General features: G+C 51.2%; 3 protein-coding genes and 1 long non-coding RNA gene across 4 annotated transcripts; 2 read left to right on the top strand and 2 right to left on the bottom strand.

The window, feature by feature from the left end:
• Positions 1-190: 190 nt before the first annotated feature.
• On the top strand, positions 191-2,213 carry LOC127462732 (uncharacterized). Its single transcript, XM_051771614.1, has 6 exons — positions 191-389; positions 478-615; positions 906-1,020; positions 1,192-1,716; positions 1,850-1,999; positions 2,190-2,213. Exons 1-6 carry the CDS (start codon positions 319-321, stop codon positions 2,211-2,213), a joined length of 1,023 nt encoding a protein of 340 aa, XP_051627574.1. The 5' UTR covers positions 191-318.
• Positions 2,214-2,235: 22 nt separating this feature from the next.
• Positions 2,236-3,588, top strand: LOC127462729 (uncharacterized). The gene is made up of 4 exons (XR_007900538.1): positions 2,236-2,259; positions 2,646-2,748; positions 3,019-3,075; positions 3,225-3,588. It is a non-coding gene; the product is annotated as an uncharacterized LOC127462729 (long non-coding RNA).
• Positions 3,589-7,117: 3,529 nt separating this feature from the next.
• LOC127462733 (zinc finger protein with KRAB and SCAN domains 1-like) lies at positions 7,118-9,587 on the bottom strand. Its single transcript, XM_051771615.1, has 4 exons — positions 9,523-9,587; positions 7,883-7,961; positions 7,260-7,694; positions 7,118-7,134 (listed from the first exon to the last, which is right to left on the bottom strand). Exons 2-4 carry the CDS (start codon positions 7,932-7,934, stop codon positions 7,118-7,120), a joined length of 504 nt encoding a protein of 167 aa, XP_051627575.1. The 5' UTR covers positions 7,935-7,961; positions 9,523-9,587.
• Positions 9,588-15,083: 5,496 nt separating this feature from the next.
• LOC127462734 (uncharacterized) lies at positions 15,084-52,133 on the bottom strand. The gene is made up of 10 exons (XM_051771616.1): positions 52,057-52,133; positions 42,101-42,183; positions 38,320-38,428; positions 37,654-37,736; positions 30,974-31,082; positions 30,092-30,196; positions 27,210-27,399; positions 25,569-25,665; positions 23,719-23,836; positions 15,084-15,224 (listed from the first exon to the last, which is right to left on the bottom strand). The coding sequence occupies exons 1-10, from the start codon at positions 52,120-52,122 to the stop codon at positions 15,084-15,086; spliced, it is 1,101 nt and encodes a 366-aa protein (XP_051627576.1). The 5' UTR covers positions 52,123-52,133.
• Positions 52,134-68,220: the final 16,087 nt, after the last annotated feature.

The raw sequence follows: 68,220 nt of genomic DNA on the forward strand, positions 1-68,220 counted from the left end.
CCTTTCCATCCTCCCTCACCACTGCTTCTCCCTGCCCCAGGCACTGGGCTGCAGGCCTGCCTTAGGGGCAGGTTCAGGGACACCAGGCTGGGGGATCCCCCTGTGTTTCCTCTGGCCTGTCCCTGCTACGCTTGGGCCCTGCCACATGGACATCTGGGCCCTGAGAGCTGTCTCTGGGTGCTTTGTCTTTGGCAGGCAACTGTGGCACTCTGGGAGATCCTCCAGCTGTCCCACTCCTGGTGCCCAAGTGCAGTGAAGGACAATTTCCCCCGCCTCCTTCTGACTCTGCTCTTCCAAGTTTTCATCAGCACAGAGGAGATGTCAGAGGAGGTCGAGACCTTCTGGAGGCGATGCCGGGAGCAGCGCAGCCTTCCCCCCAACCCCAACAGGTGCTCCATCCCAGTCCCCTCTCCCTGCCACGCCCTCGGGGCTGGGGCCAGGGCTCTGTGCCTGACCTGGGCTGTGCTCTGCACACAGGTTTGCAGTGCAGACTGTTAAAGCCCTGCTGCGCCAGCTGCTGGATGAGGACGTGTTGATGGTGATCGGTCGCAAGTGTGGCTGGGACATGCTCCTCAAGGCTGACAGCCACCACTATGCAGTGGGTCTGCTGGCCAGGTGAGAGCCCTTTCTCCCCACTGCCCCACACCCCCACAGGTCATTTCTGCCCTGTGCACAGGCCACCCCTCACAGTGCCCGTGCTGCTGGGCCAGAGGGCCTTGGCAGCCAGGGATGGCTGAGCAGAGTGGAAAAGGCGGAGAGGGGCGGCTGCACAGGAGGACCCACCTCCCAAAGTGCCCACGTCCTCTCCTGGGCTGGTGGCCAAAGACCAGGCCTGTGTGAGTCAGTCCCAGGAGAGCTTTGCCCACCTGGCTCAGGGTCTCTGGCACCTTTATTCCCCCTTGCAGGGAGCTGTGCCGTGTCTCCCGCTCCTTTGGTCGCAGCATCGCCGTCAGCCTGCTCCTGCGGCTCAGCAGGGGAGAGCCCCTGTGGGAACTGCCTGCCCTGGCGTTCCTGGTGGAGGTGAGCCTGATGGCGAGCGCTGCCTGGCCCAGCTGCCTCCCCCTCTCTGCCCTCTCACAGCCGCAGCCGCCCGGGACGGTGCCTGCACCCTGTGCTGCTGCCTGGGCCCAGCCCCGGGCGGGTCTGGGCTCCTGCCGGCCGGGCACCCCGTCACTGCTCCCTGCCTTTCAGGTCCTGCACTGCCTGAACCCCAGACAATGTGGGCCCAGCGTCCTGCAGATTATTTCCAGGCACCTGCGCAGTCAGTGCCCGGAGAGGCGTCGCCTGGCGCTCCGAGGCCTGGTGGTGCTCAGCAGGGATCCCGCAATGGTGAGCAGGGGGCAGGGGCTGAAGCCGGGCCGGCAGCGTGCGGCTGTGCAAGGCAGTAGCTTGGCCTTGGCTGGCCTTTGGCAGCTGTGGCAGCTGCTCCCAGCTCTCCTCCTCCCCGTTCAGCTGCCCGACTCCTTTGGGACGCACCTTTGGCCTCTGGGCCCCGCGGCAGCAGCGTGGGGCTGCACCACAGCATTGTGTTCCACACAGGCTAAGAGCATCCGGAGCCTGAATGAAAGCCTCCTGGAGCTACTGCAGGATGCAGACACAGACGCGGTTCAGATGACCCTCTCCGCGTTCATCAACGTGCTGCACTTCCAAATCGTCAAAATATCCACCCCTACTGCCCTGAAGTTGCTTGAGGCGCTGCGGCCACTCTTTGACAATGTAAGGCTCTGTGCCCCTCATCGTGGGCACTGAGTGCTGCCAGGAAACTTTGGGCCCAGTGTCTTTTCAGGCCTGTGCCCCGGTGGGCCTGGAGAAGCCAGTGCTGAGGTCTTTTCCTCTTCCTTTGCACCAGGAGCACAGCCAGCTGCAGCAGCTCTCCATGCTCCTCTTCTGGGAGCTGATGGAGGCGACAGAGAGGAGCAAGAGCCTAAAGCCACACGTGTACCTGAGTCTGGTGCCATTCTACTTCAACTGGCACAATGAGAACCAGCGTGTGGCAGAGGTGAGGACTCGTGGGCTCTGGTGTCCCCATGGCAGGAGGCTGCTGTGCCTCCTGCCCTGGCCCATGGTCGCCTGCAGCCTCCTCCTGGCCTTGGCACAGGGATGTGGGTGCTGTGCCCTGGGCTGCGGTGCCATGGCCCGCTCTCTGTTGCTGTGCAGGCCTCTTGGAGAGCACTGTTTGGTGCAGCCAGGTTCCTGAAGTGGAGAGATCTTGAGGACTTGGTGACCATGGAGCAGCCGTGGAGGTTTCCCGAGTGCCTGGTAAGGACGGCCCCAAAGCCCCAGCCCCTGATGCCCAATGTGTGGGGCTGGCAGGGTGCCTGTGTCCACTGCTGCACCCACAGACACCAGCCTGTGCCCCACACACTGCTCCCTTCCCTGGGGCATGCGGGCTCTTTTCCAAGCTCCCCTGCCCCGCAGCCAGGCTGCCATGGAGCCCCGGTCCAGCTGGGCTGTGGGGTAGGGCCGCCCCACGGCTCCCCAGGAGCACCCAGCCCTCTGCTCCCCCCAAAGCCCGGCCCCAGCAGTTGCTGGCCAGGCCTCAGGGCTCTGTGGGCAGGGGAGCCCCGTGCTGGGGGCAGGGAGTGCCCAGCCAAGGGGCAGAGCCTGAGCCGAGCCTTCCCTCTCTGCCCTGGCGCTCTTTGCAGCTGGAAAAGGACAGGAGCCGAGTGGGCCAGTACGTGCGCCAGGCCCTGCCGTTCCTGGAGAGCCCAGAGGAGCCCCTGCGAAAGCTGGCCATCAAGTTTCTGGGTGAGCCACAAGGCCGGGGTCCCTCCCCACCCCGCTGCAGCTCGGCCCCAGCCCCGGCTGCTGCAGCGGCAGCAGGATGCAGCCCAGGGCATGTGGAGCCCCGAGTGGCCTGGTGCCTGCTGCCGCCCTGTGCCAGCCCAGCCCTGGGGCGTCCCCATGCGGGAAGGCCCCGGGCTCAGCCCTGCCAGGGCAGGAGGCCGTGTGGCCGGGCTGGCAGCGCCGCTGCGGGGGACCTGTGCCTCTGGGGCCTGACAGGCTCTGTGTTCCCAGGGATCGCCGCCAGGTCCATGAAGCAGGAGCAGCCAGAGCTGCAGCTCATCTGCCAGGGTGAGCGAGGGCACCTTCCAGCTGATCCCCTTGGGCCCTGTTCCCTCCTGGCCATGGCAAGAGCTGGCTGGGATGGCCCTGGCAGGAGGGACTCCTCACGTCCCCACACCCCTGGCCTCTCACCTTGGCTCTCTTCCTTTCTCTTTCAGCCCTTCAAGGCATCACTGATGACAACCCTGCCATCTCAGACCTGGCCTGTCAAACGCTCCACATCATCAGAGCTGTACGGAGAACTTCATTCTTCCCATTCTGGTAGTCTCCGTTGCTGCCTCTTCCAGCCTGTAGAGACATGACAGAAGACATCAGACTCGCCGTGGCAGGCCTGGCAATTCAACACTGCTACGTGCTGAGAGCAGTACAGATGGCTCCCTACTGCAGATTCCAGCAGCTCCAAGACTGGCTGTGCAGGGCGTGGAAGACCCGGCCTTTTCCACAGGGCAGTGTCTGCCTGTGCTGCTGCAGCTCTGTGGGGAACTGATGCAGGAAGCTCCATCTCCTGGGGCCACCTGAGCCTGTGGGGAAGATGCCTCTTCCCTGCAAGCACCTCCTATGAGCCCAGCATGGGAATATTACATCCATGTTATCACACACAGAAGCCCAGGAGGTTTTTTTGGTGCCCAGTGTGCACAGGGCCTTGGGGAAGAGGAGAAAAGGGCTCCCCATGCTCAGCAACACTTGCCCCGCTGTGCAGCGTGACAGCAAAAGACCAGCAGGGGAGGGGGCGCTGGGAGGCCAGGAAGGGGTGAGGTGCTGTGGAGGCCCTGATGGGACAAGGGAGCAGGAAGCCTTGAGGGGAATCTGTGAGGGGGTGGGTGGCAGAAGGCTGCAAGGGGACATACTGGGAGCAGGCCCCGAGGGGCAGGGTGGAGGGAAAAGCCCCCAGGACTTGGGGGGCAGAGGCCATAAGCAGCCCCCAGGCAGCCACCTCCTTCCCTGCCAGCCAGCTGCTCTGGTGCTTTCCCGAGGCCTCTCCCAGCCCTGTGGCAGAAGCCCTGGAGGCCAGGCCTCAGCAGCAGGGTGGGCACACCCCCAAGGTGGCCAGGCTGGCCTGGCTGGGGACAAGGAGGGCAAGGGGGCCCTGCCGGGGCACGTCTGCCGGGTGCTGCCAGCGAGGGGTAGTGGCACAGGCAGGGCTGGTGGCCAGCCTGGGCCCCCACGGCTGCCCAGGCCAAGGGGCTGTGGCCAACACCCCTCTGAGCCAGAGCTCTGGGCCCACAGAGCTGCTGCCACCACGGGCAGGGCGCTGGGCTCCTCGGGCAGGCCTGTGCACTCGCTGCTGCCCAAGCGGCTCCGCCCCACAGACAACAGCACCAGAGGCTGCCCAGGAGCAGCAGCACCCACAACGCCTGGGCCTCCTCACCCAGGCACCCACACCCGCCAGGACACCAAAAATGGGCAGACTGTGGGCACAGTTGCATCCGCTTTGGCAAAAGGCTTCAGGGCAAGTGGCCACCACAGCTTTCCAGTGACTCCCCAGCCTCACAGCAACCCTTGGCAGCTCCAGCTGCAGCCTGACATCCTGACTGACTTCAGTGGCCCTGCTTGAGGCTGGACACACCTTCCACACTCAGGTGTCCCCAGCCAGCGCCACTGGTGCTATCCTCAGAGACTCTGCTGGGACACCAGCCTCGGGCTGCAGCTGCTCAACCTCTCCTCCATGCAGGCACCTTCAAAACACGGGCATGGGCTTCTAAACTCTATGTCCAGCACTTGAGGGCAACAAAGGAAGGAGCAGAAGCTGAAGCAATACAGGGCCTCGTGTGGTGGATCTTCAGGGATGGAGCTGATGGGGGTTTTGTGCTGCTGTTAATCACTTCCACCCCAAAATCATGCCAGGAAGGAGCAACAGCTTCTGCCTTCTGACAGATGCCAAGTCTTGCCACCAATTGCTCCAGCTGCTGCTCACAACAGCCGCCTGCAAGAGGGCAGACCTCAGTGCCCCTTGGCTTTGGCTGCCCTTTGGCAGAGAAGTCCCCCAGGGGCACAGTTCTTTGGGGCAGGAGACGGGCAGCAGCCTTGCCAGGACTTAGGGTGATGGCAGGTCTCCTTCGGCCAGGACTTACCAGGCTGTCCCTCAAGAATCCCGGGAGTAGGCAGGGAATGCTGAGCAGAGCAAGCCCTGCCCGGATGTCCCATCGGGAAGACACTGTTCTAGGGGGAATTCACTGTCTCTACTAACTCTTTCTGACTGGCTTAATGACTCAGCCATGGTGTGTCCCTGTCACTCAGATGCCTTCTTGGCTGCACCTGACATTGTGATTCATGTGACTGACAATGCCTTTAACATCCCTGTGAGTAATCCTTGTTATTTTAGTTGTAGCACAGATCAAAATGTATCTACCCTCCATTGATCATTAATAATTCCCATGGGCAGAAGAGCCAGACTGTGGCTCCCAGGGAACCTAAGCAGAAGCTGGGAGGATGAGGCAGGATACAGTGAATTAAGGAAACTGTGAAATGCAGAAATCCTCAGTGGGTGGCTGATTGCTTGGATCATCTCTGCAGCAATCCCGGCAGCTGCCGCAGCCACGGCTCCTGCTGCACTGGCCATTCAGTGCAGGCCATGCCTGCAGGGCCAGTGTGTGGGCACTGTGGCAGCATCAGGAGCAGGGGTTCAGAATCTGCCTGGTTTCAATATTCCAAGTCCTCAGGAAGTACATGGGACAAGCCCCAAGACAAGGAGCCCGGGTCCTGGCCCTCTTGGCCGTGAACTCTGCGTGTCCAAACAAAACAGGGGCAGAGGTGGGACCAAGCGGAGTCACTCTGCACCTGCCCTGAGTTCATGGGAATGCAAAGGGAGGATGGACCTTGGCTGAGTGCTTGGAGAGAGAGAAGGTTGTTTCTCCAAGTGGAAATGCTCTTTAACCAGCCTGCATGACCAGCCTGTGTTTTTCTCTGGTGGCTGAACACAGCCAGCACATGAGGGGAGGGGAATGTGTGGGATCAGGGCACTGCTTTGGGGCCATGCTGGGAATTCTGGTGGACTAAAAGACAAACACGGGGTGCTGCTCATGAGAGAAGAGGAATAAAAGGGGACACGGAAAAATGTCGGCGGACAAGTCCCGCAATGGAACTCTGTGTGTGCAGCCTCATTTTCTCCCTCAGCATCCACAAGAGAGGAGGCAAAAAGTAGTGTTTGGGACCCCAAAACTTTCTTGGGGGGGGGAACTGGGGATTGAGGGAACAATGGGAAAGTGGGAGGAACAGGGAGAAGGGTAGAAAAGGGGGGATTGTCTGGTAGGTCCGATGGCCCCATGGGGGTCTTTGGGCACAGGAGGGGTTGGAAAAGAGGGGGTGCCCCCCCTGAGCTCCCAACTTACTGTGAGGTGCTGGGGGCTGCTGAATCCAATCTCAGAGTTGGATTATGCCAACAGTTTCAGTTTAGAGAAATTACAGAGGTGTGACTGAACCACTTTTGTCCCCCAGCTTTTAACGATGGCAAATCAGATCTATTGATAAAAAGGAATTTATTTAGGGTTCCAAATGATCAAACAAAGGATCTTCATCAGAATTATTTACTGCACAATACAAACACTAAAACTACCAGGAGTACAGGATAAGATAAGACAGTGTTCTACCCTAAAGAAATTGTTGAAGAAATTCTACTAAAGTTGGCTTAAAAGCAATAGTTCTTAATTTGAGATGGATGTAACTCCCCCTCCAGCAGTGACCTTGGTGGGGCCCCAGCCAAGGCAGGAAACTCCACACACCCTCAAGAAGGGTTCTGTTGGAAGAACCTGCCCCTGTGAAAGGGGTTGAAAGGGATGGACTGACAGTCACTGGACTCCAGGGGTTGCCTCAACATCAGGGGGTTTATTCAGGGTGGAAGCAGCAGCTGAAGCTCTTCCCACAGTCGGGGCAATTGTAGGGCTTCCCTTACTGGTGGGTCTGTTGGTGTCTGTTCAAGGTAGACCTCTGAGTGAAGCTCTTCCCACACTCCCCACACTTGTAGGGCCTCTCCCCGGTGTGGATGCGCCGGTGGGTGACGAGGTTGCCATTCTGTTTGAAACCCTTCCCGCAGTTGGTGCAGCGGAAGGGCCTCTCATCCGTGTGCGTCCGCTGGTGCACGAGGAGATGTGAGCTGGTCTGAAACCTCTTCCCACATTCTGAGCACTTGTAGGGCTGTTCCCCAGTGTGGATGTGCTGGTGGGTGCGGAGGTTGGAGCTCTTCCCACATTCCTCACATGTGTAGGGTCGTTCCCCACTGTGGATGCGCTGGTGGCTGAGGAGATCAGAGTTGTCTCTGAAGCTCTTCCCACATTCCCTACACATGTAGGGCCGTTTCCCTGTGTGGATGTGCTGGTGCCGGATCAGGTGGAAGCTGTTCCTGAAACTCTTCCCACATTCCAAGCACTGGAAGGGCTTCTTTCTAGTGGGATGTTGCCTTGGGACCACGACCTTGGAGTTCCTGCTCAAGCTCCTGCCACCTTCCCGGCACAGGCTGGCTCTTTCCTCCTCAGAGCACCCTGGGCTGGCTTTGGAGCCCCTCCTGCGGGGGGATCTCCGGCCCTTTTCCTCCCTGCTGCCTTCCTGCGCCGGGGAGCCCTTCAAAACGGCCTCTCCCACCAGGCTCTCACGGGGGGATTTGTCCTCCACGCTCTCCCTCCTCAGCTCGGGGCCTGGGGCAGGAAGCAAGAAGGACAGGCAGGGGATTTGCCTCCGGCCCACAGGGAAGGCCAAGGACATCCCCCCAACTCCGGCCCCGGCAGGACGGCGGCGCCAGCGGGGTTGTCCTGCAGCCGGGGCCATGCTGGGCTGACAGAGCCAGCACAACACCCGCCCAAAGGGACACTGACTTCCTCCTCACCTGCCTGGGGGGCCCAAGGCATCTTCCTCTTCCTTGCAGCCTCCTCCTCCATCCGACCAAGCTTTGGGAAGGACAAATCCTGATGGGGGGGAAAACAAGGGCTGAGTGCGTTGGCTTGGGGGTTCCTCTTGCCCAAGTCCATTTCTAGAACTCACTGGGCATCCTGTGACCATAAATACCTCCAAAACACCAAGATTCAGTCCAGAAAAACCCAAACCACTGAGATTTAGGTAGATTCAGCCCAAAAAAATGTGTTTAATTGGGAGGATGATGGAAGTGAGGTCATTTCATGAGCACTTGATTGAGTTGTTATATTCTAATCAAAAGCTGTATTAATGTAGTATCATTTAAAACTCTCCAGGGCTGTTACTGGAGGTTCTCTGGCCCCCTGCCAGTTCAAGGCTGTTTCTCCAAACCACCAAACCAAGTGTGCCAAACACCCTGGTTGGTCAGTGCCGGCTGGGGCAGCGGGCACTCAGTGAGGGGATGAGAAAACTGCACCCGGGGCTGGGCTGAAAGAGGCTTCAGCACCACTTCTGATGGCCCAGGGGCAGCATCTGGCTTCTCCCAAACAGAAAGATGGAACTCGTTCCTCTGCATGGAGTCAAGGGCAGGAGCGTGACTCCTGCTGCACAGATGGAATGGCAGAGGATCCCTTGGGTCCCCAGGATGGATCAGCACTCAGGGACTCAAACTGCCTTTGGGCTCAGGATGCAGCTGCCAGCACAGATTTCACTTCAAAGTCTACAAGGAGTCAAGCTCTGGAGAGGAGATTGTGCCCCATGGATGGGATTGAAGAGGCTCCCTCAGGTCCCCAGAAGGAATCAGCAACCAGGAATAGACACAAAAGGTCCCCCTGAAAATTTCAGGGAGACTGTCTTGTAGGGAGGGGACAGTGTCACCCCACCAGGGCAGGGCTGGCAAGTGGGAGGCTGCTCCAGGGCTCTGCAAGAGGCCTCGTGCTCTGCTCGGCCCCACCACTGGCTGGTACCAACAACCCCGGCTGCCCCCGGCCCTGGGCAGCTCTGCTGCCACAGGCTGTGCCCTCACCGTGGCCCTGCAATGGCCCTGCCTGTCCCTCACCCGTGGCCCTGCCTGTGGCCCTGTCCCTTGGCTCTCTCTCTGCCAGCTCAGTGTGGGGCACACGGGCTGGGGGTCCCTCCCAAGCCCCCCGGGCAGCCGGCGTTGGCTGGGGGGATGTGAGGGCTGGGCCTGCTCAGCACAGCCCCGGCCTCGTGCCCAGCGCCTCTTTCCTGACCCACACAAGAGCTTCCCGGCCCCCCAGGGCTCCCCTGCTGCTGCCTCTGCTCCTGGCCCTGCCTTTGCTGCTCCCTTGGCTGGGGCAGCGGCTGCAGGGGGGGATGGCAGCAGCTTCAGCTCCACGGCACTTCCTGGGGGGAGCTCAGCCCGGGGGCACGGGCAGGGACCTGATGGGGATGGACAGGGGCCCAGCAGGGACAGCCAGGGCCTGCAGGGGAAGGCACAGGGACAACCTGGCCCCCCACACTGCCAGGGCTGTCTCTGCTCCTCCTTGCAGGCTCCGTGGCCAGGCACAGTTTGTGTTCCTGGGTGCCCACCATCTCAGCACTTGGAGACGCTCAAATCAGCGCCCGCAGCTCTGCAGCAAAGCCCCAGCTCACCTGGCACACAGGGGATGGACACAGCACCTGCTCGGGGCTCTCACGGCTTCTTGTCTTCCCCACCACAGGGCTCTCCTTCCTCAGCAGCACCTCTGCCTTGCACTTATTCTCAGCCTCACCTCAGGGACAGCTCTGGGCTCACCTCCGCGCCACTTCTCAGCCTCACCTCAGGGCCTGGGCTCAAGGACAGGAACCTGCAGGGAGGGGACATCAGGTGCAAGCTCAGGGCTGCCTGCTTGCACTGGCCTCTGGGCTTCTTTCTCCTTCTACAACCAGCCCACAACTCAGCCTGCTTTTCTAACACCACACATTTACAGACTAACCTTGGAGATCGACATGGACAGACATCTCTATCACCCTGGGGATGGAGCCTCAAGCATGTGCTGCCACAGGAATGGCAATCACAGAATCACAGAATCAGACACGTTGGAAAAGACCTCCGAGATCATCAAGTCCAACCCCTGATCCAACCCCGTTGTGCTTCCCAGACCATGGCACTGATGCCACATCCACTCTCACCTTCAACACCTCCAGGGACGCTGACTCCACCCCCTCCCTGCCCAGCCCATTCCAAGGTCTGATTACTCTCTCAGCAAAAAATTGCTTCCCAATATCCAACCTAAACCTCCCCTGGCACAGCTCCAGACCCAGCCCTCTTGTCCTACTGCTGCTTCCTGGCAGAACAGCCCCATCCCCACCTGGCTCCAACCTCCTGGCAGGGACTTGCAGACAGTCAGGAGGTCTCCCCTGAGCCTCCTCTTCTCCAGCCTCAACACCCCCAGCTCCCTCAGCCTCTCCTCACACCACTTGTTCTCCAGAGCCCTCCTGCCTTCCAGCACATCAACACACCCCCAGCTTGGTGTCACCTGCACATTTGCTGATGAAATGCCTGGTTCTGCAAGATCTGGAAATACTCAAGGGGCAGCAGGACCAACTCAGGGGCCTGGGGGGATTGGGGGTACAAACCAGTACAGACCAGTGCAGACCAGCACAGACCAGCACAGACCAGTACCTCCTCACTGCTCCCGGGATCTCTCCTGGAGCTGGGCCACCTTGTCCTGAGACATCTGAGCACACCCCCCCAGTGCCCTCCCAGTACAGCCCAGTGCCCCCAGTACAGCCCACTGTGTTCCTGTCCCAGGGTGTGGGTGATCCTTCTCTGGGGGTGTTGGAAGGGATTTGAGGGGGGGCTGTGGGAGATTTGGGGGGATCTGGGGAGTTTGGGTGGGGATTTGGGGGTCTTGGAGGCATTGGGGGTCAAAGGGATCTGTGTGTGGAGGGGATTAAAGGGAAAATGGGGGTTAGGGAACATTTGGGAGTGGTTAATAGAGCCTGGGGTGGGAGAGGAGGGGCTGCACCACAAGCAGGTGAACCCTGAGATCCCCCTTGGTGTCCCCACGACCCTCTTGGTGTCCCTAATTCCCCTCTTGACACCCCAAGATAACCCTGGTGTCTCCAGCATCCCCAGGGCCTCTCCATGGCCATTATTCCCTCCTTGACACCCCCAATTCCACTGTCCATAAACCCCTCCCCACTGTCCCCAAACCCCATCCCTAATGTCCCCAACCCTCCATCTCACCCCAGGAGCCCCCCCATTGGACCCTATGACCCCAAAACCGCCCCCCCCACGCTCACAGAAAGGCCAAGGGCATCTGGGGACACACTGGGGACAGCTGAGGGGATTTGGGGGGCACTGGGTGATTACTGGGGGATACTGGGACACACTGGGGAACCAGGGGGCACTGGGAGGGACTGGAAGGTTACTGAGGGATGCTGGGAGGGCACTGGGAGGGACTGGGGAGGTACTGGGGGATTACCAGGACACAAGGGGAGACACAGACAGGTTACTGGGCAATACTGGGGGATCACTGGGCCATACTGGGTGGCAGTGGGAGGTCACTGGGACACACTGGCTGGTCACTGAGGGGGTTACTGGGCCATACTGAGGGTCACTGGGAGGTCACTGGGCAATACTGGGGGCACTGGGATCCCCAGATGTGGTACATCTCCCCCCTGTATTTTGGGGGGCACCCACAGGACCCCTCCCCTGAGGGCTGGGAGATCCCCTGAACCCCACTGCTGGGCTTTAGGGGACCCTCCAGCCCCCCTCCCTGTGGGGTCTCTGTCTGCTGAGTTTTGGGGGTCTCTGCGGTTCGGGGGGGGAATTGGGATCCCCTTTCCCTGGGGTTGGTTTGCCGACACAGAGACCCCATAAAATCCTCTCAAAACCCCTGAAATCCCCTCAGAAATCCACCTCTGGACCCATCAAAACCTCCTTAAAGACCCCACAAATCCCCTCAGAGACCTCATCCCCCTCCAGGACCCCCTAAACCCTCTCAGTGACCTGCAAAACCCACTTGGGACCCCCCAGGCCCTTTCAGGGACCCCAAAAACCCCCTCAGGGACCCTCAAAACCGTCTGGGACTTCTGAAACCCTCCTAGAAACCCACAAAACTCCTTCAAAGTCACTTTTCCAAAGCCTCCCATGACCTCCCAATTCCCTCGGAGTCTCCAAAACTCCCTCAGGGATTCCCAAACCCCTTCAAGGACCTTCAACCACCTCCCTAAGTCCCCTCAGGAAACCAAATCCCCTCAGAGACCCTCAAAAACCTCCTTAGGGACCCCTAAAAGCCCCTAACGGACCACAAAACCACAGAACAGCAGAAGAACCTTTTGTAAAGGAGGGCAGCAAAGAATCTGAGAAGGAGGAGAACAAGGAAAAACCGAACCAAAGCAATAAAATCATCCTGGCCCTTGCAGTTTTTCCTTCACCTTTTTCTCACTTTTCCTTTTTTCAGGGTTCTTTTTTTCGTTGGGTGGTTCTGATTTTTTTTTTCCGAGGGACTTTATCGGCAATCGAATCACCCTTCCGGGTTCTTGGGAGGCCCCCGGGTCCCGCGGCCCCCAAGACGGTTCAAAGGCCCTGCGCTCTGACCCTCGGGAACCCTCGAACCCCCGCGCTAAACCCTCCCGAGCCCTCCAGCCTTTCCCCCCACAGCCGCGCTCCCCGCAGCCCCCGAGGGGATCCCCAGACCCCGCTCTCCCGCACCCCCCGCCAGCTCTCACAGACAAAGGCAGGACCCGCCGCCATCACCGATTCCGGGAAGTCAACACGGCGATCTGCGCGCGCACCGCCTTTAGAGAACACCGCCGCAGCCAATCAGCGCGGGGCCACGCCCCCTTACGTCTGCCGTCACTCCTGCGCGCCGCGCGGGGCGGCACGGGAGTTGTAGTCCTTGCGGCGGATCAGAGCGGCCCTTTGCACGTGAGCGGAGTGAGGATAATACTTTTTTGGTTTTATTTTTTTTCCTGTCTTTTCTGTTCCTTCTGTTTTCTCTTTCTTTTTTCCTTTTCTTTTTTTCTTTCTGCTTCCTTTTTTCCTCTTTTTTCTTTTTTCGTTCTCGTTTTCTTTTTTCTCTTTTTTCTTGTTTCTTTCTTTTTTATTATTTGTCTCATTTTTTCCTGTTTTTCTGTGTTTTTTTTCTCTTTTTTCTTGTTTCTTTCTTTTTTATTATTGGTCTCATTTTTTACTGTTTTTCTGTCTTTTTTTTCTCTTTTTTCTCCTTTTTCTCTTTTTCCTCCCTTTTTTTCTTCGTATGGCCTTTTTGTCTTTTTTTTTTTTCCTTTTTTTTACATTGTTTTCTATCAGTTGTACTTTCAAGGAAGATTTAAACAAAGACCAAAAAAATCTCCAGGTACAAATCCCATGACAACAGATAATCTGCCATTGTTCCAGGTCCAAGAGAATTCCCAAGATCACAAACACTGAGATGTGAAGGGTACCCACACAAAAAACAGCTTTCCCTGCTTTTTTCCACAGCTAAAGCAAGTGTGGAAGGGGCACTTGGCCCCAGGCAAGATGCTTTTACACCAACTTTAGGCAGCCCAGAGTGGATCTGCCTGGCAAATGGGATTATGCCCATGCTTTCAGGGACTATTTCCACAGTACATTGAGGGAAAACATTGAGGGCCATTTCTTCATCTGCTGAAGGGATGAGAAGAGGGGGGAGCAGGTGCTGTGGCCCCAGAGCTTCTCTCTGCTTTGGGGACACTTCTGTGTTTTCCTCTGTCCATTGAATTCCCAACAAAGAAGGAAAAAGCTACAGGAACTCCAGTCTGGAGTGCTCAGGACATGTGGAAGCAGGGGAATTTTTCTTCCCAGCTGGGACTGAGAGTGCAATTTCACACTCCTTTGGAGAGCATTGACTGAGACATCCCATTTCTGCCCAGGGATCTCCAAGCGGGAACTCAATCCGGGCTCTGGGCAGGTCCTTGCAGGGGCAGCAGCTTCCTCTGCACATTTGAGGGGATAAAGCTGCTCTAACCCTGCCCTCCAACTACTCCACAGCAATTTAGGACCTCTGAGGACAGTTCCCCACTGTTTCCAGCCCAGCAGAGACCTGAACACATCCTGTGGGCACTGTGTGACCACCCCTGGCATTAACACCCTGCAGGAATGAAGACACTGACTGTAAAGACACTTGTCTACCTGGAAACCTCAACTTTGTTTGCTACTATACAGCAATAACATTTTCTATTCATATTGCAGCGACAGACTTAATAAATAGAATTGCATATATTGTGCTTTAGAAATTAAAATGCATTCCAAAGTCAGGCAATGCTAAACAATGAAAGTCTCGAACCCTCCCCACCAAACCAGCCCCACTTTCTGGTTTCAGAACCAGCCCACTTCCTCACTCTCTTCACAAAGGGAGAAACTCTCTCTTTCCACCTCTGAAACAAAAATTCCCTCCCCAAAAGTGATCAGAAAGAGTCTACTTAGGCACTACTGCAAATGGAAGTTGTCTAATAGCCATTCCTTCTAACTCAGGTAGGGGAGGAGGTGAAGAAAGTCACAACAAATGTTTGGATTCCTTCCTCTTTGACGTCTTCTCTTCCCTGTCTGATGCTCTGGGACATGTGCAGGGGGGTCAGCATCTCTTCAAAGATGGTTCCTTTCACATCAGAGCCCCTCAAATTGGCTTTCTGGAGGTCACAACCTGATAGGTCACAATTGGGAAGGGGAAAAGAAAAAGAAGTGTCAATGGAATGCACCCAGAACTCTGTTCAAAGCTTTACTGGAAGTCCATTTACCTGAACTCCATTGTACTCTGAAGCTGGAGAGGTCAGCCAAAAGCCAGCAATCCCCCCAGTTACCAGCTGACGATAGGAGAGAAAGGAATAGGATGGAAAATGAATCCCAACTCACTTCCAAATCAGTTCCTGCCAACGTTGCTCCCCTGAGGTTACAGTTCTTTAGTTTGGCGTTTCTCAGCGTTGCAACTCGGAGGTTCATTCCTGTCATCTGACTGCCCTCCATGGCCACTTCTTTCAGGCTGGCACCTGGAACACACACAGAAAGGAGTTCTGTGAGGAAAACCAGTCAGAAACACAGTAGCTGCACACTGGTGCTGCCTCAGAGCTGTGTGAATTGGAGGAGGACAAGGGGATTTGGGGCTGAGATGGTCACAGACTCAGTGCAGCCCTTGTGGGCCCTTCTCAGGGTTGGACAAACCACAGCTGGACCTTTTCTGGGCCATAGAAATGTACAAACACAGGCTTCAGCTTAACAGGTCAGCCCTCTCCAGGCTGGCACAGCACAGGCTGGCACGGGCCAGGTTGCAGTGGCTCAGATTGGCCACCTTGAAGTTGATGCAGCAAAGATCCAGGTGGGAAAGATCTGCTCCACTGAAAGTGAGACCCTGGAAATCCCAAGGAATAAACACCCCAAAAAGGTTACAGAATGGAAGGGGTAGGTCTGGACACAAAGTTATCATCATTGTGTAGATAGGTGTGCATTAATATTTACAGTGTATAAATATCTAGGTATAAATATATGAATAGAAATGTATTAAAATATATCCTGTCTATAAATATAGACAGATACAAGATAGATACAGACACACACAGGTCCTGGGAGGAGCTGAAGACACCCCACCAGGGAAGGGGGCTTCTAAAAAGGAGGGAGAGGGACTTTTGATATGGGCCTGGAGGGACAGGACAAGGGGCAATGATTTTTCAACTAAAAGAGAGCAGGGTTAGATGGGAGACTGGGAAGAAATCCTTCCCTGGAAGGGTAGGGACAGGCAGGGATGGAATTCCCAGAGAAGCTGTGGCTGCCCCTGGATCCCTGCAAGTGTCCAAGGACAGCTTGGATCAACCTGCTCTAGTGGAAGGTGTCCCTGCCCATGGCAGGGGGTGGAATGAGAAGACCTTTAAGGTCCCTTCCAACCCAAACCAGTCCATGATTCTATATAGACAAATACACACAAGACCATTTATTTTACTACTTCAGACTAATGAAATCTAAATGCAAAGCTCTCAAAAATTGTCCTTGGTTCATTTTATATTTAAACAAATGTAAGGGGGGTACTTTTGAATTAGATGATCAATGGAGCATAGAGGCGTGAGAAAGGAATCATATTAGGATGTGAAACCAGCCAGAGTATGGTACAATGTAACTTCATGGCACAAGCGAATTGTAAGGTCCATTGTGCTTTTTAGCAAGTCAGCCTGATATCCCCTATTATCAGAGCTGAGTTCTTCCTTGGTTTGGCTACATATTGCAAGATAGATACATCTACCCTTGAAACACAGTGGGAGAGGTCATCCATAGGGGTGAGAAAGATGATGATGGGAGGAAGATTCTGTGGGCAGGGGTCGCTGGCCCCTTGCCCTACAGCAGGGCATGCACAGACTGTTGCTATCAGGTGATGAACAGGCGGGGTTTGGCTGCCACTCAGGCATCACCTTATACTGGGTACTGGCCCTACGTGGTGTAATGTGGAGCTGATAAAATGGGGTGTCAGGACTGCTGGGGTGAGCGATCCTCATCCTGCCATGGAGACTGTGTTGCTTTTTTTTTTTTTAAAGTGAGATAAAAAGCACTTCTACAATTTCATACTAAAAAACCTTCATGGATAAGAAGCAGTATAAACACAGCATAATGCAAGATGCATGGATCAATGTTGTGGAACAACTTAGTAGTGCCCCTGGCACCTGCTTGGATACAGAGATAACCCAGAAGTGAAGACTAAATGCAGCCACAGCAGCAGCTGCAACCAGCAGAATTCCCTCTCCTGAGAAAACCTATTTTTATAAATTATTCCTGTTCTTAAATACAAAGAATAGAAAAAAACCCTATTATCAAGACCTATAGAGGCCATTTAGCTGCTGTAATGATCTACCCCATCAAACCTGAGACAAAAGCCATGTACCTCCCATACAGAATCATAGGCTGAATTTAGTTTTGAAGCCCCCCCTCCAGAAGGTTGGGATGTGCCAGATCACTCAACAAACAACCCCACAGTATCCTAACAAACCCTAATGGGATGCAGGATCCAGCTCAGTGTAACTGCATGACCCTCATAGACCTTTTGCACAGGAGAGCAACAACTCACATGCCTCACATGCACTCCCCAGCCCACCCCAAATGTACAGGGGTGGCTTCACTGTACCCACAGCATTCTCTTGATCTGGTTCCACAGGGATGAGAGTGTGATCTCTGAACTGCAGTCTGATTTTGCTGTCTATTTTTGGCAATTTCCCACCTAAGAAAAATAAATCCTCCTTCGAAAGGAAGAAAACCAGACAAACGGTTAAACTGAGCCCCCCTGTGCTCTCCCCACTCTCTCAAGGCTGGACTGTTTGTTAAGCTATGTTTCAACACCCACATGTCCTCAAACTTGTTGTGGAGGGGGCAAGGAGAAAGAGATTTTTTAATTCTCTCCCCTTTCCTGTCTGCAAATAACTATAATAAATAGCAAGCTAGAGCCCAGGGAAAACTGCTACCAGTTAAATGCTCTCGGGATACAGTTTATCACAGCTGCCAGTTCCAGTCTAGGATAATCTTTATTCCACTCTAAGGGAGTGTCATCTCTCCCACCAGACACGGGGAGCAAACACACACGTGGGGCCTCACGGCACATGAAGCTGATGCTGGGCTGTGATCTGGCAGAGTTCAGGCACACGGTGTGACTCTCGGGGTCGGTGCTGTGCCGGGCAAAGGCTTGGACTCGACGCTCCTCGTGGGTCCCTTCCACCTCAGCCTGTTCTGTGACGGTGCGATGAGTTCCCTCTCTTCCAACACTTTTGTTCTTTTTAGGGCTCCTCGCTGCCCGGGGCCCGGAGCCCGCCTCCCGCGCGCCTGCTTCCCTGCCCGTTTTGGCGGCCGCAGCCGGGCGCTGAGTGCCCGCTCCCCGGGCGGGCCCGGCCGCTGCTCCAGGAGTGGGGGGGCAGCGGCGGCGCCTCGAGGATTCCCGGGATTCCCTGGCCGGTTTCCAGGCAACGCTCCCCGCGCGCTCCTCGCTCCAGGGCCGAAGGTGCGCAGCCAATGGGAGGCGGCGGAGTGGGCGGGGCGAGGCGGGGCTTGGGCGGGGCGGGGGCGGGGCCGAGAGGGGCGGTTGGTGGGGTTTGGGTGGGAGCGGGCGGGGCGGGGCCGGGAGCGGGAGCGCTGCCGCTGAGCGGCCCCCGGGCAGAGACCCCGGGCAGCGGCCCCGAGACCCCCGGCGAGTGGCCCCCGGTGCGCGGCCCCGGGGGAGGGACCCCCCGTGCGCGGCCCCCGGCGAGTGGCCGCTGGTGAGCGATCCCCGGTGAGCGACGCCCAGTAAGTGACACCCGGTGAGCGACCCGCGGGGGAGAAAGCCCGGTAAGTGACACCTGCGGACGGACCCCGGTGAATGACCCGCGGTGAACAACCCCTGGCAAGTGACCCCCGGGGAGGGACCCCCGGTGCGCGGCCCCCGGGGGTGTCGGGCCGGGGCTGGGCGCGTTCCTTCCCCGTGCAGAGCCGAGCGGGGCCGTGGCGGGAGCGGGGCCGGAGCGGAGCCGGCCGGGGGGGCAGAGGGGAGCCCTGAGCCGCCTTCTGCCGAGGGGGCTCCTGGAAAGGAGCCTGCGCTGGGAGGAGCGGGGGAATGGCCCGAGGCTGAGGCAGGGGAGCTTCAGGTCAGCTCCTGGACAAAGGTTTCTCGCTGTGTTTTTCGGGGGGGCTCGGGCACTGCAATGGGTTGCCCAGGCGGAGCCAGCACCCCGGCAGGTGTTTCAGAGGCGCCTGCATCTGGCCATGGCTGACATGCTTTAGTGGTTTGGGGGTTGCTGGGGCAGTGCTGGGCTGACAGTTGGACTTGATGGAATCATGGAACGTGCTGAGCTGGGAGGGTCCCACCAGCACCGTGGAGTCCAGCTCCTGAGTTTTAGGCACCACTAAAGGAACTGAATCTGGATCGAGCTGTTTGGCTCCAAAAACTCTTCTGCCCCTAGTCTGCACTGCCAAGTGAAACAAAACAGACCGTGCAAAATAGAGGCCTGTGTTCCCCCCAAAGGGAAGGCAGGCAGTTACAAACCGGGAGAATAAAGCAAAGCTCAGAGCTTACATTCATGGTCCCCACAGTTGTATGACTCATCAAACCAGTCCACTGTTACCCATGTAGAACTCTCATCAGGAACCCCAAACTTTCTTGTGTGTATTTGTATAGATATGTATAGATATGTATAGGTAGATAGATATACATACATAGATATGTATAGGTCTATATTTGTGTGTATCTCTGTAAGATTCTGTATCTTTGGATGTGATATTGGCATGCTATTGTTGTGTGGCAACAAGTGGACTTAAAAGGTTGCAACACTTTAGGAGATCACCTTTCTGCTTGTGGGTCCAATTTTTTAAAGAAGGTAATAAGAAAAGAACTCTTTAGCCAAATATAACTTTAGACATTAATCAGAGCAAATGTATTGATTTTTATTTCCAATTGTACAACAAGTCATTCAACTGTTTGCATACTGCAAAGCTGGGTTGGAAACTTCTCCCTCAGAAATAAGAAAAACTGTTTTCCAAGGCTGTTACTGACAGCCATGGCAGAGTTTCCAATAACAACTCCCCATTCTTGAAATGCAAAACCTGAAAACTGAAACAAGCGTTAACCTGGAATTCTTGTTGCCAGCACTGATCTGGACAGAAGTTATTAGAGAGTGGAGCAAAGCTAGCACCACAAACCACCTTGGGCTCTGCATTTGTTGGTCATGGCAACAAAGTTTTGCTTTTCAACCCATCTGCTAAGGAAACCTTGCCAGAACTGTGAGCTTATAACACTACTTTTCTTAAGAAGTTAGGAGGCCTTAATCCAGTGTACACAGATGAGACCCTGAAATAGGAGAGAGGCCAGTTGCTGATGATCAGTGCAGATGAGGAATCAGCTCTGCTGAGTAGGCTTCAAGCTTTGTGATTTTTACAAGTGGACTATTTCAAATCTGTTGTAGAAGAAACAGTCTTTTCTGTTTGATCAACTTTCCACTTTCAGAATACTGGAGTTTATCCCTAAAATTCAGCCTGTAGTTTCAAAAGATAAAAATCCTTCGAGGAAACCTTTCAACCTCAGTAGCCAATTGCAATGTGCCCAGGGAAGTTCAGCAACAGCACCATTCATTAAATGAACTGTTCTGGACCAGCCATCCCAGAGAGATTGAGCTCCAGTGCCAAACCCCATAGAGTGCCAAGTGCCATAAGAGCTGATTGTTGGCTTTGCTGAGATTCTCTCTGGTTTCATTGGGTGTAGCTGGCACATCTGGAGCAAAAGGTCTGGGCAAAAGTACATCCTTAGAAGGGTCCAGTAAAAATCATGTCACAAGATTAGCAATTTCTCTAATTGAGGAAGGCAATTAGATGCAGGAATGTATTTTTCTACCTCCTCTTTCCACACTGCTGCTGTGTTCCTTCATCATGCCCTGTGAGCAGACCCAGTGCTCTGTGATTGACGCCATAAGGGACTTGATAACAGGGAACAAACACCTCAGAGACAAAAGGTGCCACCACAGAAAGCTCTTGCTGCCCAAGAAGTGCCCAGGCTACCCCAACGACAGCACCTAAAGCCAAAGGATCCAGACTATCTTTCCTGGTGGAAAGAGCTGCTGTTCCCTTTTTTCAGCCCTGCGCTGCAATGGCCAAACTGACTCTCCAAATTGCATCCAGCTGAAGATTCCTGCCAGACAAAAGGTCCAACCACAGAAAGGTCTTGCTGCCCAAGAAGCGACCAGTCTTTCGCACACAGTGCACGTCAAAGCCAAAGCTTCCAGACTTTCATTCCTTAGGGAAAGAGCTGCTGTTCTCTTTTTTCAGCCCTGCGCTGCAGTGGCCGGTCCTACCTCCTGGAAAATTGAATCCAAATGAATATTCCTGCCAGACAAAAGGTGCCACCACAGAAAGGTCTTACTACCCAAGAAATACCCAGGCTGCCCCAAAAACTGCACCTCAAAGCCAAAGGTTCCAGCCTTTTTTTCCTGGTGGAAAGAGCTGCTGTTCCCTTTTTTCAGCCCTGCGCTACATTGTCCCGTGCGACCTCCTGAAAAATTGAATCCAAATGAAGATTCCTGCCAGAAAAAAAGGTGCCACAACAGACAACTCTTCCTACCCAAGAAGTGCCCAGGCTGAACCAACTACACCTGAAGCCAAAGGATCCAGACTTTTTTTCCTTAGGGAAAGAGCTGCTGTTCACATTTTTCTGCCCTACGCTGCAATGGGCGGTCTCACCTCCTGGAAAATTGAATCCAACTAAAGATTCCTGCCAGACAAACGGTGCCACCACAGAAAACTCATCCTGCCCAAGAAGTACCCAGGCTGCACCAACTACACCTGAAGCCAAAGATTCCAGACTTTTTTTCCTGGTGGAAAGAGCTGCTGTTCCCTTTTTTCTGCCCTGCGCTGCAATGGCTGGTCCCACCTCCTGAAAATTTACTCCAACTGAAGATTCCTGCCAGACAAAAGGTGCCACTACAGAAAGATCTTGTTCCCCAAGAAGTGCCCAGGCTGCCTCACAAACTGCAGCTGAAGCCAACGGATCCAACCTTTTTTTCCTGGTGGAAAGAGCTGCTGTTCCCTCTTTTCAGCCCTACACTGCGATGGCGTGTCCCACCACTTAAAAATTTGAATCCAACTGAATATTCCTGCCAGACAAAAGGTGCCACCACAGAAAACTCTTTCTGCCCAAGAAGTGCCCAGGCTCCCCCAAAAACTGCACCTGAAACCAAAGGATCCAGACTTTTTTTCTTGCTGGAAAGAGCTGCTGTTCCCTTTTTTTATACCCTGCTCTGCAGTGGCCGGTCCCACCTTTTAAAAAACTGAATCCACCTGAAGATTCCTGCCAGACAAAAGGTGCCACCACAGAAACCTCTTGCTGCCCAAGAAGTGCCCAGGCTGCACAAACTAAACCCGAAGCCAAAGGATCCTGCCTTTTTTTCTTGGTGGAAAGAGCTGCTGTTCCCTTTTTCAGCCCTGTGTTGCAATGGCCGGTCCCACCTTTTAAAAAATTGTATCCGAATGAATATTCTTACAGACAAAGGGTGCCACCACATAAAGCTCTTTGCTGCCCAAAAAGTGCCCAGGCTGCCCCACCAACTGCACCTCAAAACAAAAGGATCCAGACTTTTTTCCTGGTGGAAAGAGCTGCTGTTCCCTTTTTTAAACCCCGCGCTGCAGTGGCCGGTCCCACCTCCTGAAAAATTTACTCCAACTGAAGATTCCTGCCAGACTGAAGGTGCCACCACAGAAAGTTCTTCCTGCCCAAGAAGTGCCCAGGCTGCCCCAGCAACTGCAGCTGAAGGCAAAGGTTCCAGACTTTTTTTCTTGGTAGAAAGAGCTGCTGTTCCCTTTTTTCAGCCCTGCTCTGAAATGGCTCCTCTGACATCCTGGAGAATTTAATGTAAATGAAGATTCCTGCCAGATAAAAGTTCCAACAGAGAAAGCTCTTTGCTGCCCAAGAAGTGCCCAGGCTGTCCCACCGACTGCACCTCAAAACCAAAGGATCCAGACTTTTTTCCTGGAGGAAAGAGCTGGGTTCCCTTTTTTCAGACCTGCGCTGCAATGGCGGGTCCGACCTCCTGAAAAATTTACTCCAAATGAAGATTCCTGCCAGACAAAAGGTGCCACCACAGATAACTCTTCCTGCCCAAGAAGTGCCCAGGCTGCCGTACAAACTGCACCTGAAACCAAAGCTTCCAGACTTTTTTTCCTGGTGGAAAGAACTGCTGTTCCCTTTTTTCAGCCCTGCTCTGCATTGGCCAGTCACACCTCCTAGAATATGGAATCCAAATGAAGAGTCCTCCGAAAAAATGGTGCCACTACAGGAATTTCTTGCTGCCCAAGAAGTGCCCAGGCTGCCCCACCAACTGCACCTCAAAACCAAAGGATCCAGACTTTTTTTCTGATGGAAAGAGCTGCTGTTCCCTTTTTTCAGCCCTTTACTACAATGTCCGGTCCCACCTCCTGAAAAATTTACTCCAGCTGAAGATTCCTGCCAGACAAAAGGTGCCACCACAGAAAGCTCTTCCTGCCCAAGAAATGCCCAGGCTACCCCACCAAATACACCTGAAGCCAAAGGATCCAGACTTTTTTTTCTTTAGGGAAAGAGCTGCTGTTCCCTTTTTACAGTCCTGCGCTGCAATGGCCGGTCCCACCTCCTGAAAAATTCATTCCAACTGGGGATTCCTGCCAGACAAAAGGTACCACCACAGAAAGGTCTTCCTGCCCAAGAAGTGCCCATGCTGCCCCAAAAACTGCACCTGAAACCAAAGGATCCAGACTTTTTTTCCTGGTGGAAAGAGCTGCTATTCCCTTTTTTCAGCCCTGCTCTGCAATGACTAGTGCCACCTCCTGTAAAATTGAATCCAACTGAAGATTCCTGCCAGACAAAAGGTGCCACCACAGAAACTCTTCCTGCCCAAGAAGTACCCAGGCTGTACAAACTAAACCAGAAGCCAAAGGATCCTGCCTTTTTTTCCTGGTGGAAAGAGCTGCTGTTCCCTTTTTTCAGTCCTGCGCTGCAATGGCCGGTCCCACCTCCTGGAAAATTTATTGTAAATTAAGATTCCTGCCAGACAAAAGGTGCCACCACAGAAAACTCATCTAGCCCAAGAAGTGCTAAGCCTGCCCCAACAACTGCATCGCAAGCCAAAGGATCCAGACTCTTTTTCCTGGTGGAAAGAGCTGCTGGTCCCTTTTTTTCAGCCCTGCGGCTGCAATGGCCGGTCCCACCTCCTGAAAAATTCATTCCAACTGGAGATTCCTGCCAGACAAAAGGTGCCACCACAGAAAGTTCTTCCTGCCCAAGAAGTGCCCAGGCTGCCCCAAAAACTGCTCATGAAAGCAAAGGATCCAGACTTTTTTTCCTGGTGGAAAGAGCTGCTGTTCCCTTTTTTCAGTTTTGCCTGCAATCGGCCGTCAGACATCCTGGCGAATTTAATGTAAATGAAGATTCCTGCCAGACAAAAGGTGCCACCACAGAAAACTCTTGCTGCCCAAGAAGTGCCCAGGCTGCCCAACCAACTGCACCTCAAAGCCAAAGGATCCAGACATTTTTCTTGGTGGAAAGAGCTGTTGTTCCCTTTTTTCAGCCCTGCGCTGCAATGGCCGGTCCCACCTCCTGAAAAATTGAATCCAACTGAATATTCCTGCCCGACAAAATTTGCCAACACAGAAAGTTCTTCCTTCCCAAGAAGTACCCAGGCTGCACCAACTAAACCTGAAGCCAAAGGATCCAGCCTTTTTTTCCTGGTGGAAAGACCTGCTGTTCCCTTTTTTCAGCCTTTTGCTGCAATGGCCGGTCCCACCTCCTAAAAAATTCATTCGAAGTGGAGATTCCTGCCAGACAAAAGGTGCCACCCCAGAAAACTCTTCCTGCCCAAGAAGTGCCCAGGCTGCACAAACTACACCTGAAGCCAATGGATCCAGACTTTTTTTCTTGGTGGAAAGAGCTGCTGTTCCCTTTTTTCAGCCCTTTGCTGCAATGGCGGGTCCAACCTCCTGAAAAATTTACTCCAACTGAAGATTCCTGCCAGACAAAAGGTGCCACCACAGAAAGTTCTTCCTGCCCAAGAAATGCCCAGGCTGCCCCAAAAACTGCACCTGAAACCAAAGGATCCAGACTTTTTTTCCTGGAGGAAAGAGCTGCTGTTCCCTTTTTTCAGCCCTGCTCTGCAATGGCCGGTCCCACCTTTTAAAAAATTGAATCCAACTGAAGATTCCTGCCAGACAAAAGGTGCTACCACAGAAGTCTCTTCCTGCCCAAGAAGTGACCACGCTACCCAAAAATTTCACCTGAAGCCAAAGCTTCCAGCCTTTTTTTCCTGGTGGAAAGAGCTGCTGTTCCCTTTTTTCAGGCCTGCGCTGCAATGACCGGTCCCACCTCCTGAAAACTTAACTCCAAATGAAGATTCCTGCCAGACAAAAGGTGCCACCACAGAAAACACTTCCTGCCCAAGAAGTGCCCAGACTGCCCCACAAACTGCACCTGAAACCAAAGGTTCCAGACTTTTTTTCGTGGAGGAAAGAGCTGCTGTTCCATTTTTTCAGCCCTGCGCTGCAATAGCAGGTCCCACCTCCTGGAAAATTGAATCCAAATGAAGATTCCTCCTAGATAAAAGGTGCCACCACAAGAATCTCTTGCTGCCCAAGAAGTGCCCAGGCTGCCCCACCAACTACACCTCAAAGCCAAAGCTTCCAACCTTTTTTTCCAGGTGGAACGAGCTGCTATTCCCTTTTCTCAGGCCTGCGCTGCAATGGCCTGTTCCACCTCCTGAAAAATTTAATCCAGATGAAGATTTGTGCCAGACAAAAGGTGCCACCACAGAAAACTCTTCCTGCTCAAGAAGTGCCCAGGCTGCCCAACAACTGCACCTGAAGCCACAGCTTCCAGATTTTTTTTCCTGGTAGAAAAGAGCTGCTGTTCCCTTTTTTCTGCCCTGCTATGCAATGGCCGGTCCCACCTCCTGGGCAATTGAATCCAAATGAAGATTCCTGCCAGATAAAAAGGTGCCACCACAGAAAGTTCTTCCTGCCCAAGAACTGCCCAGGCTACACCACGAACTGCACCTCAAATCCACAGCTTCCAGCCTTTTTTTTCCTGGTGGAAAGAGCTGCTGTTCCCTTTTTTCAGGCCTGCGCTGCAATGACCGGTCCCAACTCCCGAAAAGTTTACTCCAAATGAAGATTCCTGCCAGAAAAAAAGGTGCCACCGCAGAAAACTCTTCCTTCCCAAGAAGTCCCCAGGCTGCCCCACAAACTGCACCTGAAGCCAAAGCTTCCAGACTTTTTTTCCTGGTGGAAAGAGCTGCTGTTCCCTTTTTTCAGCCCAGCGCTGCAATGGCCGGTCCCACCTCCTGGAAAATTTACTCCAGCTGAAGATTCCTGCCAGACAAAAGGTACCACCACAGAAAAGTTTTCCTACCTAAGAATTGCCCAGGCTGCAAAAACTACACCTGAAGCCAAAGCTTCCAGACTTTTTTTCCTGGTGGAAAGAGCTGCTGTTCCCTTTTTTCTGCCATGCTCTGCAATGGCCGGTCCCACCTCATGAAAAATTGAATTCAACTGAAGATTCCCACGAGACAAAAGGTGCCACCACAGAAAACTCTTGCTGCCCAAGAAGTGCCCAGGCTGCCCAACAACTGCACCTGAAGCCAAAGGTTCCAGACTTTTATTCCTGGTGAAAAGAGCTGCTGTTCCCTATTTTCTGTCCTGCGCTGCAATGGCTGGTCCCACCTCCCGAAAACTTTACTCCAAATGAAGATTCCTTCCAGAAAAAAGGTGCCACCACAGAAAGCTCTTTGCTGCCCAAGAAGTCCCCAGGCTGCCCCACAAACTGCACCTGAAAACCAAAGGATCCAGACTTATTTTCCTGGTGGGAAAGAGCTGCAATTCCCTTTTTTCAGGCCTGCGCTGAAAGGGCTTGTCCCACCTTTTAAAAAACTGAATCCACCTGAAGATTCCTGCCAGACAAAAGGTGCCACCACAGAAAGGTCTTCCTGCCCAAGAAGTGCCCACGCTACCCAAAAATTTCACCTGAAGCCAAAGCTTCCAGCCTTTTTTTCCTGGTGGAAAGAGCTGCTGTTCCCTTTTTTCAGGCCTGCGCTGCAGTGACCGGTCCCACCTCCTGAAAACTTAACTCCAAATGAAGATTCCTGCCAGACAAAAGGTGCCACCACAGAAAACACTTCCTGCCCAAGAAGTGCCCAGGCTGCCGTACAAACTGCACCTGAAACCAAAGGTTCCAGACTTTTTTTCGTGGAGGAAAGAGCTGCTGTTCCCTTTTTTCAGCCCTGCGCTGCAATGGCAGGTCCCACCTCCTGGAAAATTGAATCCAAATGAAGATTCCTCCTAGATAAAAGGCGCCACCACAGGAATCTCTTGCTGCCCAAGAAGTGCCCAGGCTGCCCCACCAACTACACCTCAAAGCCAAAGCTTCCAGCCTTTTTTTCCAGGTGGAACGAGCTGCTATTCCCTTTTTTCAGGCCTGCGCTGCAATGGCCTGTTCCACCTCCTGAAAAATTTAATCCAGATGAAGATTTGTGCCAGACAAAAGGTGCCACCACAGAAAACTCTTCCTGCTCAAGAAGTGCCCAGGCTGCCCAACAACTGCACCTGAAGCCACAGCTTCCAGATTTTTTTTCCTGGTAGAAAAGAGCTGCTGTTCCCTTTTTTCTGCCCTGCTATGCAATGGCCGGTCCCACCTCCTGGGCAATTGAATCCAAATGAAGATTCCTGCCAGACAAAAAGGTACCACCACAGAAAGTTCTTCCTGCCCAAGAAGTGCCCAGGCTACACCACGAACTGCACCTGATGCCAAAGCTTCCAGTGTTTTTTTCCTTAGGGAAAGAGCTGCTGTTCCCTTTTTTCAGCCCAGCGCTACAATGGCCGGTCCCACCTCCTGGAAAATTTACTCCAGCTGAAGATTCCTGCCAGACAAAAGGTGCCACCACAGAAAAGTCTTCCTGCCTAAGAATTGCCCAGGCTGCAAAAACTACACCTGAAGCCAAAGCTTCCAGACTTTTTTTCCTGGTGGAAAGAGCTGCTGTTCCCTTTTTTCTGCCCTGCGCTGCAATGACCGGTCCCACCTCCCGAAAACTTTACTCCAAATGAAGATTCCTGCCAGAGAAAGGGTGCCACCACAGAAAGGTCTTTGCTCCCCAAGAAGTGCCCAGGCTGCCCAACAACTGCACCTGAAGCCAACGGTTCCAGACTTTTTTTCCTGGAGGAAAGAGCTGCTGTTCCATTTTTTCAGCCCTGCTCGGCAATTGCCGGTCCCACCTCCTGGAAAATTGGATAGAAGTGAAGATTCCTGCCAGACAAAAGGTGCTACCACAGAAAACTTTTTGCTGCCCAAGAAGTGCCCAGGCTGTCCCACCGACTGCACCTCAAAACCAAAGGATCCAGACTTTTTTCCTGGAGGAAAGAGCTGGGTTCCCTTTTTTCAGACCTGCGCTGCAATGGCGGGTCCGACCTCCTGAAAAATTTACTCCAAATGAAGATTCCTGCCAGACAAAAGGTGCCACCACAGATAACTCTTCCTGCCCAAGAAGTGCCCAGGCTGCCGTACAAACTGCACCTGAAACCAAAGCTTCCAGACTTTTTTTCCTGGTGGAAAGAACTGCTGTTCCCTTTTTTCAGCCCTGCTCTGCATTGGCCAGTCACACCTCCTAGAATATGGAATCCAAATGAAGAGTCCTCCGAAAAAATGGTGCCACTACAGGAATTTCTTGCTGCCCAAGAAGTGCCCAGGCTGCCCCACCAACTGCACCTCAAAACCAAAGGATCCAGACTTTTTTTCTGATGGAAAGAGCTGCTGTTCCCTTTTTTCAGCCCTTTACTACAATGTCCGGTCCCACCTCCTGAAAAATTTACTCCAGCTGAAGATTCCTGCCAGACAAAAGGTGCCACCACAGAAAGCTCTTCCTGCCCAAGAAATGCCCAGGCTACCCCACCAAATACACCTGAAGCCAAAGGATCCAGACTTTTTTTTCTTTAGGGAAAGAGCTGCTGTTCCCTTTTTACAGTCCTGCGCTGCAATGGCCGGTCCCACCTCCTGAAAAATTCATTCCAACTGGGGATTCCTGCCAGACAAAAGGTACCACCACAGAAAGGTCTTCCTGCCCAAGAAGTGCCCATGCTGCCCCAAAAACTGCACCTGAAACCAAAGGATCCAGACTTTTTTTCCTGGTGGAAAGAGCTGCTATTCCCTTTTTTCAGCCCTGCTCTGCAATGACTAGTGCCACCTCCTGTAAAATTGAATCCAACTGAAGATTCCTGCCAGACAAAAGGTGCCACCACAGAAACTCTTCCTGCCCAAGAAGTACCCAGGCTGTACAAACTAAACCAGAAGCCAAAGGATCCTGCCTTTTTTTCCTGGTGGAAAGAGCTGCTGTTCCCTTTTTTCAGTCCTGCGCTGCAATGGCCGGTCCCACCTCCTGGAAAATTTATTGTAAATTAAGATTCCTGCCAGACAAAAGGTGCCACCACAGAAAACTCATCTAGCCCAAGAAGTGCTAAGCCTGCCCCAACAACTGCATCGCAAGCCAAAGGATCCAGACTCTTTTTCCTGGTGGAAAGAGCTGCTGGTCCCTTTTTTTCAGCCCTGCGGCTGCAATGGCCGGTCCCACCTCCTGAAAAATTCATTCCAACTGGAGATTCCTGCCAGACAAAAGGTGCCACCACAGAAAGTTCTTCCTGCCCAAGAAGTGCCCAGGCTGCCCCAAAAACTGCTCATGAAAGCAAAGGATCCAGACTTTTTTTCCTGGTGGAAAGAGCTGCTGTTCCCTTTTTTCAGTTTTGCCTGCAATCGGCCGTCAGACATCCTGGCGAATTTAATGTAAATGAAGATTCCTGCCAGACAAAAGGTGCCACCACAGAAAACTCTTGCTGCCCAAGAAGTGCCCAGGCTGCCCAACCAACTGCACCTCAAAGCCAAAGGATCCAGACATTTTTCTTGGTGGAAAGAGCTGTTGTTCCCTTTTTTCAGCCCTGCGCTGCAATGGCCGGTCCCACCTCCTGAAAAATTGAATCCAACTGAATATTCCTGCCCGACAAAATTTGCCAACACAGAAAGTTCTTCCTTCCCAAGAAGTACCCAGGCTGCACCAACTAAACCTGAAGCCAAAGGATCCAGCCTTTTTTTCCTGGTGGAAAGACCTGCTGTTCCCTTTTTTCAGCCTTTTGCTGCAATGGCCGGTCCCACCTCCTAAAAAATTCATTCGAAGTGGAGATTCCTGCCAGACAAAAGGTGCCACCCCAGAAAACTCTTCCTGCCCAAGAAGTGCCCAGGCTGCACAAACTACACCTGAAGCCAATGGATCCAGACTTTTTTTCTTGGTGGAAAGAGCTGCTGTTCCCTTTTTTCAGCCCTTTGCTGCAATGGCGGGTCCAACCTCCTGAAAAATTTACTCCAACTGAAGATTCCTGCCAGACAAAAGGTGCCACCACAGAAAGTTCTTCCTGCCCAAGAAATGCCCAGGCTGCCCCAAAAACTGCACCTGAAACCAAAGGATCCAGACTTTTTTTCCTGGAGGAAAGAGCTGCTGTTCCCTTTTTTCAGCCCTGCTCTGCAATGGCCGGTCCCACCTTTTAAAAAATTGAATCCAACTGAAGATTCCTGCCAGACAAAAGGTGCTACCACAGAAGTCTCTTCCTGCCCAAGAAGTGACCACGCTACCCAAAAATTTCACCTGAAGCCAAAGCTTCCAGCCTTTTTTTCCTGGTGGAAAGAGCTGCTGTTCCCTTTTTTCAGGCCTGCGCTGCAATGACCGGTCCCACCTCCTGAAAACTTAACTCCAAATGAAGATTCCTGCCAGACAAAAGGTGCCACCACAGAAAACACTTCCTGCCCAAGAAGTGCCCAGACTGCCCCACAAACTGCACCTGAAACCAAAGGTTCAAGACTTTTTTTCGTGGAGGAAAGAGCTGCTGTTCCCTTTTTTCAGCCCTGCGCTGCAATAGCAGGTCCCACCTCCTGGAAAATTGAATCCAAATGAAGATTCCTCCTAGATAAAAGGTGCCACCACAAGAATCTCTTGCTGCCCAAGAAGTGCCCAGGCTGCCCCACCAACTACACCTCAAAGCCAAAGCTTCCAACCTTTTTTTCCAGGTGGAACGAGCTGCTATTCCCTTTTCTCAGGCCTGCGCTGCAATGGCCTGTTCCACCTCCTGAAAAATTTAATCCAGATGAAGATTTGTGCCAGACAAAAGGTGCCACCACAGAAAACTCTTCCTGCTCAAGAAGTGCCCAGGCTGCCCAACAACTGCACCTGAAGCCACAGCTTCCAGATTTTTTTTCCTGGTAGAAAAGAGCTGCTGTTCCCTTTTTTCTGCCCTGCTATGCAATGGCCGGTCCCACCTCCTGGGCAATTGAATCCAAATGAAGATTCCTGCCAGATAAAAAGGTGCCACCACAGAAAGTTCTTCCTGCCCAAGAACTGCCCAGGCTACACCACGAACTGCACCTCAAATCCACAGCTTCCAGCCTTTTTTTTCCTGGTGGAAAGAGCTGCTGTTCCCTTTTTTCAGGCCTGCGCTGCAATGACCGGTCCCAACTCCCGAAAAGTTTACTCCAAATGAAGATTCCTGCCAGAAAAAAAGGTGCCACCGCAGAAAACTCTTCCTTCCCAAGAAGTCCCCAGGCTGCCCCACAAACTGCACCTGAAGCCAAAGCTTCCAGACTTTTTTTCCTGGTGGAAAGAGCTGCTGTTCCCTTTTTTCAGCCCAGCGCTGCAATGGCCGGTCCCACCTCCTGGAAAATTTACTCCAGCTGAAGATTCCTGCCAGACAAAAGGTACCACCACAGAAAAGTTTTCCTACCTAAGAATTGCCCAGGCTGCAAAAACTACACCTGAAGCCAAAGCTTCCAGACTTTTTTTCCTGGTGGAAAGAGCTGCTGTTCCCTTTTTTCTGCCATGCTCTGCAATGGCCGGTCCCACCTCATGAAAAATTGAATTCAACTGAAGATTCCCACGAGACAAAAGGTGCCACCACAGAAAACTCTTGCTGCCCAAGAAGTGCCCAGGCTGCCCAACAACTGCACCTGAAGCCAAAGGTTCCAGACTTTTATTCCTGGTGAAAAGAGCTGCTGTTCCCTATTTTCTGTCCTGCGCTGCAATGGCTGGTCCCACCTCCCGAAAACTTTACTCCAAATGAAGATTCCTTCCAGAAAAAAGGTGCCACCACAGAAAGCTCTTTGCTGCCCAAGAAGTCCCCAGGCTGCCCCACAAACTGCACCTGAAAACCAAAGGATCCAGACTTATTTTCCTGGTGGGAAAGAGCTGCAATTCCCTTTTTTCAGGCCTGCGCTGAAAGGGCTTGTCCCACCTTTTAAAAAACTGAATCCACCTGAAGATTCCTGCCAGACAAAAGGTGCCACCACAGAAAGGTCTTCCTGCCCAAGAAGTGCCCACGCTACCCAAAAATTTCACCTGAAGCCAAAGCTTCCAGCCTTTTTTTCCTGGTGGAAAGAGCTGCTGTTCCCTTTTTTCAGGCCTGCGCTGCAATGACCGGTCCCACCTCCTGAAAACTTTACTCCAAATGAAGATTCCTTCCAGAAAAAAGGTGCCACCACAGGAATCTCTTGCTGCCCAAGAAGTGCCCAGGCTGCCCCACCAACTACACCTCAAAGCCAAAGCTTCCAGCCTTTTTTTCCAGGTGGAACGAGCTGCTATTCCCTTTTTTCAGGCCTGCGCTGCAATGGCCTGTTCCACCTCCTGAAAAATTTAATCCAGATGAAGATTTGTGCCAGACAAAAGGTGCCACCACAGAAAACTCTTCCTGCTCAAGAAGTGCCCAGGCTGCCCAACAACTGCACCTGAAGCCACAGCTTCCAGATTTTTTTTCCTGGTAGAAAAGAGCTGCTGTTCCCTTTTTTCTGCCCTGCTATGCAATGGCCTGTTCCACCTCCTGAAAAATTTAATCCAGATGAAGATTTGTGCCAGACAAAAGGTGCCACCACAGAAAACTCTTCCTGCCCAAGAAGTGCCCAGGCTACACCACGAACTGCACCTGATGCCAAAGCTTCCAGTGTTTTTTTCCTTAGGGAAAGAGCTGCTGTTCCCTTTTTTCAGCCCAGCGCTACAATGGCCGGTCCCACCTCCTGGAAAATTTACTCCAGCTGAAGATTCCTGCCAGACAAAAGGTGCCACCACAGAAAAGTCTTCCTGCCTAAGAATTGCCCAGGCTGCAAAAACTACACCTGAAGCCAAAGCTTCCAGACTTTTTTTCCTGGTGGAAAGAGCTGCTGTTCCCTTTTTTCTGCCCTGCGCTGCAATGACCGGTCCCACCTCCCGAAAACTTTACTCCAAATGAAGCTTCCTGCCAGAGAAAGGGTGCCACCACAGAAAGGTCTTTGCTCCCCAAGAAGTGCCCAGGCTGCCCAACAACTGCACCTGAAGCCAACGGTTCCAGACTTTTTTTCCTGGAGGAAAGAGCTGCTGTTCCATTTTTTCAGCCCTGCTCGGCAATTGCCGGTCCCACCTCCTGGAAAATTGGATAGAAGTGAAGATTCCTGCCAGACAAAAGGTGCTACCACAGAAAACTTTTTGCTGCCCAAGAAGTGCCCAGGCTGCCCCAACAACTACACCTCAAAATCAAAGGTTCCAGACTTTTTTTCCTGGTGGAAAGAGCTGCTGTTCCCTTTTTTCAGCCCTGCGCTGCAATGGTCGGTCCCTCCTTTTAAAAAATTCAATCCAAATGAATATTCCTGCCAGACAAAAGGTGCCACCACAGAAAGGTCTTCCTGCTCAAGAAGTGCCCAGGCTGCCCCACCAACTGCACCTCAAATCCACAGCTTCCAGCCTTTTTTTCCTGGTGGAAAGAGCTGCTGTTCCCTTTTTTCAGGCCTGCGCTGCAATGGCCGGTCCCACCTCCCGAAAAGTTTACTCCAAATGAAGATTCCTGCCAGAAAAAAAGGTGCCACCGCAGAAAACTCTTCCTTCCCAAGAAGTACCCAGGCTGCCCCACAAACTGCACCTCAAAGCCAAAGCTTCCAGCCTTTTTTTCCAGGTGGAACGAGCTGCTATTCCCTTTTCTCAGGCCTGCGCTGCAATGGCCTGTTCCACCTCCTGAAAAATTTAATCCAGATGAAGATTTGTGCCAGACAAAAGGTGCCACCACAGAAAACTCTTCCTGCTCAAGAAGTGCCCAGGCTGCCCAACAACTGCACCTGAAGCCACAGCTTCCAGATTTTTTTTCCTGGTAGAAAAGAGCTGCTGTTCCCTTTTTTCTGCCCTGCTATGCAATGGCCGGTCCCACCTCCTGGAAAATTGAATCCAAATGAAGATTCCTCCTAGATAAAAGGTGCCACCACAGGAATCTCTTGCTGCCCAAGAAGTGCCCAGGCTGCCCCAACAAACTGCATTTGAAGCCAAAGCTTTCAGATTTTTTTTCCCAGTAGAAAAGAGGTGCTGGTTTTTTTTTTTTCAGCCCTGGGCTGCAATGGCTTGTCCCATCTCCTGAAAAATTAACTCCAAATGAAGATTCCTGCCAGACAAAAGGTGCCACCACAGAAAACACTTCCTGCCCAAGAAGTACCCAGGCTGCCTCACAAACTGCACCTGAAACCAAAGGATCCAGACTTTTTTTCCTGGAGGAAAGAGCTGCTCTTCCCTTTTTTCAGCCCAGCGCTGCAATGGCTGGTCCCACCTCCTGGAAAATTTACTCCAGCTGAAGATTCCTGCCAGAGAAAGGGTGCCACCACAGAAAAGTTTTCCTGCCCAAGAATTGCCCAGGCTGCAAAAACTACACCTGAAGCCAAAGCTTCCAGACTTTTTTTCCTGGTGGAAAGAGCTGCTGTTCCCTTTTTTCTGCCATGCTCTGCAATGGCCGGTCCCACCTCATGAAAAATTGAATCCAACTGAAGATTCCCACGAGACAAAAGGTGCCACCACAGAAAACTCTTGCTGCCCAAGAAGTGCCCAGGCTGCCCAACAACTGCACCTGAAGCCAAAGGTTCCAGACTTTTTTTCCTGGTGAAAAGAGCTGCTGTTCCCTATTTTCTGCCCTGCGCTGCAATGGCTGGTCCCACCTCCCGAAAACTTTACTCCAAATGAAGATTCCTTCCAGAAAAAAGGTGCCACCACAGAAAGCTCTTTGCTGCCCAAGAAGTCCCCAGGCTGCCCCACAAACTGCACCTGAAAACCAAAGGATCCAGACTTATTTTCCTGGTGGGAAAGAGCTGCAATTCCCTTTTTTCAGGCCTGCGCTGAAAGGGCTTGTCCCACCTTTTAAAAAACTGAATCCACCTGAAGATTCCTGCCAGACAAAAGGTGCCACCACAGAAAGGTCTTCCTGCCCAAGAAGTGCCCACGCTACCCAAAAATTTCACCTGAAGCCAAAGCTTCCAGCCTTTTTTTCCTGGTGGAAAGAGCTGCTGTTCCCTTTTTTCAGGCCTGCGCTGCAATGACCGGTCCCACCTCCTGAAAACTTAACTCCAAATGAAGATTCCTGCCAGACAAAAGGTGCCACCACAGAAAACACTTCCTGCCCAAGAAGTGCCCAGGCTGCCGTACAAACTGCACCTGAAACCAAAGGTTCCAGACTTTTTTTCGTGGAGGAAAGAGCTGCTGTTCCCTTTTTTCAGCCCTGCGCTGCAATGGCAGGTCCCACCTCCTGGAAAATTGAATCCAAATGAAGATTCCTCCTAGATAAAAGGTGCCACCACAGGAATCTCTTGCTGCCCAAGAAGTGCCCAGGCTGCCCCACCAACTACACCTCAAAGCCAAAGCTTCCAGCCTTTTTTTCCAGGTGGAACGAGCTGCTATTCCCTTTTTTCAGGCCTGCGCTGCAATGGCCTGTTCCACCTCCTGAAAAATTTAATCCAGATGAAGATTTGTGCCAGACAAAAGGTGCCACCACAGAAAACTCTTCCTGCTCAAGAAGTGCCCAGGCTGCCCAACAACTGCACCTGAAGCCACAGCTTCCAGATTTTTTTCCTGGTAGAAAAGAGCTGCTGTTCCCTTTGTTCTGCCCTGCTATGCAATGGCCGGTCCCACCTCCTGGGCAATTGAATCCAAATGAAGATTCCTGCCAGACAAAAAGGTACCACCACAGAAAGTTCTTCCTGCCCAAGAAGTGCCCAGGCTACACCACGAACTGCACCTGATGCCAAAGCTTCCAGTGTTTTTTTCCTTAGGGAAAGAGCTGCTGTTCCCTTTTTTCAGCCCAGCGCTACAATGGCCGGTCCCACCTCCTGGAAAATTTACTCCAGCTGAAGATTCCTGCCAGACAAAAGGTGCCACCACAGAAAAGTCTTCCTGCCTAAGAATTGCCCAGGCTGCAAAAACTACACCTGAAGCCAAAGCTTCCAGACTTTTTTTCCTGGTGGAAAGAGCTGCTGTTCCCTTTTTTCTGCCCTGCGCTGCAATGACCGGTCCCACCTCCCGAAAACTTTACTCCAAATGAAGATTCCTGCCAGAGAAAGGGTGCCACCACAGAAAGGTCTTTGCTCCCCAAGAAGTGCCCAGGCTGCCCAACAACTGCACCTGAAGCCAAAGGTTCCAGACTTTTTTTCCTGGAGGAAAGAGCTGCTGTTCCATTTTTTCAGCCCTGCTCGGCAATTGCCGGTCCCACCTCCTGGAAAATTGGATAGAAGTGAAGATTCCTGCCAGACAAAAGGTGCTACCACAGAAAACTTTTTGCTGCCCAAGAAGTGCCCAGGCTGCCCCAACAACTACACCTCAAAATCAAAGGTTCCAGACTTTTTTTCCTGGTGGAAAGAGCTGCTGTTCCCTTTTTTCAGCCCTGCGCTGCAATGGTCGGTCCCTCCTTTTAAAAAATTCAATCCAAATGAATATTCCTGCCAGACAAAAGGTGCCACCACAGAAAGGTCTTCCTGCTCAAGAAGTGCCCAGGCTGCCCCACCAACTGCACCTCAAATCCACAGCTTCCAGCCTTTTTTTCCTGGTGGAAAGAGCTGCTGTTCCCTTTTTTCAGGCCTGCGCTGCAATGGCCGGTCCCACCTCCCGAAAAGTTTACTCCAAATGAAGATTCCTGCCAGAAAAAAAGGTGCCACCGCAGAAAACTCTTCCTTCCCAAGAAGTACCCAGGCTGCCCCACAAACTGCACCTCAAAGCCAAAGCTTCCAGCCTTTTTTTCCAGGTGGAACGAGCTGCTATTCCCTTTTCTCAGGCCTGCGCTGCAATGGCCTGTTCCACCTCCTGAAAAATTTAATCCAGATGAAGATTTGTGCCAGACAAAAGGTGCCACCACAGAAAACTCTTCCTGCTCAAGAAGTGCCCAGGCTGCCCAACAACTGCACCTGAAGCCACAGCTTCCAGATTTTTTTTCCTGGTAGAAAAGAGCTGCTGTTCCCTTTTTTCTGCCCTGCTATGCAATGGCCGGTCCCACCTCCTGGAAAATTGAATCCAAATGAAGATTCCTCCTAGATAAAAGGTGCCACCACAGGAATCTCTTGCTGCCCAAGAAGTGCCCAGGCTGCCCCAACAAACTGCATTTGAAGCCAAAGCTTTCAGATTTTTTTTCCCAGTAGAAAAGAGGTGCTGGTTTTTTTTTTTTCAGCCCTGGGCTGCAATGGCTTGTCCCATCTCCTGAAAACTTAACTCCAAATGAAGATTCCTGCCAGACAAAAGGTGCCACCACAGAAAACACTTCCTGCCCAAGAAGTACCCAGGCTGCCTCACAAACTGCACCTGAAACCAAAGGATCCAGACTTTTTTTCCTGGAGGAAAGAGCTGCTGTTCCCTTTTTTCAGCCCAGCGCTGCAATGGCCGGTCCCACCTCCTGGAAAATTTACTCCAGCTGAAGATTCCTGCCAGAGAAAGGGTGCCACCACAGAAAAGTTTTCCTGCCCAAGAATTGCCCAGGCTGCAAAAACTACACCTGAAGCCAAAGCTTCCAGACTTTTTTTCCTGGTGGAAAGAGCTGCTGTTCCCTTTTTTCTGCCATGCTCTGCAATGGCCGGTCCCACCTCATGAAAAATTGAATCCAACTGAAGATTCCCACGAGACAAAAGGTGCCACCACAGAAAACTCTTGCTGCCCAAGAAGTGCCCAGGCTGCCCAACAACTGCACCTGAAGCCAAAGGTTCCAGACTTTTATTCCTGGTGAAAAGAGCTGCTGTTCCCTATTTTCTGTCCTGCGCTGCAATGGCTGGTCCCACCTCCCGAAAACTTTACTCCAAATGAAGATTCCTTCCAGAAAAAAGGTGCCACCACAGAAAGCTCTTTGCTGCCCAAGAAGTTCCCAGGCTGCCCCACAAACTGCACCTGAAAACCAAAGGATCCAGACTTATTTTCCTGGTGGGAAAGAGCTGCAATTCCCTTTTTTCAGGCCTGCGCTGAAAGGGCTTGTCCCACCTTTTAAAAAACTGAATCCACCTGAAGATTCCTGCCAGACAAAAGGTGCCACCACAGAAAGGCCTTCCTGCCCAAGAAGTGCCCACGCTACCCAAAAATTTCACCTGAAGCCAAAGCTTCCAGCCTTTTTTTCCTGGTGGAAAGAGCTGCTGTTCCCTTTTTTCAGGCCTGCGCTGCAATGACCGGTCCCACCTCCTGAAAAATTTAATCCAGATGAAGATTTGTGCCAGACAAAAGGTGCCACCACAGAAAACTCTTCCTGCTCAAGAAGTGCCCAGGCTGCCCAACAACTGCACCTGAAGCCACAGCTTCCAGATTTTTTTTCCTGGTAGAAAAGAGCTGCTGTTCCCTTTTTTCTGCCCTGCTATGCAATGGCCGGTCCCACCTCCTGGGCAATTGAATCCAAATGAAGATTCCTGCCAGATAAAAAGGTGCCACCACAGAAAGTTCTTCCTGCCCAAGAACTGCCCAGGCTACACCACGAACTGCACCTCAAATCCACAGCTTCCAGCCTTTTTTTTCCTGGTGGAAAGAGCTGCTGTTCCCTTTTTTCAGGCCTGCGCTGCAATGACCGGTCCCAACTCCCGAAAAGTTTACTCCAAATGAAGATTCCTGCCAGAAAAAAAGGTGCCACCGCAGAAAACTCTTCCTTCCCAAGAAGTCCCCAGGCTGCCCCACAAACTGCACCTGAAGCCAAAGCTTCCAGACTTTTTTTCCTGGTGGAAAGAGCTGCTGTTCCCTTTTTTCAGCCCAGCGCTGCAATGGCCGGTCCCACCTCCTGGAAAATTTACTCCAGCTGAAGATTCCTGCCAGACAAAAGGTACCACCACAGAAAAGTTTTCCTACCTAAGAATTGCCCAGGCTGCAAAAACTACACCTGAAGCCAAAGCTTCCAGACTTTTTTTCCTGGTGGAAAGAGCTGCTGTTCCCTTTTTTCTGCCATGCTCTGCAATGGCCGGTCCCACCTCATGAAAAATTGAATTCAACTGAAGATTCCCACGAGACAAAAGGTGCCACCACAGAAAACTCTTGCTGCCCAAGAAGTGCCCAGGCTGCCCAACAACTGCACCTGAAGCCAAAGGTTCCAGACTTTTTTTCCTGGTGAAAAGAGCTGCTGTTCCCTATTTTCTGCCCTGCGCTGCAATGGCTGGTCCCACCTCCCGAAAACTTTACTCCAAATGAAGATTCCTTCCAGAAAAAAGGTGCCACCACAGAAAGCTCTTTGCTGCCCAAGAAGTCCCCAGGCTGCCCCACAAACTGCACCTGAAAACCAAAGGATCCAGACTTATTTTCCTGGTGGGAAAGAGCTGCAATTCCCTTTTTTCAGGCCTGCGCTGAAAGGGCTTGTCCCACCTTTTAAAAAACTGAATCCACCTGAAGATTCCTGCCAGACAAAAGGTGCCACCACAGAAAGGTCTTCCTGCCCAAGAAGTGCCCACGCTACCCAAAAATTTCACCTGAAGCCAAAGCTTCCAGCCTTTTTTTCCTGGTGGAAAGAGCTGCTGTTCCCTTTTTTCAGGCCTGCGCTGCAATGACCGGTCCCACCTCCTGAAAACTTTACTCCAAATGAAGATTCCTTCCAGAAAAAAGGTGCCACCACAGGAATCTCTTGCTGCCCAAGAAGTGCCCAGGCTGCCCCACCAACTACACCTCAAAGCCAAAGCTTCCAGCCTTTTTTTCCAGGTGGAACGAGCTGCTATTCCCTTTTTTCAGGCCTGCGCTGCAATGGCAGGTCCCACCTCCTGGAAAATTGAATCCAAATGAAGATTCCTCCTAGATAAAAGGTGCCACCACAGGAATCTCTTGCTGCCCAAGAAGTGCCCAGGCTGCCCCACCAACTACACCTCAAAGCCAAAGCTTCCAGCCTTTTTTTCCAGGTGGAACGAGCTGCTATTCCCTTTTTTCAGGCCTGCGCTGCAATGGCCTGTTCCACCTCCTGAAAAATTTAATCCAGATGAAGATTTGTGCCAGACAAAAGGTGCCACCACAGAAAACTCTTCCTGCTCAAGAAGTGCCCAGGCTGCCCAACAACTGCACCTGAAGCCACAGCTTCCAGATTTTTTTCCTGGTAGAAAAGAGCTGCTGTTCCCTTTGTTCTGCCCTGCTATGCAATGGCCGGTCCCACCTCCTGGGCAATTGAATCCAAATGAAGATTCCTGCCAGACAAAAAGGTACCACCACAGAAAGTTCTTCCTGCCCAAGAAGTGCCCAGGCTACACCACGAACTGCACCTGATGCCAAAGCTTCCAGTGTTTTTTTCCTTAGGGAAAGAGCTGCTGTTCCCTTTTTTCAGCCCAGCGCTACAATGGCCGGTCCCACCTCCTGGAAAATTTACTCCAGCTGAAGATTCCTGCCAGACAAAAGGTGCCACCACAGAAAAGTCTTCCTGCCTAAGAATTGCCCAGGCTGCAAAAACTACACCTGAAGCCAAAGCTTCCAGACTTTTTTTCCTGGTGGAAAGAGCTGCTGTTCCCTTTTTTCTGCCCTGCGCTGCAATGACCGGTCCCACCTCCCGAAAACTTTACTCCAAATGAAGATTCCTGCCAGAGAAAGGGTGCCACCACAGAAAGGTCTTTGCTCCCCAAGAAGTGCCCAGGCTGCCCAACAACTGCACCTGAAGCCAAAGGTTCCAGACTTTTTTTCCTGGAGGAAAGAGCTGCTGTTCCATTTTTTCAGCCCTGCTCGGCAATTGCCGGTCCCACCTCCTGGAAAATTGGATAGAAGTGAAGATTCCTGCCAGACAAAAGGTGCTACCACAGAAAACTTTTTGCTGCCCAAGAAGTGCCCAGGCTGCCCCAACAACTACACCTCAAAATCAAAGGTTCCAGACTTTTTTTCCTGGTGGAAAGAGCTGCTGTTCCCTTTTTTCAGCCCTGCGCTGCAATGGTCGGTCCCTCCTTTTAAAAAATTCAATCCAAATGAATATTCCTGCCAGACAAAAGGTGCCACCACAGAAAGGTCTTCCTGCTCAAGAAGTGCCCAGGCTGCCCCACCAACTGCACCTCAAATCCACAGCTTCCAGCCTTTTTTTCCTGGTGGAAAGAGCTGCTGTTCCCTTTTTTCAGGCCTGCGCTGCAATGGCCGGTCCCACCTCCCGAAAAGTTTACTCCAAATGAAGATTCCTGCCAGAAAAAAAGGTGCCACCGCAGAAAACTCTTCCTTCCCAAGAAGTACCCAGGCTGCCCCACAAACTGCACCTCAAAGCCAAAGCTTCCAGCCTTTTTTTCCAGGTGGAACGAGCTGCTATTCCCTTTTCTCAGGCCTGCGCTGCAATGGCCTGTTCCACCTCCTGAAAAATTTAATCCAGATGAAGATTTGTGCCAGACAAAAGGTGCCACCACAGAAAACTCTTCCTGCTCAAGAAGTGCCCAGGCTGCCCAACAACTGCACCTGAAGCCACAGCTTCCAGATTTTTTTTCCTGGTAGAAAAGAGCTGCTGTTCCCTTTTTTCTGCCCTGCTATGCAATGGCCGGTCCCACCTCCTGGAAAATTGAATCCAAATGAAGATTCCTCCTAGATAAAAGGTGCCACCACAGGAATCTCTTGCTGCCCAAGAAGTGCCCAGGCTGCCCCAACAAACTGCATTTGAAGCCAAAGCTTTCAGATTTTTTTTCCCAGTAGAAAAGAGGTGCTGGTTTTTTTTTTTTCAGCCCTGGGCTGCAATGGCTTGTCCCATCTCCTGAAAACTTAACTCCAAATGAAGATTCCTGCCAGACAAAAGGTGCCACCACAGAAAACACTTCCTGCCCAAGAAGTACCCAGGCTGCCTCACAAACTGCACCTGAAACCAAAGGATCCAGACTTTTTTTCCTGGAGGAAAGAGCTGCTGTTCCCTTTTTTCAGCCCAGCGCTGCAATGGCCGGTCCCACCTCCTGGAAAATTTACTCCAGCTGAAGATTCCTGCCAGAGAAAGGGTGCCACCACAGAAAAGTTTTCCTGCCCAAGAATTGCCCAGGCTGCAAAAACTACACCTGAAGCCAAAGCTTCCAGACTTTTTTTCCTGGTGGAAAGAGCTGCTGTTCCCTTTTTTCTGCCATGCTCTGCAATGGCCGGTCCCACCTCATGAAAAATTGAATCCAACTGAAGATTCCCACGAGACAAAAGGTGCCACCACAGAAAACTCTTGCTGCCCAAGAAGTGCCCAGGCTGCCCAACAACTGCACCTGAAGCCAAAGGTTCCAGACTTTTATTCCTGGTGAAAAGAGCTGCTGTTCCCTATTTTCTGTCCTGCGCTGCAATGGCTGGTCCCACCTCCCGAAAACTTTACTCCAAATGAAGATTCCTTCCAGAAAAAAGGTGCCACCACAGAAAGCTCTTTGCTGCCCAAGAAGTTCCCAGGCTGCCCCACAAACTGCACCTGAAAACCAAAGGATCCAGACTTATTTTCCTGGTGGGAAAGAGCTGCAATTCCCTTTTTTCAGGCCTGCGCTGAAAGGGCTTGTCCCACCTTTTAAAAAACTGAATCCACCTGAAGATTCCTGCCAGACAAAAGGTGCCACCACAGAAAGGCCTTCCTGCCCAAGAAGTGCCCACGCTACCCAAAAATTTCACCTGAAGCCAAAGCTTCCAGCCTTTTTTTCCTGGTGGAAAGAGCTGCTGTTCCCTTTTTTCAGGCCTGCGCTGCAATGACCGGTCCCACCTCCTGAAAACTTAACTCCAAATGAAGATTCCTGCCAGACAAAAGGTGCCACCACAGAAAACACTTCCTGCCCAAGAAGTGCCCAGGCTGCCGTACAAACTGCACCTGAAACCAAAGGTTCCAGACTTTTTTTCGTGGAGGAAAGAGCTGCTGTTCCATTTTTTCAGCCCTGCGCTGCAATGGCAGGTCCCACCTCCTGGAAAATTGAATCCAAATGAAGATTCCTCCTAGATAAAAGGTGCCACCACAGGAATCTCTTGCTGCCCAAGAAGTGCCCAGGCTGCCCCAACAAACTGCACCTGAAGCCAAAGCTTTCAGATTTTTTTTCCCAGTAGAAAAGAGGTGCTGTTTTTTTTTTTTTTCAGCCCTGAGCTGCAATGGCTTGTCCCATCTCCTGAAAACTTAACTCCAAATGAAGATTCCTGCCAGACAAAAGGTGCCACCACAGAAAACACTTCCTGCCCAGGAAGTACCCAGGCTGCCTCACAAACTGCACCTGAAACCAAAGGATCCAGACTTTTTTTCCTGGAGGAAAGAGCTGCTGTTCCCTTTTTTCAGCCCTGCGCTGCAATGACCAGTCCCACCTCCTGGAAAATTGAATCCAAATGAAGATTCCTCCTAGATAAAAGGTGCCACCACAGGAATCTCTTGCTGCCCAAGAAGTGCCCAGGCTGCCCCACCAACTACACCTCAAAGCCAAAGCTTCCAGCCTTTTTTTCCAGGTGGAACGAGCTGCTATTCCCTTTTTTCAGGCCTGCGCTGCAATGGCCTGTTCCACCTCCTGAAAAATTTAATCCAGATGAAGATTTGTGCCAGACAAAAAGTGCCACCACAGAAAACTCTTCCTGCTCAAGAAGTGCCCAGGCTGCCAAACAACTGCACCTGAAGCCACAGCTTCCAGATTTTTTTTCCTGGTAGAAAAGAGCTGCTGTTCCCTTTTTTCTGCCCTGCTATGCAATGGCCGGTCCCACCTCCTGGGCAATTGAATCCAAATGAAGATTCCTGCCAGACAAAAAGGTACCACCACAGAAAGTTCTTCCTGCCCAAGAAGTGCCCAGGCTACACCACGAACTGCACCTGATGCCAAAGCTTCCAGTGTTTTTTTCCTTAGGGAAAGAGCTGCTGTTCCCTTTTTTCAGCCCAGCGCTACAATGGCCGGTCCCACCTCCTGGAAAATTTACTCCAGCTGAAGATTCCTGCCAGACAAAAGGTGCCACCACAGAAAAGTCTTCCTGCCTAAGAATTGCCCAGGCTGCAAAAACTACACCTGAAGCCAAAGGATCCAGCCTTTTTTTCCTGGTGGAAAGAGCTGCTGTTCCCTTTTTTCTGCCCTGCGCTGCAATGACCGGTCCCACCTCCCGAAAACTTTACTCCAAATGAAGATTCCTGCCAGAGAAAGGGTGCCACCACAGAAAGGTCTTTGCTCCCCAAGAAGTGCCCAGGCTGCCCAACAACTGCACCTGAAGCCAAAGGTTCCAGACTTTTTTTCCTGGAGGAAAGAGCTGCTGTTCCATTTTTTCAGCCCTGCTCGGCAATTGCCGGTCCCACCTCCTGGAAAATTGGATAGAAGTGAAGATTCCTGCCAGACAAAAGGTGCTACCACAGAAAACTTTTTGCTACCCAAGAAGTGCCCAGGCTGCCCCAACAACTACACCTCAAAATCAAAGGTTCCAGACTTTTTTTCCTGGTGGAAAGAGCTGCTGTTCCCTTTTTTCAGCCCTGCACTGCAATGGTCGGTCCCTCCTTTTAAAAAATTCAATCCAAATGAATATTCCTACCAGACAAAAGGTGCCACCACAGAAAGGTCTTCCTGCTCAAGAAGTGCCCAGGCTGCCCCACCAACTGCACCTCAAATCCACAGCTTCCAGCCTTTTTTTCCTGGTGGAAAGAGCTGCTGTTCCCTTTTTTCAGGCCTGCGCTGCAATGGCCGGTCCCACCTCCCGAAAAGTTTACTCCAAATGAAGATTCCTGCCAGAAAAAAAGGTGCCACCGCAGAAAACTCTTCCTTCCCAAGAAGTACCCAGGCTGCCCCACAAACTGCACCTCAAAGCCAAAGCTTCCAGCCTTTTTTTCCAGGTGGAACGAGCTGCTATTCCCTTTTCTCAGGCCTGCGCTGCAATGGCCTGTTCCACCTCCTGAAAAATTTAATCCAGATGAAGATTTGTGCCAGACAAAAGGTGCCACCACAGAAAACTCTTCCTGCTCAAGAAGTGCCCAGGCTGCCCAACAACTGCACCTGAAGCCACAGCTTCCAGATTTTTTTTCCTGGTAGAAAAGAGCTGCTGTTCCCTTTTTTCTGCCCTGCTATGCAATGGCCGGTCCCACCTCCTGGAAAATTGAATCCAAATGAAGATTCCTCCTAGATAAAAGGTGCCACCACAGGAATCTCTTGCTGCCCAAGAAGTGCCCAGGCTGCCCCAACAAACTGCATTTGAAGCCAAAGCTTTCAGATTTTTTTTCCCAATAGAAAAGAGGTGCTGGTTTTTTTTTTTTCAGCCCTGGGCTGCAATGGCTTGTCCCATCTCCTGAAAACTTAACTCCAAATGAAGATTCCTGCCAGACAAAAGGTGCCACCACAGAAAACACTTCCTGCCCAAGAAGTACCCAGGCTGCCTCACAAACTGCACCTGAAACCAAAGGATCCAGACTTTTTTTCCTGGAGGAAAGAGCTGCTCTTCCCTTTTTTCAGCCCAGCGCTGCAATGGCTGGTCCCACCTCCTGGAAAATTTACTCCAGCTGAAGATTCCTGCCAGACAAAAGGTGCCACCACAGAAAAGTTTTCCTGCCCAAGAATTGCCCAGGCTGCAAAAACTACACCTGAAGCCAAAGCTTCCAGACTTTTTTTCCTGGTGGAAAGAGCTGCTGTTCCCTTTTTTCTGCCATGCTCTGCAATGGCCGGTCCCACCTCATGAAAAATTGAATCCAACTGAAGATTCCCACGAGACAAAAGGTGCCACCACAGAAAACTCTTGCTGCCCAAGAAGTGCCCAGGCTGCCCAACAACTGCACCTGAAGCCAAAGGTTCCAGACTTTTTTTCCTGGTGAAAAGAGCTGCTGTTCCCTATTTTCTGCCCTGCGCTGCAATGGCTGGTCCCACCTCCCGAAAACTTTACTCCAAATGAAGATTCCTTCCAGAAAAAAGGTGCCACCACAGAAAGCTCTTTGCTGCCCAAGAAGTCCCCAGGCTGCCCCACAAACTGCACCTGAAAACCAAAGGATCCAGACTTATTTTCCTGGTGGGAAAGAGCTGCAATTCCCTTTTTTCAGGCCTGCGCTGAAAGGGCTTGTCCCACCTTTTAAAAAACTGAATCCACCTGAAGATTCCTGCCAGACAAAAGGTGCCACCACAGAAAGGTCTTCCTGCCCAAGAAGTGCCCACGCTACCCAAAAATTTCACCTGAAGCCAAAGCTTCCAGCCTTTTTTTCCTGGTGGAAAGAGCTGCTGTTCCCTTTTTTCAGGCCTGCGCTGCAATGACCGGTCCCACCTCCTGAAAACTTAACTCCAAATGAAGATTCCTGCCAGACAAAAGGTGCCACCACAGAAAACACTTCCTGCCCAAGAAGTGCCCAGGCTGCCGTACAAACTGCACCTGAAACCAAAGGTTCCAGACTTTTTTTCGTGGAGGAAAGAGCTGCTGTTCCCTTTTTTCAGCCCTGCGCTGCAATGGCAGGTCCCACCTCCTGGAAAATTGAATCCAAATGAAGATTCCTCCTAGATAAAAGGTGCCACCACAGGAATCTCTTGCTGCCCAAGAAGTGCCCAGGCTGCCCCAACAAACTGCACCTGAAGCCAAAGCTTTCAGATTTTTTTTCCCAGTAGAAAAGAGGTGCTGTTTTTTTTTTTTTCAGCCCTGAGCTGCAATGGCTTGTCCCATCTCCTGAAAACTTAACTCCAAATGAAGATTCCTGCCAGACAAAAGGTGCCACCACAGAAAACACTTCCTGCCCAAGAAGTACCCAGGCTGCCTCACAAACTGCACCTGAAACCAAAGGATCCAGACTTTTTTTCCTGGAGGAAAGAGCTGCTGTTCCCTTTTTTCAGCCCTGCGCTGCAATGACCAGTCCCACCTCCTGGAAAATTGAATCCAAATGAAGATTCCTCCTAGATAAAAGGTGCCACCACAGGAATCTCTTGCTGCCCAAGAAGTGCCCAGGCTGCCCCACCAACTACACCTCAAAGCCAAAGCTTCCAGCCTTTTTTTCCAGGTGGAACGAGCTGCTATTCCCTTTTTTCAGGCCTGCGCTGCAATGGCCTGTTCCACCTCCAGAAAAATTTAATCCAGATGAAGATTTGTGCCAGACAAAAGGTGCCACCACAGAAAACTCTTCCTGCTCAAGAAGTGCCCAGGCTGCCCAACAACTGCACCTGAGGCCACAGCTTCCAGATTTTTTTTCCTGGTAGAAAAGAGCTGCTGTTCCCTTTTTTCTGCCCTGCTATGCAATGGCCGGTCCCACCTCCTGGGCAATTGAATCCAAATGAAGATTCCTGCCAGACAAAAAGGTACCACCACAGAAAGTTCTTCCTGCCCAAGAAGTGCCCAGGCTACACCACGAACTGCACCTGATGCCAAAGCTTCCAGTGTTTTTTTCCTTAGGGAAAGAGCTGCTGTTCCCTTTTTTCAGCCCAGCGCTACAATGGCCGGTCCCACCTCCTGGAAAATTTACTCCAGCTGAAGATTCCTGCCAGACAAAAGGTGCCACCACAGAAAAGTCTTCCTGCCTAAGAATTGCCCAGGCTGCAAAAACTACACCTGAAGCCAAAGCTTCCAGACTTTTTTTCCTGGTGGAAAGAGCTGCTGTTCCCTTTTTTCTGCCCTGCGCTGCAATGACCGGTCCCACCTCCCGAAAACTTTACTCCAAATGAAGATTCCTGCCAGAGAAAGGGTGCCACCACAGAAAGGTCTTTGCTCCCCAAGAAGTGCCCAGGCTGCCCAACAACTGCACCTGAAGCCAAAGGTTCCAGACTTTTTTTCCTGGAGGAAAGAGCTGCTGTTCCATTTTTTCAGCCCTGCTCGGCAATTGCCGGTCCCACCTCCTGGAAAATTGGATAGAAGTGAAGATTCCTGCCAGACAAAAGGTGCTACCACAGAAAACTTTTTGCTGCCCAAGAAGTGCCCAGGCTGCCCCAACAACTACACCTCAAAATCAAAGGTTCCAGACTTTTTTTCCTGGTGGAAAGAGCTGCTGTTCCCTTTTTTCAGCCCTGCGCTGCAATGGTCGGTCCCTCCTTTTAAAAAATTCAATCCAAATGAATATTCCTGCCAGACAAAAGGTGCCACCACAGAAAGGTCTTCCTGCTCAAGAAGTGCCCAGGCTGCCCCACCAACTGCACCTCAAATCCACAGCTTCCAGCCTTTTTTTCCTGGTGGAAAGAGCTGCTGTTCCCTTTTTTCAGGCCTGCGCTGCAATGGCCGGTCCCACCTCCCGAAAAGTTTACTCCAAATGAAGATTCCTGCCAGAAAAAAAGGTGCCACCGCAGAAAACTCTTCCTTCCCAAGAAGTACCCAGGCTGCCCCACAAACTGCACCTCAAAGCCAAAGCTTCCAGCCTTTTTTTCCAGGTGGAACGAGCTGCTATTCCCTTTTCTCAGGCCTGCGCTGCAATGGCCTGTTCCACCTCCTGAAAAATTTAATCCAGATGAAGATTTGTGCCAGACAAAAGGTGCCACCACAGAAAACTCTTCCTGCTCAAGAAGTGCCCAGGCTGCCCAACAACTGCACCTGAAGCCACAGCTTCCAGATTTTTTTTCCTGGTAGAAAAGAGCTGCTGTTCCCTTTTTTCTGCCCTGCTATGCAATGGCCGGTCCCACCTCCTGGGCAATTGAATCCAAATGAAGATTCCTCCTAGATAAAAGGTGCCACCACAGGAATCTCTTGCTGCCCAAGAAGTGCCCAGGCTGCCCCAACAAACTGCATTTGAAGCCAAAGCTTTCAGATTTTTTTTCCCAGTAGAAAAGAGGTGCTGGTTTTTTTTTTTTCAGCCCTGAGCTGCAATGGCTTGTCCCATCTCCTGAAAACTTAACTCCAAATGAAGATTCCTGACAGACAAAAGGTGCCACCACAGAAAACACTTCCTGCCCAAGAAGTACCCAGGCTGCCTCACAAACTGCACCTGAAACCAAAGGATCCAGACTTTTTTTCCTGGAGGAAAGAGCTGCTCTTCCCTTTTTTCAGCCCAGCGCTGCAATGGCTGGTCCCACCTCCTGGAAAATTTACTCCAGCTGAAGATTCCTGCCAGACAAAAGGTGCCACCACAGAAAAGTTTTCCTGCCCAAGAATTGCCCAGGCTGCAAAAACTACACCTGAAGCCAAAGCTTCCAGTCTTTTTTTCCTGGTGGAAAGAGCTGCTGTTCCCTTTTTTCTGCCATGCTCTGCAATGGCCGGTCCCACCTCATGAAAAATTGAATCCAACTGAAGATTCCCACGAGACAAAAGGTGCCACCACAGAAAACTCTTGCTGCCCAAGAAGTGCCCAGGCTGCCCAACAACTGCACCTGAAGCCAAAGGTTCCAGACTTTTTTTCCTGGTGAAAAGAGCTGCTGTTCCCTATTTTCTGCCCTGCGCTGCAATGGCTGGTCCCACCTCCCGAAAACTTTACTCCAAATGAAGATTCCTTCCAGAAAAAAGGTGCCACCACAGAAAGCTCTTTGCTGCCCAAGAAGTCCCCAGGCTGCCCCACAAACTGCACCTGAAAACCAAAGGATCCAGACTTATTTTCCTGGTGGGAAAGAGCTGCAATTCCCTTTTTTCAGGCCTGCGCTGAAAGGGCTTGTCCCACCTTTTAAAAAACTGAATCCACCTGAAGATTCCTGCCAGACAAAAGGTGCCACCACAGAAAGGTCTTCCTGCCCAAGAAGTGCCCACGCTACCCAAAAATTTCACCTGAAGCCAAAGCTTCCAGCCTTTTTTTCCTGGTGGAAAGAGCTGCTGTTCCCTTTTTTCAGGCCTGCGCTGCAATGACCGGTCCCACCTCCTGAAAACTTAACTCCAAATGAAGATTCCTGCCAGACAAAAGGTGCCACAACAGAAAACACTTCCTGCCCAAGAAGTGCCCAGGCTGCCGTACAAACTGCACCTGAAACCAAAGGTTCCAGACTTTTTTTCGTGGAGGAAAGAGCTGCTGTTCCCTTTTTTCAGCCCTGCGCTGCAATGGCAGGTCCCACCTCCTGGAAAATTGAATCCAAATGAAGATTCCTCCTAGATAAAAGGTGCCACCACAGGAATCTCTTGCTGCCCAAGAAGTGCCCAGGCTGCCCCAACAAACTGCACCTGAAGCCAAAGCTTTCAGATTTTTTTTCCCAGTAGAAAAGAGGTGCTGGTTTTTTTTTTTTCAGCCCTGAGCTGCAATGGCTTGTCCCATCTCCTGAAAACTTAACTCCAAATGAAGATTCCTGCCAGACAAAAGGTGCCACCACAGAAAACACTTCCTGCCCAAGAAGTACCCAGGCTGCCTCACAAACTGCACCTGAAACCAAAGGATCCAGACTTTTTTTCCTGGAGGAAAGAGCTGCTGTTCCCTTTTTTCAGCCCTGCGCTGCAATGACCAGTCCCACCTCCTGGAAAATTGAATCCAAATGAAGATTCCTCCTAGATAAAAGGTGCCACCACAGGAATCTCTTGCTGCCCAAGAAGTGCCCAGGCTGCCCCACCAACTACACCTCAAAGCCAAAGCTTCCAGCCTTTTTTTCCAGGTAGAACGAGCTGCTATTCCCTTTTTTCAGGCCTGCGCTGCAATGGCCTGTTCCACCTCCAGAAAAATTTAATCCAGATGAAGATTTGTGCCAGACAAAAGGTGCCACCACAGAAAACTCTTCCTGCTCAAGAAGTGCCCAGGCTGCCCAACAACTGCACCTGAGGCCACAGCTTCCAGATTTTTTTTCCTGGTAGAAAAGAGCTGCTGTTCCCTTTTTTCTGCCCTGCTATGCAATGGCCGGTCCCACCTCCTGGGCAATTGAATCCAAATGAAGATTCCTGCCAGACAAAAAGGTACCACCACAGAAAGTTCTTCCTGCCCAAGAAGTGCCCAGGCTACACCACGAACTGCACCTGATGCCAAAGCTTCCAGTGTTTTTTTCCTTAGGGAAAGAGCTGCTGTTCCCTTTTTTCAGCCCAGCGCTGCAATGGCCGGTCCCACCTCCTGGAAAATTTACTCCAGCTGAAGATTCCTGCCAGACAAAAGGTGCCACCACAGAAAAGTCTTCCTGCCTAAGAATTGCCCAGGCTGCAAAAACTACACCTGAAGCCAAAGCTTCCAGACTTTTTTTCCTGGTGGAAAGAGCTGCTGTTCCCTTTTTTCTGCCCTGCGCTGCAATGACCGGTCCCACCTCCCGAAAACTTTACTCCAAATGAAGATTCCTGCCAGAGAAAGGGTGCCACCACAGAAAGGTCTTTGCTCCCCAAGAAGTGCCCAGGCTGCCCAACAACTGCACCTGAAGCCAAAGGTTCCAGACTTTTTTTCCTGGAGGAAAGAGCTGCTGTTCCATTTTTTCAGCCCTGCTTGGCAATTGCCGGTCCCACCTCCTGGAAAATTGGATAGAAGTGAAGATTCCTGCCAGACAAAAGGTGCTACCACAGAAAACTTTTTGCTGCCCAAGAAGTGCCCAGGCTGCCCCAACAACTACACCTCAAAATCAAAGGTTCCAGACTTTTTTTCCTGGTGGAAAGAGCTGCTGTTCCCTTTTTTCAGCCCTGCGCTGCAATGGTCGGTCCCTCCTTTTAAAAAATTCAATCCAAATGAATATTCCTGCCAGACAAAAGGTGCCACCACAGAAAGGTCTTCCTGCTCAAGAAGTGCCCAGGCTGCCCCACCAACTGCACCTCAAATCCACAGCTTCCAGCCTTTTTTTCCTGGTGGAAAGAGCTGCTGTTCCCTTTTTTCAGGCCTGCGCTGCAATGGCCGGTCCCACCTCCCGAAAAGTTTACTCCAAATGAAGATTCCTGCCAGAAAAAAAGGTGCCACCGCAGAAAACTCTTCCTTCCCAAGAAGTACCCAGGCTGCCCCACAAACTGCACCTCAAAGCCAAAGCTTCCAGCCTTTTTTTCCAGGTGGAACGAGCTGCTATTCCCTTTTCTCAGGCCTGCGCTGCAATGGCCTGTTCCACCTCCTGAAAAATTTAATCCAGATGAAGATTTGTGCCAGACAAAAGGTGCCACCACAGAAAACTCTTCCTGCTCAAGAAGTGCCCAGGCTGCCCAACAACTGCACCTGAAGCCACAGCTTCCAGATTTTTTTTCCTGGTAGAAAAGAGCTGCTGTTCCCTTTTTTCTGCCCTGCTATGCAATGGCCGGTCCCACCTCCTGGAAAATTGAATCCAAATGAAGATTCCTCCTAGATAAAAGGTGCCACCACAGGAATCTCTTGCTGCCCAAGAAGTGCCCAGGCTGCCCCAACAAACTGCATTTGAAGCCAAAGCTTTCAGATTTTTTTTCCCAGTAGAAAAGAGGTGCTGTTTTTTTTTTTTTCAGCCCTGAGCTGCAATGGCTTGTCCCATCTCCTGAAAACTTAACTCCAAATGAAGATTCCTGCCAGACAAAAGGTGCCACCACAGAAAACACTTCCTGCCCAAGAAGTACCCAGGCTGCCTCACAAACTGCACCTGAAACCAAAGGATCCAGCCTTTTTTTCCAGGTGGAAAGAGCTGCTGTTCCCTTTTTTCAGCCCAGCGCTGCAATGGCCGGTCCCACCTCCTGGAAAATTTACTCCAGCTGAAGATTCCTGCCAGACAAAAGGTGCCACCACAGAAAAGTTTTCCTGCCCAAGAATTGCCCAGGCTGCAAAAACTACACCTGAAGCCAAAGCTTCCAGACTTTTTTTCCTGGTGGAAAGAGCTGCTGTTCCCTTTTTTCTGCCATGCTCTGCAATGGCCGGTCCCACCTCATGAAAAATTGAATCCAACTGAAGATTCCCACGAGACAAAAGGTGCCACCACAGAAAACTCTTCCTGCTCAAGAAGTGCCCAGGCTGCCCAACAACTGCACCTGAAGCCAAAGGTTCCAGACTTTTTTTCCTGGTGAAAAGAGCTGCTGTTCCCTATTTTCTGCCCTGCGCTGCAATGGCTGGTCCCACCTCCCGAAAACTTTACTCCAAATGAAGATTCCTTCCAGAAAAAAGGTGCCACCACAGAAAGCTCTTTGCTGCCCAAGAAGTCCCCAGGCTGCCCCACAAACTGCACCTGAAAACCAAAGGATCCAGACTTATTTTCCTGGTGGGAAAGAGCTGCAATTCCCTTTTTTCAGGCCTGCGCTGAAAGGGCTTGTCCCACCTTTTAAAAAACTGAATCCACCTGAAGATTCCTGCCAGACAAAAGGTGCCACCACAGAAAGGTCTTCCTGCCAAAGAAGTGCCCACGGTACCCAAAAATTTCACCTGAAGCCAAAGCTTCCAGCCTTTTTTTCCTGGTGGAAAGAGCTGCTGTTCCCTTTTTTCAGGCCTGCGCTGCAATGACCGGTCCCACCTCCTGAAAACTTAACTCCAAATGAAGATTCCTGCCAGACAAAAGGTGCCACCACAGAAAACACTTCCTGCCCAAGAAGTGCCCAGGCTGCCGTACAAACTGCACCTGAAACCAAAGGTTCCAGACTTTTTTTCGTGGAGGAAAGAGCTGCTGTTCCCTTTTTTCAGCCCTGCGCTGCAATGGCAGGTCCCACCTCCTGGAAAATTGAATCCAAATGAAGATTCCTCCTAGATAAAAGGTGCCACCACAGGAATCTCTTGCTGCCCAAGAAGTGCCCAGGCTGCCCCAACAAACTGCACCTGAAGCCAAAGCTTTCAGATTTTTTTTCCCAGTAGAAAAGAGGTGCTGGTTTTTTTTTTTTCAGCCCTGAGCTGCAATGGCTTGTCCCATCTCCTGAAAACTTAACTCCAAATGAAGATTCCTGCCAGACAAAAGGTGCCACCACAGAAAACACTTCCTGCCCAAGAAGTACCCAGGCTGCCTCACAAACTGCACCTGAAACCAAAGGATCCAGACTTTTTTTCCTGGAGGAAAGAGCTGCTGTTCCCTTTTTTCAGCCCTGCGCTGCAATGACCAGTCCCACCTCCTGGAAAATTGAATCCAAATGAAGATTCCTCCTAGATAAAAGGTGCCACCACAGGAATCTCTTGCTGCTCAAGAAGTGCCCAGGCTGCCCCACCAACTACACCTCAAAGCCAAAGCTTCCAGCCTTTTTTTCCAGGTAGAACGAGCTGCTATTCCCTTTTTTCAGGCCTGCGCTGCAATGGCCTGTTCCACCTCCTGAAAAATTTAATCCAGATGAAGATTTGTGCCAGACAAAAGGTGCCACCACAGAAAACTCTTCCTGCTCAAGAAGTGCCCAGGCTGCCCAACAACTGCACCTGAAGCCACAGCTTCCAGATTTTTTTTCCTGGTAGAAAAGAGCTGCTGTTCCCTTTTTTCTGCCCTGCTATGCAATGGCCGGTCCCACCTCCTGGGCAATTGAATCCAAATGAAGATTCCTGCCAGACAAAAAGGTACCACCACAGAAAGTTCTTCCTGCCCAAGAAGTGCCCAGGCTACACCACGAACTGCACCTGATGCCAAAGCTTCCAGTGTTTTTTTCCTTAGGGAAAGAGCTGCTGTTCCCTTTTTTCAGCCCAGCGCTACAATGGCCGGTCCCACCTCCTGGAAAATTTACTCCAGCTGAAGATTCCTGCCAGACAAAAGGTGCCACCACAGAAAAGTCTTCCTGCCTAAGAATTGCCCAGGCTGCAAAAACTACACCTGAAGCCAAAGCTTCCAGACTTTTTTTCCTGGTGGAAAGAGCTGCTGTTCCCTTTTTTCTGCCCTGCGCTGCAATGACCGGTCCCACCTCCCGAAAACTTTACTCCAAATGAAGATTCCTGCCAGAGAAAGGGTGCCACCACAGAAAGGTCTTTGCTCCCCAAGAAGTGCCCAGGCTGCCCAACAACTGCACCTGAAGCCAAAGGTTCCAGACTTTTTTTCCTGGAGGAAAGAGCTGCTGTTCCATTTTTTCAGCCCTGCTCGGCAATTGCCGGTCCCACCTCCTGGAAAATTGGATAGAAGTGAAGATTCCTGCCAGACAAAAGGTGCTACCACAGAAAACTTTTTGCTGCCCAAGAAGTGCCCAGGCTGCCCCAACAACTACACCTCAAAATCAAAGGTTCCAGACTTTTTTTCCTGGTGGAAAGAGCTGCTGTTCCCTTTTTTCAGCCCTGCACTGCAATGGTCGGTCCCTCCTTTTAAAAAATTCAATCCAAATGAATATTCCTGCCAGACAAAAGGTGCCACCACAGAAAGGTCTTCCTGCTCAAGAAGTGCCCAGGCTGCCCCACCAACTGCACCTCAAATCCACAGCTTCCAGCCTTTTTTTCCTGGTGGAAAGAGCTGCTGTTCCCTTTTTTCAGGCCTGCGCTGCAATGGCCGGTCCCACCTCCCGAAAAGTTTACTCCAAATGAAGATTCCTGCCAGAAAAAAAGGTGCCACCGCAGAAAACTCTTCCTTCCCAAGAAGTACCCAGGCTGCCCCACAAACTGCACCTCAAAGCCAAAGCTTCCAGCCTTTTTTTCCAGGTGGAACGAGCTGCTATTCCCTTTTCTCAGGCCTGCGCTGCAATGGCCTGTTCCACCTCCTGAAAAATTTAATCCAGATGAAGATTTGTGCCAGACAAAAGGTGCCACCACAGAAAACTCTTCCTGCTCAAGAAGTGCCCAGGCTGCCCAACAACTGCACCTGAAGCCACAGCTTCCAGATTTTTTTTCCTGGTAGAAAAGAGCTGCTGTTCCCTTTTTTCTGCCCTGCTATGCAATGGCCGGTCCCACCTCCTGGGCAATTGAATCCAAATGAAGATTCCTCCTAGATAAAAGGTGCCACCACAGGAATCTCTTGCTGCCCAAGAAGTGCCCAGGCTGCCCCAACAAACTGCATTTGAAGCCAAAGCTTTCAGATTTTTTTTCCCAGTAGAAAAGAGGTGCTGTTTTTTTTTTTTTCAGCCCTGAGCTGCAATGGCTTGTCCCATCTCCTGAAAACTTAACTCCAAATGAAGATTCCTGCCAGACAAAAGGTGCCACCACAGAAAACACTTCCTGCCCAAGAAGTACCCAGGCTGCCTCACAAACTGCACCTGAAACCAAAGGATCCAGACTTTTTTTCCTGGAGGAAAGAGCTGCTGTTCCCTTTTTTCAGCCCAGCGCTGCAATGGCCGGTCCCACCTCCTGGAAAATTTACTCCAGCTGAAGATTCCTGCCAGACAAAAGGTGCCACCACAGAAAAGTTTTCCTGCCCAAGAATTGCCCAGGCTGCAAAAACTACACCTGAAGCCAAAGCTTCCAGACTTTTTTTCCTGGTGGAAAGAGCTGCTGTTCCCTTTTTTCTGCCATGCTCTGCAATGGCCGGTCCCACCTCATGAAAAATTGAATCCAACTGAAGATTCCCACGAGACAAAAGGTGCCACCACAGAAAACTCTTCCTGCTCAAGAAGTGCCCAGGCTGCCCAACAACTGCACCTGAAGCCAAAGGTTCCAGACTTTTTTTCCTGGTGAAAAGAGCTGCTGTTCCCTATTTTCTGCCCTGCGCTGCAATGGCTGGTCCCACCTCCCGAAAACTTTACTCCAAATGAAGATTCCTTCCAGAAAAAAGGTGCCACCACAGAAAGCTCTTTGCTGCCCAAGAAGTCCCCAGGCTGCCCCACAAACTGCACCTGAAAACCAAAGGATCCAGACTTATTTTCCTGGTGGGAAAGAGCTGCAATTCCCTTTTTTCAGGCCTGCGCTGAAAGGGCTTGTCCCACCTTTTAAAAAACTGAATCCACCTGAAGATTCCTGCCAGACAAAAGGTGCCACCACAGAAAGGTCTTCCTGCCCAAGAAGTGCCCACGCTACCCAAAAATTTCACCTGAAGCCAAAGCTTCCAGCCTTTTTTTCCTGGTGGAAAGAGCTGCTGTTCCCTTTTTTCAGGCCTGCGCTGCAATGACCGGTCCCACCTCCTGAAAACTTAACTCCAAATGAAGATTCCTGCCAGACAAAAGGTGCCACCACAGAAAACACTTCCTGCCCAAGAAGTGCCCAGGCTGCCGTACAAACTGCACCTGAAACCAAAGGTTCCAGACTTTTTTTCGTGGAGGAAAGAGCTGCTGTTCCCTTTTTTCAGCCCTGCGCTGCAATGGCAGGTCCCACCTCCTGGAAAATTGAATCCAAATGAAGATTCCTCCTAGATAAAAGGTGCCACCACAGGAATCTCTTGCTGCCCAAGAAGTGCCCAGGCTGCCCCAACAAACTGCACCTGAAGCCAAAGCTTTCAGATTTTTTTTCCCAGTAGAAAAGAGGTGCTGTTTTTTTTTTTTTCAGCCCTGAGCTGCAATGGCTTGTCCCATCTCCTGAAAACTTAACTCCAAATGAAGATTCCTGCCAGACAAAAGGTGCCACCACAGAAAACACTTCCTGCCCAAGAAGTACCCAGGCTGCCTCACAAACTGCACCTGAAACCAAAGGATCCAGACTTTTTTTCCTGGAGGAAAGAGCTGCTGTTCCCTTTTTTCAGCCCTGCGCTGCAATGACCAGTCCCACCTCCTGGAAAATTGAATCCAAATGAAGATTTCTCCTAGATAAAAGGTGCCACCACAGGAATCTCTTGCTGCCCAAGAAGTGCCCAGGCTGCCCCACCAACTACACCTCAAAACCAAAGCTTCCAGCCTTTTTTTCCAGGTGGAACGAGCTGCTATTCCCTTTTTTCAGGCCTGCGCTGCAATGGCCTGTTCCACCTCCTGAAAAATTTAATCCAGATGAAGATTTGTGCCAGACAAAAGGTGCCACCACAGAATACTCTTCCTGCTCAAGAAGTGCCCAGGCTGCCCCAAAAACTGCACCTGAAGCCACAGCTTCCAGATTTTTTTTCCTGGTAGAAAAGAGCTGCTGTTCCCTTTTTTCTGCCCTGCTATGCAATGGCCGGTCCCACCTCCTGGGCAATTGAATCCAAATGAAGATTCCTGCCAGACAAAAAGGTACCACCACAGAAAGTTCTTCCTGCCCAAGAAGTGCCCAGGCTACACCACGAACTGCACCTGATGCCAAAGCTTCCAGTGTTTTTTTCCTTAGGGAAAGAGCTGCTGTTCCCTTTTTTCAGCCCAGCGCTACAATGGCCGGTCCCACCTCCTGGAAAATTTACTCCAGCTGAAGATTCCTGCCAGACAAAAGGTGCCACCACAGAAAAGTCTTCCTGCCTAAGAATTGCCCAGGCTGCAAAAACTACACCTGAAGCCAAAGCTTCCAGACTTTTTTTCCTGGTGGAAAGAGCTGCTGTTCCCTTTTTTCTGCCCTGCGCTGCAATGACCGGTCCCACCTCCCGAAAACTTTACTCCAAATGAAGATTCCTGCCAGAGAAAGGGTGCCACCACAGAAAGGTCTTTGCTCCCCAAGAAGTGCCCAGGCTGCCCAACAACTGCACCTGAAGCCAAAGGTTCCAGACTTTTTTTCCTGGAGGAAAGAGCTGCTGTTCCATTTTTTCAGCCCTGCTCGGCAATTGCCGGTCCCACCTCCTGGAAAATTGGATAGAAGTGAAGATTCCTGCCAGACAAAAGGTGCTACCACAGAAAACTTTTTGCTGCCCAAGAAGTGCCCAGGCTGCCCCAACAACTACACCTCAAAATCAAAGGTTCCAGACTTTTTTTCCTGGTGGAAAGAGCTGCTGTTCCCTTTTTTCAGCCCTGCACTGCAATGGTCGGTCCCTCCTTTTAAAAAATTCAATCCAAATGAATATTCCTGCCAGACAAAAGGTGCCACCACAGAAAGGTCTTCCTGCTCAAGAAGTGCCCAGGCTGCCCCACCAACTGCACCTCAAATCCACAGCTTCCAGCCTTTTTTTCCTGGTGGAAAGAGCTGCTGTTCCCTTTTTTCAGGCCTGCGCTGCAATGGCCGGTCCCACCTCCCGAAAAGTTTACTCCAAATGAAGATTCCTGCCAGAAAAAAAGGTGCCACCGCAGAAAACTCTTCCTTCCCAAGAAGTACCCAGGCTGCCCCACAAACTGCACCTCAAAGCCAAAGCTTCCAGCCTTTTTTTCCAGGTGGAACGAGCTGCTATTCCCTTTTCTCAGGCCTGCGCTGCAATGGCCTGTTCCACCTCCTGAAAAATTTAATCCAGATGAAGATTTGTGCCAGACAAAAGGTGCCACCACAGAAAACTCTTCCTGCTCAAGAAGTGCCCAGGCTGCCCAACAACTGCACCTGAAGCCACAGCTTCCAGATTTTTTTTTCTGGTAGAAAAGAGCTGCTGTTCCCTTTTTTCTGCCCTGCTATGCAATGGCCGGTCCCACCTCCTGGAAAATTGAATCCAAATGAAGATTCCTCCTAGATAAAAGGTGCCACCACAGGAATCTCTTGCTGCCCAAGAAGTGCCCAGGCTGCCCCAACAAACTGCATTTGAAGCCAAAGCTTTCAGATTTTTTTTCCCAGTAGAAAAGAGGTGCTGTTTTTTTTTTTTTCAGCCCTGAGCTGCAATGGCTTGTCCCATCTCCTGAAAACTTAACTCCAAATGAAGATTCCTGCCAGACAAAAGGTGCCACCACAGAAAACACTTCCTGCCCAAGAAGTACCCAGGCTGCCTCACAAACTGCACCTGAAACCAAAGGATCCAGACTTTTTTTCCTGGAGGAAAGAGCTGCTGTTCCCTTTTTTCAGCCCAGCGCTGCAATGGCCGGTCCCACCTCCTGGAAAATTTACTCCAGCTGAAGATTCCTGCCAGACAAAAGGTGCCACCACAGAAAAGTTTTCCTGCCCAAGAATTGCCCAGGCTGCAAAAACTACACCTGAAGCCAAAGCTTCCAGACTTTTTTTCCTGGTGGAAAGAGCTGCTGTTCCCTTTTTTCTGCCATGCTCTGCAATGGCCGGTCCCACCTCATGAAAAATTGAATCCAACTGAAGATTCCCACGAGACAAAAGGTGCCACCACAGAAAACTCTTCCTGCTCAAGAAGTGCCCAGGCTGCCCAACAACTGCACCTGAAGCCAAAGGTTCCAGACTTTTTTTCCTGGTGAAAAGAGCTGCTGTTCCCTATTTTCTGCCCTGCGCTGCAATGGCTGGTCCCACCTCCCGAAAACTTTACTCCAAATGAAGATTCCTTCCAGAAAAAAGGTGCCACCACAGAAAGCTCTTTGCTGCCCAAGAAGTCCCCAGGCTGCCCCACAAACTGCACCTGAAAACCAAAGGATCCAGACTTATTTTCCTGGTGGGAAAGAGCTGCAATTCCCTTTTTTCAGGCCTGCGCTGAAAGGGCTTGTCCCACCTTTTAAAAAACTGAATCCACCTGAAGATTCCTGCCAGACAAAAGGTGCCACCACAGAAAGGTCTTCCTGCCAAAGAAGTGCCCACGCTACCCAAAAATTTCACCTGAAGCCAAAGCTTCCAGCCTTTTTTTCCTGGTGGAAAGAGCTGCTGTTCCCTTTTTTCAGGCCTGCGCTGCAATGACCGGTCCCACCTCCTGAAAACTTAACTCCAAATGAAGATTCCTGCCAGACAAAAGGTGCCACCACAGAAAACACTTCCTGCCCAAGAAGTGCCCAGGCTGCCGTACAAACTGCACCTGAAACCAAAGGTTCCAGACTTTTTTTCGTGGAGGAAAGAGCTGCTGTTCCCTTTTTTCAGCCCTGCGCTGCAATGGCAGGTCCCACCTCCTGGAAAATTGAATCCAAATGAAGATTCCTCCTAGATAAAAGGTGCCACCACAGGAATCTCTTGCTGCCCAAGAAGTGCCCAGGCTGCCCCAACAAACTGCACCTGAAGCCAAAGCTTTCAGATTTTTTTTCCCAGTAGAAAAGAGGTGCTGGTTTTTTTTTTTTCAGCCCTGAGCTGCAATGGCTTGTCCCATCTCCTGAAAACTTAACTCCAAATGAAGATTCCTGCCAGACAAAAGGTGCCACCACGGAAAACACTTCCTGCCCAAGAAGTACCCAGGCTGCCTCACAAACTGCACCTGAAACCAAAGGATCCAGACTTTTTTTCCTGGAGGAAAGAGCTGCTGTTCCCTTTTTTCAGCCCTGCGCTGCAATGACCAGTCCCACCTCCTGGAAAATTGAATCCAAATGAAGATTCCTCCTAGATAAAAGGTGCCACCACAGGAATCTCTTGCTGCTCAAGAAGTGCCCAGGCTGCCCCACCAACTACACCTCAAAGCCAAAGCTTCCAGCCTTTTTTTCCAGGTAGAACGAGCTGCTATTCCCTTTTTTCAGGCCTGCGCTGCAATGGCCTGTTCCACCTCCTGAAAAATTTAATCCAGATGAAGATTTGTGCCAGACAAAAGGTGCCACCACAGAAAACTCTTCCTGCTCAAGAAGTGCCCAGGCTGCCCAACAACTGCACCTGAAGCCACAGCTTCCAGATTTTTTTTCCTGGTAGAAAAGAGCTGCTGTTCCCTTTTTTCTGCCCTGCTATGCAATGGCCGGTCCCACCTCCTGGGCAATTGAATCCAAATGAAGATTCCTGCCAGACAAAAAGGTACCACCACAGAAAGTTCTTCCTGCCCAAGAAGTGCCCAGGCTACACCACGAACTGCACCTGATGCCAAAGCTTCCAGTGTTTTTTTCCTTAGGGAAAGAGCTGCTGTTCCCTTTTTTCAGCCCAGCGCTACAATGGCCGGTCCCACCTCCTGGAAAATTTACTCCAGCTGAAGATTCCTGCCAGACAAAAGGTGCCACCACAGAAAAGTCTTCCTGCCTAAGAATTGCCCAGGCTGCAAAAACTACACCTGAAGCCAAAGCTTCCAGACTTTTTTTCCTGGTGGAAAGAGCTGCTGTTCCCTTTTTTCTGCCCTGCGCTGCAATGACCGGTCCCACCTCCCGAAAACTTTACTCCAAATGAAGATTCCTGCCAGAGAAAGGGTGCCACCACAGAAAGGTCTTTGCTCCCCAAGAAGTGCCCAGGCTGCCCAACAACTGCACCTGAAGCCAAAGGTTCCAGACTTTTTTTCCTGGTGAAAAGAGCTGCTGTTCCCTATTTTCTGCCCTGCGCTGCAATGGCTGGTCCCACCTCCCGAAAACTTTACTCCAAATGAAGATTCCTTCCAGAAAAAAGGTGCCACCACAGAAAGCTCTTTGCTGCCCAAGAAGTCCCCAGGCTGCCCCACAAACTGCACCTGAAAACCAAAGGATCCAGACTTATTTTCCTGGTGGGAAAGAGCTGCAATTCCCTTTTTTCAGGCCTGCGCTGAAAGGGCTTGTCCCACCTTTTAAAAAACTGAATCCACCTGAAGATTCCTGCCAGACAAAAGGTGCCACCACAGAAAGGTCTTCCTGCCAAAGAAGTGCCCACGCTACCCAAAAATTTCACCTGAAGCCAAAGCTTCCAGCCTTTTTTTCCTGGTGGAAAGAGCTGCTGTTCCCTTTTTTCAGGCCTGCGCTGCAATGACCGGTCCCACCTCCTGAAAACTTAACTCCAAATGAAGATTCCTGCCAGACAAAAGGTGCCACCACAGAAAACACTTCCTGCCCAAGAAGTGCCCAGGCTGCCGTACAAACTGCACCTGAAACCAAAGGTTCCAGACTTTTTTTCGTGGAGGAAAGAGCTGCTGTTCCCTTTTTTCAGCCCTGCGCTGCAATGGCAGGTCCCACCTCCTGGAAAATTGAATCCAAATGAAGATTCCTCCTAGATAAAAGGTGCCACCACAGGAATCTCTTGCTGCCCAAGAAGTGCCCAGGCTGCCCCAACAAACTGCACCTGAAGCCAAAGCTTTCAGATTTTTTTTCCCAGTAGAAAAGAGGTGCTGTTTTTTTTTTTTTCAGCCCTGAGCTGCAATGGCTTGTCCCATCTCCTGAAAACTTAACTCCAAATGAAGATTCCTGCCAGACAAAAGGTGCCACCACGGAAAACACTTCCTGCCCAAGAAGTACCCAGGCTGCCTCACAAACTGCACCTGAAACCAAAGGATCCAGACTTTTTTTCCTGGAGGAAAGAGCTGCTGTTCCCTTTTTTCAGCCCTGCGCTGCAATGACCAGTCCCACCTCCTGGAAAATTGAATCCAAATGAAGATTCCTCCTAGATAAAAGGTGCCACCACAGGAATCTCTTGCTGCTCAAGAAGTGCCCAGGCTGCCCCACCAACTACACCTCAAAGCCAAAGCTTCCAGCCTTTTTTTCCAGGTAGAACGAGCTGCTATTCCCTTTTTTCAGGCCTGCGCTGCAATGGCCTGTTCCACCTCCTGAAAAATTTAATCCAGATGAAGATTTGTGCCAGACAAAAGGTGCCACCACAGAAAACTCTTCCTGCTCAAGAAGTGCCCAGGCTGCCCAACAACTGCACCTGAAGCCACAGCTTCCAGATTTTTTTTCCTGGTAGAAAAGAGCTGCTGTTCCCTTTTTTCTGCCCTGCTATGCAATGGCCGGTCCCACCTCCTGGGCAATTGAATCCAAATGAAGATTCCTGCCAGACAAAAAGGTACCACCACAGAAAGTTCTTCCTGCCCAAGAAGTGCCCAGGCTACACCACGAACTGCACCTGATGCCAAAGCTTCCAGTGTTTTTTTCCTTAGGGAAAGAGCTGCTGTTCCCTTTTTTCAGCCCAGCGCTACAATGGCCGGTCCCACCTCCTGGAAAATTTACTCCAGCTGAAGATTCCTGCCAGACAAAAGGTGCCACCACAGAAAAGTCTTCCTGCCTAAGAATTGCCCAGGCTGCAAAAACTACACCTGAAGCCAAAGCTTCCAGACTTTTTTTCCTGGTGGAAAGAGCTGCTGTTCCCTTTTTTCTGCCCTGCGCTGCAATGACCGGTCCCACCTCCCGAAAACTTTACTCCAAATGAAGATTCCTGCCAGAGAAAGGGTGCCACCACAGAAAGGTCTTTGCTCCCCAAGAAGTGCCCAGGCTGCCCAACAACTGCACCTGAAGCCAAAGGTTCCAGACTTTTTTTCCTGGAGGAAAGAGCTGCTGTTCCATTTTTTCAGCCCTGCTCGGCAATTGCCGGTCCCACCTCCTGGAAAATTGGATAGAAGTGAAGATTCCTGCCAGACAAAAGGTGCTACCACAGAAAACTTTTTGCTGCCCAAGAAGTGCCCAGGCTGCCCCAACAACTACACCTCAAAATCAAAGGTTCCAGACTTTTTTTCCTGGTGGAAAGAGCTGCTGTTCCCTTTTTTCAGCCCTGCACTGCAATGGTCGGTCCCTCCTTTTAAAAAATTCAATCCAAATGAATATTCCTGCCAGACAAAAGGTGCCACCACAGAAAGGTCTTCCTGCTCAAGAAGTGCCCAGGCTGCCCCACCAACTGCACCTCAAATCCACAGCTTCCAGCCTTTTTTTCCTGGTGGAAAGAGCTGCTGTTCCCTTTTTTCAGGCCTGCGCTGCAATGGCCGGTCCCACCTCCCGAAAAGTTTACTCCAAATGAAGATTCCTGCCAGAAAAAAAGGTGCCACCGCAGAAAACTCTTCCTTCCCAAGAAGTACCCAGGCTGCCCCACAAACTGCACCTCAAAGCCAAAGCTTCCAGCCTTTTTTTCCAGGTGGAACGAGCTGCTATTCCCTTTTCTCAGGCCTGCGCTGCAATGGCCTGTTCCACCTCCTGAAAAATTTAATCCAGATGAAGATTTGTGCCAGACAAAAGGTGCCACCACAGAAAACTCTTCCTGCTCAAGAAGTGCCCAGGCTGCCCAACAACTGCACCTGAAGCCACAGCTTCCAGATTTTTTTTCCTGGTAGAAAAGAGCTGCTGTTCCCTTTTTTCTGCCCTGCTATGCAATGGCCGGTCCCACCTCCTGGGCAATTGAATCCAAATGAAGATTCCTCCTAGATAAAAGGTGCCACCACAGGAATCTCTTGCTGCCCAAGAAGTGCCCAGGCTGCCCCAACAAACTGCATTTGAAGCCAAAGCTTTCAGATTTTTTTTCCCAGTAGAAAAGAGGTGCTGTTTTTTTTTTTTTCAGCCCTGAGCTGCAATGGCTTGTCCCATCTCCTGAAAACTTAACTCCAAATGAAGATTCCTGCCAGACAAAAGGTGCCACCACAGAAAACACTTCCTGCCCAAGAAGTACCCAGGCTGCCTCACAAACTGCACCTGAAACCAAAGGATCCAGACTTTTTTTCCTGGAGGAAAGAGCTGCTGTTCCCTTTTTTCAGCCCAGCGCTGCAATGGCCGGTCCCACCTCCTGGAAAATTTACTCCAGCTGAAGATTCCTGCCAGACAAAAGGTGCCACCACAGAAAAGTTTTCCTGCCCAAGAATTGCCCAGGCTGCAAAAACTACACCTGAAGCCAAAGCTTCCAGACTTTTTTTCCTGGTGGAAAGAGCTGCTGTTCCCTTTTTTCTGCCATGCTCTGCAATGGCCGGTCCCACCTCATGAAAAATTGAATCCAACTGAAGATTCCCACGAGACAAAAGGTGCCACCACAGAAAACTCTTCCTGCTCAAGAAGTGCCCAGGCTGCCCAACAACTGCACCTGAAGCCAAAGGTTCCAGACTTTTTTTCCTGGTGAAAAGAGCTGCTGTTCCCTATTTTCTGCCCTGCGCTGCAATGGCTGGTCCCACCTCCCGAAAACTTTACTCCAAATGAAGATTCCTTCCAGAAAAAAGGTGCCACCACAGAAAGCTCTTTGCTGCCCAAGAAGTCCCCAGGCTGCCCCACAAACTGCACCTGAAAACCAAAGGATCCAGACTTATTTTCCTGGTGGGAAAGAGCTGCAATTCCCTTTTTTCAGGCCTGCGCTGAAAGGGCTTGTCCCACCTTTTAAAAAACTGAATCCACCTGAAGATTCCTGCCAGACAAAAGGTGCCACCACAGAAAGGTCTTCCTGCCAAAGAAGTGCCCACGCTACCCAAAAATTTCACCTGAAGCCAAAGCTTCCAGCCTTTTTTTCCTGGTGGAAAGAGCTGCTGTTCCCTTTTTTCAGGCCTGCGCTGCAATGACCGGTCCCACCTCCTGAAAACTTAACTCCAAATGAAGATTCCTGCCAGACAAAAGGTGCCACCACAGAAAACACTTCCTGCCCAAGAAGTGCCCAGGCTGCCGTACAAACTGCACCTGAAACCAAAGGTTCCAGACTTTTTTTCGTGGAGGAAAGAGCTGCTGTTCCCTTTTTTCAGCCCTGCGCTGCAATGGCAGGTCCCACCTCCTGGAAAATTGAATCCAAATGAAGATTCCTCCTAGATAAAAGGTGCCACCACAGGAATCTCTTGCTGCCCAAGAAGTGCCCAGGCTGCCCCAACAAACTGCACCTGAAGCCAAAGCTTTCAGATTTTTTTTCCCAGTAGAAAAGAGGTGCTGTTTTTTTTTTTTTTCAGCCCTGAGCTGCAATGGCTTGTCCCATCTCCTGAAAACTTAACTCCAAATGAAGATTCCTGCCAGACAAAAGGTGCCACCACAGAAAACACTTCCTGCCCAAGAAGTACCCAGGCTGCCTCACAAACTGCACCTGAAACCAAAGGATCCAGACTTTTTTTCCTGGAGGAAAGAGCTGCTGTTCCCTTTTTTCAGCCCTGCGCTGCAATGACCAGTCCCACCTCCTGGAAAATTGAATCCAAATGAAGATTCCTCCTAGATAAAAGGTGCCACCACAGGAATCTCTTGCTGCTCAAGAAGTGCCCAGGCTGCCCCACCAACTACACCTCAAAGCCAAAGCTTCCAGCCTTTTTTTCCAGGTAGAACGAGCTGCTATTCCCTTTTTTCAGGCCTGCGCTGCAATGGCCTGTTCCACCTCCAGAAAAATTTAATCCAGATGAAGATTTGTGCCAGACAAAAGGTGCCACCACAGAAAACTCTTCCTGCTCAAGAAGTGCCCAGGCTGCCCAACAACTGCACCTGAAGCCACAGCTTCCAGATTTTTTTTCCTGGTAGAAAAGAGCTGCTGTTCCCTTTTTTCTGCCCTGCTATGCAATGGCCGGTCCCACCTCCTGGGCAATTGAATCCAAATGAAGATTCCTGCCAGACAAAAAGGTACCACCACAGAAAGTTCTTCCTGCCCAAGAAGTGCCCAGGCTACACCACGAACTGCACCTGATGCCAAAGCTTCCAGTGTTTTTTTCCTTAGGGAAAGAGCTGCTGTTCCCTTTTTTCAGCCCAGCGCTACAATGGCCGGTCCCACCTCCTGGAAAATTTACTCCAGCTGAAGATTCCTGCCAGACAAAAGGTGCCACCACAGAAAAGTCTTCCTGCCTAAGAATTGCCCAGGCTGCAAAAACTACACCTGAAGCCAAAGCTTCCAGACTTTTTTTCCTGGTGGAAAGAGCTGCTGTTCCCTTTTTTCTGCCCTGCGCTGCAATGACCGGTCCCACCTCCCGAAAACTTTACTCCAAATGAAGATTCCTGCCAGAGAAAGGGTGCCACCACAGAAAGGTCTTTGCTCCCCAAGAAGTGCCCAGGCTGCCCAACAACTGCACCTGAAGCCAAAGGTTCCAGACTTTTTTTCCTGGAGGAAAGAGCTGCTGTTCCATTTTTTCAGCCCTGCTCGGCAATTGCCGGTCCCACCTCCTGGAAAATTGGATAGAAGTGAAGATTCCTGCCAGACAAAAGGTGCTACCACAGAAAACTTTTTGCTGCCCAAGAAGTGCCCAGGCTGCCCCAACAACTACACCTCAAAATCAAAGGTTCCAGACTTTTTTTCCTGGTGGAAAGAGCTGCTGTTCCCTTTTTTCAGCCCTGCGCTGCAATGGTCGGTCCCTCCTTTTAAAAAATTCAATCCAAATGAATATTCCTGCCAGACAAAAGGTGCCACCACAGAAAGGTCTTCCTGCTCAAGAAGTGCCCAGGCTGCCCCACCAACTGCACCTCAAATCCACAGCTTCCAGCCTTCTTTTCCTGGTGGAAAGAGCTGCTGTTCCCCTTTTTCAGGCCTGCGCTGCAATGGCCGGTCCCACCTCCCGAAAAGTTTACTCCAAATGAAGATTCCTGCCAGAAAAAAAGGTGCCACCGCAGAAAACTCTTCCTTCCCAAGAAGTACCCAGGCTGCCCCACAAACTGCACCTCAAAGCCAAAGCTTCCAGCCTTTTTTTCCAGGTGGAACGAGCTGCTATTCCCTTTTCTCAGGCCTGCGCTGCAATGGCCTGTTCCACCTCCTGAAAAATTTAATCCAGATGAAGATTTGTGCCAGACAAAAGGTGCCACCACAGAAAACTCTTCCTGCTCAAGAAGTGCCCAGGCTGCCCAACAACTGCACCTGAAGCCACAGCTTCCAGATTTTTTTTCCTGGTAGAAAAGAGCTGCTGTTCCCTTTTTTCTGCCCTGCTATGCAATGGCCGGTCCCACCTCCTGGGCAATTGAATCCAAATGAAGATTCCTCCTAGATAAAAGGTGCCACCACAGGAATCTCTTGCTGCCCAAGAAGTGCCCAGGCTGCCCCAACAAACTGCATTTGAAGCCAAAGCTTTCAGATTTTTTTTCCCAGTAGAAAAGAGGTGCTGGTTTTTTTTTTTTCAGCCCTGGGCTGCAATGGCTTGTCCCATCTCCTGAAAACTTAACTCCAAATGAAGATTCCTGCCAGACAAAAGGTGCCACCACAGAAAACACTTCCTGCCCAAGAAGTACCCAGGCTGCCTCACAAACTGCACCTGAAACCAAAGGATCCAGACTTTTTTTCCTGGAGGAAAGAGCTGCTCTTCCCTTTTTTTCAGCCCAGCGCTGCAATGGCTGGTCCCACCTCCTGGAAAATTTACTCCAGCTGAAGATTCCTGCCAGACAAAAGGTGCCACCACAGAAAAGTTTTCCTGCCCAAGAATTGCCCAGGCTGCAAAAACTACACCTGAAGCCAAAGCTTCCAGACTTTTTTTCCTGGTGGAAAGAGCTGCTGTTCCCTATTTTCTGCCCTGCGCTGCAATGGCTGGTCCCACCTCCCGAAAACTTTACTCCAAATGAAGATTCCTTCCAGAAAAAAGGTGCCACCACAGAAAGCTCTTTGCTGCCCAAGAAGTCCCCAGGCTGCCCCACAAACTGCACCTGAAAACCAAAGGATCCAGACTTATTTTCCTGGTGGGAAAGAGCTGCAATTCCCTTTTTTCAGGCCTGCGCTGAAAGGGCTTGTCCCACCTTTTA

Source organism: Manacus candei, unplaced genomic scaffold, assembly GCF_025592945.1.
Source record: "Manacus candei isolate 608988 ecotype Guabito, Panama unplaced genomic scaffold, ASM2559294v1 h1tg000138l, whole genome shotgun sequence".
Lineage (NCBI taxonomy): Eukaryota > Metazoa > Chordata > Aves > Passeriformes > Pipridae > Manacus > Manacus candei.

Bases quoted from the DNA above. Each gene is read 5' to 3' on its own strand.
- LOC127462732 (XM_051771614.1), top strand. From the start codon at position 319: ATGTCAGAGGAGGTCGAGACCTTCTGGAGGCGATGCCGGGAGCAGCGC. The intron at 616-905 runs GTGAGAGCCCTT...TCCCCCTTGCAG, and splicing joins GCAGTGGGTCTGCTGGCCAG to GGAGCTGTGCCGTGTCTCCC. The intron at 1,021-1,191 runs GTGAGCCTGATG...CCTGCCTTTCAG, and splicing joins CCCTGGCGTTCCTGGTGGAG to GTCCTGCACTGCCTGAACCC.
- LOC127462733 (XM_051771615.1), bottom strand. From the start codon at position 7,934: ATGGAGGAGGAGGCTGCAAGGAAGAGGAAGATGCCTTGGGCCCCCCAG. The intron at 7,695-7,882 runs GTGAGGAGGAAG...TTCCTGCCCCAG, and splicing joins GCCTTGGGCCCCCCAGGCAG to GCCCCGAGCTGAGGAGGGAG.
- LOC127462734 (XM_051771616.1), bottom strand. From the start codon at position 52,122: ATGGCAGAAAAAAGGGAACAGCAGCTCTTTCCACCAGGAAAAAAAGTC. The intron at 30,197-30,973 runs GTGCAGTTTGTG...CTTTGGTTTCAG, and splicing joins TCTGGAAGCTTTGGCTTCAG to GTGCAGTTTGTGGGGCAGTC. The intron at 23,837-25,568 runs GTGGGGCAGCCT...TTTGAGGTGCAG, and splicing joins TTTGGCTTCAGGTGCAGTTT to TTGGTTGGGCAGCCTGGGCA.